This window comes from Plecotus auritus (genome assembly GCF_963455305.1).
Source record: "Plecotus auritus genome assembly, chromosome: 7".
Classification (NCBI taxonomy): Eukaryota; Metazoa; Chordata; class Mammalia; order Chiroptera; family Vespertilionidae; genus Plecotus; species Plecotus auritus.
The window spans coordinates 92,925,760-92,996,778 of NC_137774.1; the positions used below are offsets into that span (position 1 = coordinate 92,925,760).

The 71,019-nt window shown below is 50.6% G+C and overlaps 1 protein-coding gene across 2 annotated transcripts; it reads left to right on the forward strand.

Annotated features, from left to right (window-relative positions):
- The first annotated feature begins 30,548 nt into the window (after positions 1-30,548).
- Positions 30,549-41,550, forward strand: MYL10 (myosin light chain 10). Of its 2 annotated transcripts, none has more exons than XM_080679313.1 (7): positions 30,549-30,579; positions 33,159-33,251; positions 33,789-33,864; positions 34,737-34,841; positions 38,528-38,606; positions 40,940-40,988; positions 41,286-41,550. In XM_080679313.1, exons 1-7 carry the CDS (start codon positions 30,577-30,579, stop codon positions 41,382-41,384), a joined length of 504 nt encoding a protein of 167 aa, XP_080535439.1. In that variant the 5' UTR covers positions 30,549-30,576; the 3' UTR covers positions 41,385-41,550. The 2 variants fall into 2 exon arrangements, with proteins under 2 accessions (XP_080535439.1, XP_080535440.1); XM_080679314.1 differs by lacking the exon at positions 30,549-30,579 and adding an exon at positions 32,904-32,936 and having other exon boundaries at positions 41,286-41,542.
- Positions 41,551-71,019: the final 29,469 nt, after the last annotated feature.

Consider the following 71,019-nt stretch of genomic DNA (forward strand, 5'->3'; position numbering starts at 1 on the left):
ATATTTGTCAGGAGGAGGAAATAAATTAACTTTAGGATTTATTAAGTGCACATGTTAAAATAAGTAGCAAAATGGCTAAAAGAATAGACATATAATGTATAACTCAAACAAATGGGAGTGAAGTGGGAAAATAAAATGAAAAAAAAGAGAAAAAAAGCCCTAAAAATCTCAATCACTCTTGATGGTTGTGTTATTGTTCAGAAAATATTCACTCTGTCTTCCCACCTTCCCATGAGAGGAGTTTAGTTCCCCACTTCATTGTTGAGTTTGACTGTGTGTTTTAGCCAATGGAATGTGAGTAGCTGTAACACAGAGGCTTTAAATGTCCTCGAATAATGTGGCTTTGTCTCATGTGCTTCTGCCACTGCCACCTGCCCCAGATAGCCTTGCCTCTTCAACCTGGTCCCAAGGAGAATATTCTTAGACTATACCCACAATATGGGATAACGAAAAGATCAGGCAGAGCTGTAGCCTCAGATCTGAGAATGAGAAATACATTTTGTTGTTGTTGTTAATCCTCACCCGAGGATATTTTTTCCATTGATTTTTTTGAGAGAGTGGGGGGAGGGAGGAAGAGAGAGAGAAGGGAGAGAGAGAGAAAGAGAAATATCAATGTGAGAGACACACACATCGATTGGTTGCCTCCCACATGAGCCCTGACCCAGGCAGGGATCAAACCTGCAACCCAGGTACATGCCTTTGACTGGAACTCGAACTCGAGACCCTTTGGTCCACGGGCCAATGTTCTAACCACTGAGCAAACCAGCCATGGCAAAAAAAACTTTTTTTTTTTTATAATCCTCTGAGACTTTGGCATTGTCTGTTATTCAGGATTATTGCAGTAATATTTAATTAATGTACAGATCAAAAGAAGACAAGAAAAGCAGGGGAGAAAAAAAAGCAGAAAAGGAGGTCAAATAAGAAAACATTATAAGATGTTAATAAATCCAAATTGATCACTAAAATGCAAATGGACTAAACTCTCTAAAAGATAAAGAAAGATAAAGTCATGGACGAAACCATAGGCAGCAAAATCTCAGACGTCTCTTGTAGCAATATGTTTACAGATACATCACTTAATTCAAAGGAAACTAAGGAGAAAATAAACAAATGGGACTTCATCAAAATAAAAAGCTTCTGCACAGCAAAAGAAACCACCAACAAAACGAAAAGGGAGCCTACTGCATGGGAGAACATATTTGACAATGATACATCTGATAAAGGATTAATCTCCAAAATATACAAGGAACTCATACAACTCAACAAAAGGAAGACAAACAATCCAATTAAAAAAATGGGCAAAGGACCTAAATAGACATTTCTCCAAAGAGGACATACAGATGGCCAAGAGACATATGAAAAATGCTCAAAGTTACTGATCATCAGAGAGATGCAAATTAAAACAATAATGAGGTATCACCTCACACCTGTCAGAATGGCTACCATCAGCAAATGACAATTGCTGGCAAGGATGTGGAGAAAAGGGAACCCTAGTACACCACTGGTGGGAATGCAGACTGGTGCAATCATTATGGAAAACAGTATGGAGTTTCCTCAAAAATTTAAATATGAAACTGCCATTTGACCCAGTGATCCCACTTCTAGGAATATATCCTAAGAAACACGAAGCACCAATCAGAAAGAACATATGCACCCCTATGTTCACAGCAGCACAATTTGTAATAGCTGAGATCTGGAAACAGCCCAAGTGCCCATGGTAGATGAGTAGGTAAAAAAGCTGTGGTACATTTATACCATGGAATACTATGCAGCAGTAAAAAGGAAGAATCTCTTACCCTTTGAGACAGCATGGAGGGACCTGGAGAGTATCATGCTAAGTGAAATAAGTCAGTCAGAGAAAGACAAGTATCACAGGATCTCACTCATATATGGAATCTAAGTAACAAAACAAACTGATGAATGGAATGGATCCAGAGACATGAAAGCATGGAACACAGTGCGGAATCTCAGAGGGAAGGTGGGGGAGGGTTGGTGGGTGGGAGGCAATCAACCAAAGACCCTGTATGCATATATACATAACCCATGGACACAGGGTGTTAAAGGCTTGGGGTGGGCTGGAGGGGGTCAATGGGGGAAAATGAGGGACATATGTAATACTTTCAACAATAAAGAATTATTTAAAAAATTAAGTTCATGTAAAAAAATAAAAGATATAGTCATTAAAATAAAATTCAACCATATACTATTTACAAGGGACACACAAAAAACTGTAAGGACACAGTGATAGAAAGTCAAAGGCTAATGCCCTGGCCAAGTAGCTCAGTTGGTTAGAACATGGTCCCCATACACCAAGATTGCGGATTCAACCACAGTCAAGGCATATACAAGAATCAACCAATGAATGCATAAATAAGTGTAAGAACAAATTGATGTTTCTCTCTCGAAAAAAATCAATCAATAAAAAAAGTCAAAGGATGGAAAATATATTCTAGGCTAATGAAAAAGAAAAATGGGAAGGTCATATTGAGGTCAGAAAAAATTGACTTTAAGGCCAAAAGTGTTACTAGAGATAGAGGGTCAATGAAGAATAAAAAACAGTTCATTCACCAGGAAGATAGAAAAATTCTCATCTTTACACATTAATAACATAGTCTAAAATATTTAAAGCAATAGTTGACAGACATAAAAGGAAATATGAAAGTCTGTTATAATGGGATAGTTAACATTATTGCTCATCTCTATATATAAAAGGCTAAGTGACCATCCGACCGCCTGACTGTCTGACCTGTAGCTATGATGCGCAATGACCACCAGGGGGCAGATACTCAATGCAGGAGCTGCCGAGCTGCGGTGATTTGGCAGCAGTGGTTCTCGGGTGACGCACCCCAGAACCAGAGAGAAGGGAGCCTGATTCCGGAGTGCATCACCCAAGAACCGCCCTCTCGCAATATGGAACCCCTTGGGGGATGTCGGAGAGCCGGTTTCAGCCTGATCCCCACAGACCAGACCGAGGGACCCCACCTGCCAGAGGGACCCCACTCACTCCGCAGACACCCTTGGAGCCACGGCGCCATCCCAGATGTGGCCGGCTGGGGAGGGATCACGGGAGGTTGGCTCCAGGGCGTGTTTGGCCCGTCTTGCCCAGTCCTGCCCTGCTGGCCACCTTCTAATTAATTTCCTTTCAATGTGCACGAATCCGTGAACCAGGTCACTAGTAATAACATAATTCAAGTAGATAAAAAAAAAAGAAAGCATTTAAAAGAGTTAATAGTAAGTATAACAAACTTGGTCAAGTGGATATGCAGAGAACATTGGATCCAACAATAGGAGAATATTTATTTTTTCCAAGGGTACATGAACACTTATGTAACATGATCACTTGTTAGTTCATAAAGTTAGCTCAACAAATTTTGAAGGATATGTATTATAACACTATATCCTAGTCTTATGATAAAATAATCATAATACGATATGATAAAAACCACATTTAGAAATCAATGATAAAGAGATAACTAGAAAACCAGTCTACATTTGGAAATCAAAACAAAAAACTTCTTAATCCACAAATCAATGAAAAAACTATACATAATCATTGGGTGGGATAATATAGAGAACAAAAACAAATTAAATATAGCTACACACATCAATGTAAATGAATCTCCAACAAATATTTAGTGAAAGAAAAAAGTCACAGAAAGATATATGCACTATGAGTCCAGTGATCTTAAAAGTCACAGACAATGAAAATGAAACAATAAATTACTTAGGGACACATATGTGGATGGTTTAAGGGAAAAGCAAGGGAAAAATTAACCTGAAATTTGGAACAGTGGTTACCCCCAGGGACACACAGGAGGATTCTAAGGTTCTAGTTCTTCAGGTGAATATTTGGGTGTTAAGTTAATGTTTATCGTATAAAATGTATCAATACATTTAATCCATTCTGGGTATAGCTGATATATGTCACAATAAACATCGTTTTATCAAAAAGCCTCAGATGTGTAACTTCTCTGTAGGCTTGAGCCCTCATCTGGACAGATAGGCGGCCCGACTCATGGGAATAAAGAGCTTCTTTCTAAACAGATAAATCAGGATGGGCGCACAGTTTGGCTTAGTTCATTAAGTGGGGGGAAAATTGGTCCTGTTAAATTTGGTATTCTTTTCCAGATGGTATTCATTTCAGGAGACAGCCTGAGCATCACCACTGTCTCTCATTTGCTGAAACAAGTTCCCCACAAATAAGGGCATGTTTCCATCTTGAGCTGCTGTTACTGCAGCTGCTATTGTGGCGTCTCCTTTCTTGCCTTGGGCCCTGTTTGTTCCGCCCTCCCTTCTCTTGCTCTGCTTAATCTCCGTTTCTTAGAGTTTCAGCGTCGGAGGAGAGTATCATCCCATGCACCAATTCTGCCAAACCCACCCCAGGTGGGCAGAGGTGCAGCTTCTGCTTGCATACATCCCCTGTCAGGGAACTCACTCCTTCAAGTGCGCTTCCTGATTTGAACCCATCTCTAAGAGCCTATAGCATCTACCCATTGCTGATGGTTCAACAATCTGGGGTCCCAGATCATAGTCAGTTTACCTTCTCTTCCTTGGATAGTCTGCAGATGTTTGCCCTTCCCCCACCCCAAAAGTCTCCTCTTTCTGAGAAAATATCTTTCAGTCCTATTCTTTCCCCACATCATTGCCGACTTGTCTGAAAACTAAATCCACTCCACCCTGTGTGGGACTTTATGAGGCCCTGGGAATGTTTCTTACAGGCTTTGGTCAGAATGTAAGTGGGCCTGGATATGAGGCAGAGGGACCAGTGGGAGGGCAGGGAGATGAGCCCGGGGGCTTGCAGGGAGCTTGGGCAATAGACCAAGTACAGACCCTGGTCTACCAGGGCTGCAAGGTGCCAGCGTAGCTTGGCAGCAAACACTCCTCTAAAGATCCGTGGAAGCTCAATTCATCTACCCCTGCCAGCCCTCATTTGTGAAGATGTTAGCTCCCCATTCACAGGCTTTCTCACATGCTGCCACTGTGGTGGCCTCCATGCCTTCTGGGTCATCCATGCCTGGCCAGTGAATTCCTCCCCACACCACTTAGCCACTTCCCCCAACTGTCACACCTCAGCCATGTCATTAACTTGAACTTGACCCCTGAAATTAACAAAAATAAATAAATTTTAATCAAAGTAATAAAGGCATGTGAATCTAGCCTGGCCAGTGAGGCTCAGTGATTGAGCTTTGACCTATGAACCAGGAGGTCACAGTTTGATTCCTGGTTAGGGCACATGCCTGGGTTGCAGGCTCAATCCCCAGTAGGGGTCGTGCAGGAGGCAGCCGATCAATGATTCTCTCTCATCATTGATGTTTCTATCTCTCTCTCCCTCTCCCTTCCTCTCTGAAATAAATAAAAATATTTTTAAATGAATTTTTTAAAAAGATCACACAGAGGGGCTTATACAAGGAAAAGCAGTAGAGTCCTGCCCACTCCTTCCTGCCCATGTCCCCTTTTTCAGCAACACCCCTGGTAACTATTTTGTTCTCCCTTCTTCCCGGAAATTACGTTCCTATCTCTAAGAATGTAGTCAGATCACTTGTATCCGTCAGCACTTTGAATTGTAAGCAACAGAAGCCAACTCTGCGTAATTTCAGTAGAAAGGGCATTCATTAGAAGTATATCCGGAGAGTCACAAAATCAATGGGAGGCTAGATACCCAGGAGGCAGGGGGACACCATAAGGATACCCCAATTCACACCTGGTTTTGACTTGGTGAAGAGCCCTCTAGGGCCCTGACACTGTAGCCGCGGTTCCAGCACCCCAATGCTGGGCGCCGCTCTGTGGTCCCTGCCACTTCTAGAAGCTCAGGGTGGCTTCCCCAAGCAGCCTCAGTCTCATCAGAATGGAATCTGCGCAGGGTCTGCTCCTCCATCTCCTGGCTTTTGTAGCACCGTCTGAGCAAGTGGCTCTGATTGACTGAGCTGGGCCAGGAACCTGACACTGGCTGCATGGGAGGCTGGGAAAGAGTACTGGCATTTTCTCCTTCTGTGGCAGTGTGGGTGTGTGTGTGTGTGTGTGTGTGTGTGTGTGTGTGTCCCCAAACAATGGAGAGGGGCTCAGATGCTGAGTGACCAATAAGGGTGACATATGTCTACCACCTTGGTATTTCTTGATTTGTCAATTTTAGATATCTGAAGACTTCTTGCTCTGAGATCTGAAGATTTAACTCATCTATCCCCACCGCTTCTTCCAACATAGTTAGCCCCATTTTTATTGCTCTATTCTTAATCTTCAGAACTTTAATTGTTTCATCAATCATTGACAACCTGCCACGCAAGATAAGGCTATTGATGCCTCTCCCACTTATGTCAACTCTCTTCCTCACTCTCCCCTGCCTACACCTGTCATTTCCATTGTGGTGGTTGAAAATACTTGCATTTTTAAACCTTAGTGAAGTCTTCTCTGCTTTGTCTGTAGTCCTGATCCTGAAAGTTGAAAATAAACCCAATGCTTCCATTGTTGTGATTATGTAAATAGTCAGAGGTGTTCCCTCAGTGTCTTTTCTTTGTAGTCAGCTTTTCTTTCTCTGGAAGTTTGTCAGTGCTGTTCTTTTGCTTACTTTTGCTGCATCTTAAGTTGTTCTAGGTCAGGGAACATCAAATATATGGGGTCCCCATTTCCCTTGGGCCCCTTCTAACTGGTGCTTGCCACTTGCCCATCCTCTTCTTTGATAAAGACACGATCCTAGTACTTTCCTTCATTATTCCCCTGGGCTAGAACCCTGTTGCCTGAAGTCCATTTCTTCCTCTCTCTTGATTTGCTTACTTTTTCCCTCTGGCGGTGGGCGGGGGGCGTGTAGAGTGGATAGGTGACAAACTTGCTCAGGGTTTGAATATCTAAGAAATCATCTGGCCCTCTGGTTGGATTGCTCACTTGATTTGGTCTAGAATTAAAGATTAATATAATTTCCCCTCAGATGGTGGAAGGCGCTGCTCCATTGCCTCTGGTAGATGGTGCTGTGGACGAGAGTTCTGTGGCCAGTTGGTTCCTAGTTCCTTTGCAGGTGACTTGCTTCCACCTCTGCCCACCAGAAACGTTTTGGACGGTGTGTTTGCCCCTGGTCTGCCTTCGGAGGTTTCACTGGGATGTTTCTAGGTGCCTTTTCTTTACTTTCGTTCCGATGCTTAGATGCTCAGCCAGCTCCAATTGGAAGCCTCGGGGCCTTTGTGTTCTGGAAACTTGTCTTCTGTGTGTCTTGGATAATTCATTCCCTTCCGTGTTCTCTGTTCTCTCTTTCTGGAACTCCCAAGGTTAGGCATTGGATTTCCTGATTGACCTGCTTCATCTGTTCTTTTATCTTCCACCTCTCTCTCTCTCTCTCTCTCTTTTTTTCTACTTTCTAGGAAAGTCCTCAACTTGAATCAATAAATGTTTTATTACATTTTTTAAATTCTAGCAAAGATATTTTTAATTTCGTTGAGTTCTTTTCTGTTTAGTTATTGAATTCTTTGGGGGATGATGGAAATGTTCTAAAATTGTGGAGATGGCTGCACAACTATGTGAATACACTACAAGCCCTTGAATTGTGCGCTTTAAATGGGTGACTTGTGTAGCATGTGAATTATATCTCAATGAAGCTTTTACCAAAACAAACCAAAAACATGGGTAGGACTCTGAATGGCGTGTGCTTCCTGAGGCATTTGGAAAGTCCTGCTGGGTCGAGTGGCTCCCTCTGCCTTGATCTCCAAGTGCAAGTGGCAGCTCGGAGGAGGAGCACTCAACTGGAAGCCAGCAACCTGCTGTGTGTGCCGGGGTGAGCCTGTGCCCTCTCTGGGCCTCATTCTCTCCCCTGGCTCTCCTAGGAGTGCCGAGAAGTCATGCAGGAAGCAGCAGAGGATGGAGGAGCCAGCGATCCCCAGGGCAGAATTCTGTTCGAGGTCTGTAGCCTGGGCCCCGGCAGGACAGGGATGGTGTAGGACACCCCGCCCTCCCTGCCCTGAGAGGTGGAGGCATCACCACCATACTCTGTCTTCTCTTTTAACGTCCCAGAGTCCAAGGATTTGGGTTCGGAGACTGCAGAGAATCAAAGCAAATTACCTACTAAAAGCCCTGGGCTGTCCGTGGTAAGTGGCGCATTCAGCTGTAACTTGTATCGAGAGCGATTTTGCCAGAGTCTTTTTTAAGATGATGTTTTCGTAATAACTTAACAGAGAACTCCAGTCTCCTCCCCTCCTAATCCCCTGCTTTGCACAAACATGAAATTAATCTTCTAGATACCCAAGCTGGCTTCGGAAAGAACTGAGCAAGGAAAGGGGCGGGAGAGGGCGGGAGGGTGGGAGTCCCCCCACCCCATCCTCAAAGGGCTTTCTCCCGTTTGACTCAGCCCAGCAGGGGCAGGAGCTGAACCATGCCTGATGCTTTATGACATCTCCCGGAACAAACCCGCTGAGTATTCCCAGTGACGGGGCGCTCACCACCGCCAAGGCAGCTTGTTCTGCCTGAAACAGCTTTGCCTAAACTCTAAAGCAAAAATCCTCCTGGGAGTAAGCCAGCCTCTGCCCCCCTGTGCCCTCCTCCTTGGGCCTGCTCTGCTCTCTGGGGATCTTAGGACCATCATCAGAGGCCCTGAGCCTGTGATTGATTAGTCAACCTATCAACAAGGAACTTGTGTTAGGAGAAGCTCAACCCCACAGATACCCAACACCTGCCATCCCAGTGGAACACACCCTCTTTCCCCCACTCTGCCCAGCTCAAAGGGTTCTTATATCAATTAGGCATAGACAACCCCTCCCCCAGGTGGACGCAGCCTCATGCCAGGGCCAGGGAGTCAGAACCCACTGATGCCTTAGCCAGGTGCCCCTGAGCAGTGAGCAGTGACAACCGTCCCAGGCTCCCGTCCCAGGTGCCCTTCTCAGCAAGTATCTGTCTTTCCCCCGTGCTGGTCTGTGCTGGTCAAGTTGCCTTGCTGGGAGCTTGTTTCCTAGAATCCCCTTCTGCTGTGGGGCTGAGTTGGAGCAGGCCCAGGGAGAAACTTGTGCTCTGAGGGCCATCAGGGCTACAGATGGGAGAGACAGATGCGGAGGTACCAGCTGCTTCCGGTTTGTCCTCGCCCTTTCCTCTGCTTGTCTCCCTCCTGATCCACGGCTAGCTCTCCCTCCAGACTGCTGGCCCTATGACCCACAGTGTGACCCAGGTCTCCCACCAAACACTTGGCTCTGATTTCCCAGAGGGGAGGCTGCGAAGACACTACAGCCTTCCCTGGACTTGCATCACCAGGCCTGGCCGCCCCCTCCAGCAGCCAGACCCGCCTGGCTTCCAGGTTGCTCTGTGGTGTCCACTTGCTCCCCTGCTTTGGGTGGGGTGGGGTGGGGTGGGGGCTGGCTGGGACTTTTCCCTGGTCCCTGACAGGTGCTCTTTGGACTTTTACTTCCCAGCCCCTCCCTACGCTGTGATACTCTTCGTGGTTCTGTCTCCCTGGCTGAGCCGGGATGATACCCACTCCGTTACCCACATCAGAGCAAGAGAGAGGCCATCTGGATCCCACCCTTCCTCCTCAGCTCGGAGTTCACTGCTCCCCACTCTTGTTGTCTCTACCCCTTTAGTCTAATTGACGCCCTCCCCCAGGGCTCCCCCATCCAGGCCTCTATCCCCTCTTGCCCACACTATTGCATCAGAGTCATCTCTGGTTTTCTGGCTCTGGTCCCGCTCTGTGTCTGTGGCTGGTGATTGCTTCATATTTCTCTGCCCAACCCTCTCAGGGGCTCCCACTATGCACAGGACCCAGCCTCTATCTCGGGCTCAGGGCCCTCCCCAGGGCCTGACACTCGCCACCTTCACAGACAAGTCCCCCTCATTTCCTTGTCCCAGGCCCTGTGTCAGCCACACCAATGCCCCCTCCACCGGATCAGCGTCTCATGAGAGGGTCCTGGGGAAATGGGAGGGAAAGCAGTGTCCCTAGACAGGCCACCTTGAATCCCCTTCTCTGTCCCCCCACCCTCCGCCCTCACTTCAGCTTCAGTGTCAACTCTGCTCACTGGTTCCCTTGGCCACACCCTCCCACTGACCCCATTTAGAACAAATCACCTCCTTCTGGCTCTCTTGGGCTTTCCCCCATGTCCTAGGCCTGTCCCAACGGAGGGCAGTGGCCTTTCTGCTTTCTGTGTCCCTCTGCCAATGAGTGAGCAGGCAGCATTCTGCAGCCCTGGCCTCCGTGCATGCTCCTTTCTGGTGACACCAGGCCTGTCTCCTCCCTCTGAGCCTCGAGTCACCGTTTTGGGGGGTTGTGAGGGCTCACTGGGGCCCCTGCCACTGAGGGGCATGGTGGCAGAAGCCTGCTGTGAGAAAGCGTGTGGTGGAGGCAGATTCCGGACTGTCTGACGCCTGGCTCAGGGCTGTCGGGCGGGTTTTTATCAGAATAGACAGGTTTTGTTGTGCATTTCACAATCTTAGCATCTTTAATTTATCGCACAACAAATTGGAGAGAATTTAGCATGTATTTAATTAATTTGACGAAAATAGTTCAACAACTGTAAACAAGGCTGTGGAAACACTGGGAAGTGGCACCCCAACTCCTCCGGGGCTCAGAGAGGGCGGTGGCTTGAGGCTGGCTGACGCTAGGGAATTGTCTGCAGGGCAGGGGTAGGTGGCGCAGCCTCAGCCAGGGCGGAGGACAACTTGTCAGGTCTCATGTCCTGGGAAAGCTCGTAGGCTGAGGGACCTAGGATGATTGGTCCCCTGCTACACACTTCCTTCTGCTGTTTTCCCTGCAGCTCTCGGAAGCTGCACACACTTTACCTAAAGCAGAAAAGCCAGCAGGGGAAAGCCAAATATTTGGAGAAGACTCCCTAGCCCAGCCCCTAAGGGACCCTGACCCCAGGGGAGACCACGCTCCCTCGAGGATGCTTAAAAAAAACCCACTTTAGAGCATGACCGGCGTGGTTCAGTGGTTGTGCATCGGCCCATGAACCAGGAGGTCAGGGCACATGCATGGTTGCGGGCTTGATCCCCAGTTTGGGGTGTGCAAGAGGCAGCCGATCAATGATTTGATTTCTCTTTCATCACTGATGTTTCTATCTCTCTCTCCTCCTCTATTCCTCTCTGAAATAATAAAAACATATTTAAAAATAATAAATAAAACACAAGTATTATTGAGATATACTTGATATATAATAAAGGGCACACATTTAAAGCACACAATTTGATAAGTTGACAGATATATTCATGTACATTTAGATTCTAGATCAGCCTTGGGCAAACTATGGCCCGCGGGCTGGATCCGGCTGTTCTATCCAGTTCTCTTGCTCTCCCCTCCGCTCCTTTACTTTGAATTTATATTAGTTCACACAAACACTCCATCCATGCTTTTGTTCCAGCCCTCCGGTCCAGTTTAAGAACCCATTGTGGCCCTCGAGTCAAAAAGTTTGCCCACCCCTGTTCTAGATCCTAGGTAATGAACACATCCATCACCCCCAAATCTTCCTCTGCCCTTTTTGGGATCCCTTCCTCCTGCCCTGCCCCTTCACCCAAGTCCCAGGCAACCTCTGAAGTGTTTTCAGTGTCTAGAATTTTATATAAGTGGAATTATATAATATGTACTCCTTTTTCTCCTTTTAAAAATAAACTTTTTAAGTTTTTTAAGAATAGTTTTAGATTTACAGAACAGTTGCAAAGATAGTACAGAGTTCCCATATACTCCACACCCAGTTTCCCCTGTTACTATCATCTCACATTAGTGTGATAGATTTGTCACAATTATTGAACCAATATTGATACATGGCTAGTAAGTAAGTCCGTACTTTATTCAGATCTCCTTAGTTTTCACGCGGTATCCTTTCTGTTTTAGGACATGACTACTAGTTCTGGTGAATGGCTGGTCTTAAGAGGCCCTGATGAGGTCACTGGGTGGGGAGGGCTGGAAGGGAAAGAAGGTTGCATCTGGTTGTGTTAGAGCCAGAGACATTGAAGAGACCATTGAGGTGGCCAGGGGAGAAGGGGGGAGAGGTGGGAGCTGGAGAGTCAGGTGTGGCTGGGGTCTGCTCCAGCCCATCCTCATGACCCCAGCTACACTGGGATCAGTTCTTTCCTTGATGCCTCCTGAATTAGTTTTCTATTGCTTCATAAAACAGAATCATAGATTTAGTGACTTAAGACAATGCACATATTATTATCTGACAGTTTCCATGGGACAGGAATCCATTTCCACAGGGCGCAGCTGGATGAGTCATCTGCTCAGAGTCTCATGGTCTCACAGGAGTCTCTTCAGGCCTTAGTTTTCAAGCATAGGACCGGGGCGTGGGTGAGGTGGGGGGGTGGGGGGTGGAGCCAAAGGGTCACAGAGGCCCTTCCAGTTCTCACTGGGCAGCAGAATCCAGCCTGAAGCTTGGCCCCTTGACTCAGAGGAAGCTCCTGAGATGAGAATCCAAGAAAGTGAGAGTTTGTCATTGGGCCTTAGATGTGACACGTCCACCAGGAGGATGCTTGGGATGTGTGCGTGCGCTTCTGGCAGCCTCGCCTGTGACACACCCACTTGGCTCGGAAGTGCCCTCATCCTTCCTGGGGCATGTCAGGTGCAGACCCCAAGGTGACCCCATGATTCCTGCCTCCTGTTGTTCATGCTTTTGTGTAGTCCCTTCTCTTTGAGTGTGGGCAGGACCTGTCACTTGTGTCTGACCCAAACATATGGCAAAAGGGATGAAATGTCACTCCCATGATTATGCAACATTATGAAGACCGAAGAAAGACCCTCATTGCTGACTTAAAGTAAATAGCTATATTGGAAAAGACCACTTGGCAAGCAACTGCAGAGGGAACTCTAGGATCTGAGGTAGCCTCCAGGGGGAATCTAGTAAAAAGCTCTTGGTCATGTAGTCACAAAATGGAATGGGTTGCTCTGGCTGGTGAGCTCAGTTAGAGAGTCGTCCCGATACACCAAGGTTGCCAGTTCGATCCTGGTCAGGGCACATACAAGAATCAGTTGATGAGTGCATAAATAAGTGGAACAACAAATAGATGTTTCTCTCTCTCTCTCCCTCTCTCTCCCTCCCTCCCTCCCTCCCTCTCTCTCTCTCTCTCTCTCTCTCTCCCCTCTTTCTTTCTCCCTCTCCCTCCCTCCCTTCCTCTCTAAAACCATTCGATTAAAAAAAAAGAAAGAAATGAAATGGATTATCCAGCCTCCTGAATAAGCTTGGGAGCAGGTTCTTCCCCAACCGAACATCCACATGCGAATGTAGCCCAGACAACAGCTTGACCGTGAGACTCTGAGCAGGGGACTCAGCCTGCTGTGCCCAGACTCCTGTCCCAAGGAAACGTTCAGATAATAAACGTGTGCATTGTCTTAAATCATTAAATCTATGGTTCTGTTTTATGCAGCAATAGAAAACTAATTCAGGATGCATCCGGGAAAGAACTCACCTCTGGCAGTACTTACATTCCTTGAGAGTCAAGTTCCTCATCTGTAAGGAGTGGGCGATTGGAGCCACGCTGGATTAGCTAAATCTGAGATCCTCTCAGCATGGCAGCTGGTGCCAGAACACAGTAGGTCACTTCCTTTGTGAAATGTTGAATTCAGTCATTTCCAAGTGCCACGTGACTTTGGGAAACTGGGCTATGCCTACACATTTGACCTGAGAGTTATAAGACTTGCTTCCATTATTAGGGGACTTTATAGTTTATAAGGAACTTTCCTACTGGGCAGGGGAGCAGGAATTAGCCATGGACTAGTGGTAACCAGGTAACCAGGGTGGGTGGTAAAAGGATGAGTCTCTTCTTGGATTGCTCTGGGCTCCAGGTTCCAATGGGGCCACCGGAGATGTGGAGCCTCTACCATCTGTGCTGGTGGAATGTGGAGAGTGGGGAGCAGGAGTTGGAGCTGGTCCCAGCTCATTGGCTTGGAAGGTAAAATGAATGGTTTTCAGTGATGAGGTTGCGGTCAGCATGGGCATGTGGAGGGAGAGCCTAACACTCCAATTTGGCTTTGAAGGGGCCGCCAGGAGAGAGGCATGGGCTGGGGGTGATCTGGGGCCCATCTGGAGGCTGGAAGACTGCAAGGTGAGGCTGCTCATCCAGGGGTGGACAATGGAGAGGCCTCTGAGAGCCTCATTGGCCAACCTCCAAGCTGCAGGCAGGGCAGATGCCACAGAGCTTGGGCCAGGCAGGGCAGGTGCAGTGGTTACTAGTTCAGAGCCTGAAGTTTCTCACTAGTTGGGTGATCTCTGGAAGTCACTTAGCCTCTTCTATAAATAGGGACCCTAACAGACAACGTTCTAGGCTTGGAGTGAGAGTAAAATGGGCCGGGCCTGGTAAAGCACTGGACACAGTGTCTGGTCCATCATAAGCACCAGGAGGCTTGGCTGCTAGAAGGTTAGCTCCAGGAGGGCAGGCATGCTTGTCTCTTGTCCACTGCTGCACCCCAAGCACCAAGGGTCACACAGGAGATGCTAGAAAGATATTCGTAAAATTAATGAAAAGGGAGCCATGGGGCCAGCTTCCCCTTGTCTGTCTCTTCATCAAAAGTACATCCTGCAGAGGATGCCAGGGAGCCCCTGAGTTCCAGTGGCCCCACCATCTATGCTTGTCCAGTGGTCCCTTCCTTACTACCAGGCAGGGTGCAGGGCAGTGAGGATAGGGCTCCTCCTTGCCACCCAGGGCCCTGTTACTGTATCTCTGCTGACTTCTCACCCTTGAGGTTGGGGTGGGGGGAGCTCTGGCTCCCCTTGACCCCATGCTTTGACTCACCCTGGCTTCTGGGCCCACCCAGAATGACTTTCCCAGCCATTGGGTCCTGCCCCCACTTTTTACTCTTGGCAAATGAGACCTTCCTATTTCTAAGAAAATGGCTTTAATTGGTAATTATCTCATGCCTTTATTTAGCGTCTTTCATCAACGTGCCTGCGGCACCCAGCTTGTTAAACTGAATCCTTAGAACAGTGGTTCTCAACCTTTTTAATACTGCGACCCTTTAATACAGTTCCTCATGTTGTGGTGACCCCCAACCATAAAATTATTTTCGTTGCTACTTCATAACTGTAATTTTGCTACTGTTAATGAATCATAATGTAAATATCTGTGTTTTCCGATGGTCTTGGACTCTACAGCAGCGGTTCTCAACCTGTGACGATTCATTAACAGTAGCAAAATTACAGTTATGAAGTAGCAACGAAAATAATTTTACGGTTGGGGGTCACCACAACATGAGGAACTGTATTAAAGGGTCGCAGCATTAGAAAGGTTGAGAACCACTGCCTTAGAAGGTGCCGGGACTTCAAACATGCCCCTGGCTCATTGGGGTGCCTTGCAGGCTCCCCACAGTGTGAGTACGCTGAGGTCAGCGCAGGCATCTGCTTCACCTCGGTGCCCCAGGGCCGGATGGGAGGGGAGACTGACCTGGGGAGGTTTCACTGAGAACCCCAATGTGCCCAGCTCTGTGTAGGGCTCTGAAGTAGGCAGGAAAAGGGAGAAGGACCTTCTCTTATCTCTGTCTTTGGAGAGGTAAGTCCTTGTTTTTCCCTGAGGGCTGGGAACCCCTTCATTCACTTGCCACTCTTCTGACCATATTTACTGAGCAATGACTAGGTGCTGGGTTCAACATTTATTCCCATGGCTGCTGTGGAAGCAATGGGGAGGTCCCTACCTTGCTTTTCCTCCTAGGTGGAGTGGAATCTGATTTGCCTCTCTGCTCCAAGCCAGCCCAGACTCTCCTCTGATTCCTGAAACTGTTACTCCTACAAGACATGCCTAGCTCATTTTTCAGTCCCTGTATTGGACTGGGTGAGAGGAGCAGGTAAGAGGGATGGAGTGAGGGGGGAAGAAAGGAAAGCAGAGAGGGAGAGAGGAGAGAAAGGAGGAGATATTTATTTCAATGAATTGGCTCATGTGTTTGTGGAGGGGCAAGTTCAAAAGCTGCTGGCCAGCAGCTGGAGACCCAGGAAGAGTTGCAGTCTGACTCCGAAGGCCACTGCTGGCGGAATGCCTTTCTTGCTCAGGGGGGCAGTGTTTGTTTTATTAAGGTCCGCAGCTGATGGATGAGACTCACCCACATATGGAGGGCAATCTGCTTTACTCAAAGTTTACTGATTTAAATGTTCATCTCACCCAAAACACACATTCACAGAAACATTCGGAATAACGTTTCATCAAATATCTGGGCACTAACCAAGTAAACACATAAAATTAACTATCATTGTCCCCCAGGTGTGTAGAAGGTGAGGTGTGGACATGCAGGTCAGAGCCTTCCCCACAAGGTCTGGGATGCTGGTAGGCAGAACAGTGTGGAGGACAGAAAGAAGAAACCCCATGCAGTTCCTCATTAGAAGAGAAGTGTCCTCCATGGGGGAAGGGCCCTGCTCCCCTCCTCTCTCTTCAGTTCCCCTTTCCTCCTTGTAATCCCACTTAAGCCCCTCTGTCTGATGCATCCTGGGCCTGCTTCCCAGGCTTGGATCCTCCTCCCTTCCCGTCCGGATAAAGAAATCCCTGTCCCTTCATCCCTTGGGCTCTAGACCAGACATGGCCCAGTGATGGCTTACGGGGTCTTCAGCTCCCCCATTTATCTGACAATATTTGGTGCCTCCCCCACCCCCAGTCACCTGAAATAGACAAGAATCAGGGCATTTGTTATACAAATGTAACTTCAATGTGGATCTCAAAGTCCTTCCTCCCAATAGATTGTTGCTCCTGAACTTCTCTGACAGAGAAATCCCCACCCTCCCCAGCTTTCCCACTACCCCACCTGAAGACCAGGCCCAGGTCAAGACCCTCCAAGAGAAAGCTATGGGACCATCCTCATAAGGACAAGAGCTACACACATCTCACCAAAGTGAGCACTGTTTTCATGATTTCTTTCTCAGAAGAACACTGGCCAATTTCCAGTCAAGGTGAGTATACTTCCCTTGGCAGTATGGCCTTGGCCTTCTCCTTTCATAACAGTAGGTATGCCAGTGGGAACCTAGCTTGATCACAATGGAACCTGCTCTAGCAGTAATGGGTTCTCTTCCCTGCAGGGATGGACCCAGCTTGAATTATTTGATTTTTTTTTTAATTCCTTGTCTGGGTCTAATGAAATGTGGGGAGGTTTTAGGTCATCTGACATGTACATACAAAAATAGAATTGTGTGTAAGATTTTCTCACTTGCTATTTTTACTTATTATGCATATTCACCTGAAGTATGATTTTTAACTGCAGTATGGTATTCCACCGTGTGAACTTGACATAATTTGACTTGTCCCTGTAATAGAACATTTAGTGCCCAGTTGTTGTCAGTGTGGTTTGTGTGGAGGACCAAAACTTGCCACCCTGAAATGTGTCTCTTTGGCATGAGGATAAATTTAGGCTGATTATTTTTAAGAAACAGAAGACTCCAAAAGTTTTCCTTATTACTTTCCCCTTAGTTGTTTAAAAAAAAATTAGATAAATGGCCTGTTCCTGGAATAGAGAGCTATCACCAGAGATATCTACGAAAAATTAGAAACAGGTGTAGTAGGGGAGACTGGGCAGGGCTAGAGACCAGAGTGCATTGTATCCTATTGTCTCTGCATGACCCAGCAAACATCTGTTTACCAAACATCTGGTTTTCAATCTCCATAAATTGCCTTCCTCCTCTTTGAAGCCTCAAACCACTACCCACTTCTCCTGAGCTCAAGATGGCATTTAAACCCCAATTACCAATTTGTCCTTGGCAACCCCCCCCATATTTTTGTGGAACCCCCATACATATGAAATTAAATTGGACTTTCTCCAGCTAATCTGTGACATGTCAATTTTATTCTTAGACCAACCAGAAGAACCTAGAGGCCCGGTGCACGAAATTCATGCATGGGTGGGGTCCTTAGGCCTGGCTGGTGAACAGGGCTGATCAGGTTCCCTGCCTTCCCCCCTCCTCCTTCCCTCACTGTCTGCATCCGCTGCCACCCATTCCCAGTTCCCCATCCCAGCCCGGGGGCCTGGCCCCAATCAGGTAATCAGGGCCTGCTGGCTGGGGGAAGGACCAGGAGGTTGGCCGGCAGGCCCCATCGGTGATCAGGGCCTGCGGGCTGGGGGCAGCTCCTGTGTTGAGCATCTTCCCCCTGGTGGTCAGTACACATCATAGTGACCAGTCATTCCGATTGTTCCAGTTGTTTCGTCGTAAGAGTCACTTAGGCTTTTGTATATATAGATGAAAGTTCATAATCCTAACCTGTAATCCAGTCTTGGCTTTGCTTTCTCCCACCTTCATGTTATCTTCCTTACTTCCCTCCTTAATTTCAAATGCATAAAAGAAACTAAAAAACTGTTATTCTCCAGAGATCTTGCTCCCTGGCATATGTTGTCAGTTTGGCTCAAATAAATGCTTATAAAAATTCTTAGAGGAAATTTCTTCCTCCCTGACATTTGCCATTAATAAAGAAGGCACCAGAAAAAAAAAAAAAGAAAGAAGTCACAGGAAACACCAAACCTCAAAGAAAAGATGAAGAGATTTGGTTACATTAAAACATAGAACTTCTACTCATCAAAAGGCAGACTAAAAAAAGTATAAAGATAAGCTATAACCTGGGAGGAAATGCCAACAAAGGCTTGGTACCAAGAATAAAGAAGAAAGTCCTGTAAATCAATAAGAAAAAAATCCAATAGAAAAATAGTCAAAAGACCAGACGGGCATTTCATACAAAAAAAAAAATATGACCAATAAACGTAAGAGGACATGTTTAACCTCACCAAGCAATCAGTCAAGATGACTGTGCATTAGTTTCCAGGGGCTTCTGTAACAAAGTACAAAAATGGGGAGGCTTCAACAACAGACATGTATTGTCTCACAGTTCGTTCTGCAGACTACAAGTCCAAGGCCAAGTGGGCAGGGTTGGTTCCTTCTGAGGGCTGTGGAGGAGAATCCATTGCAGGCTTATCTCCTAGCTCCTGGTAGCCTTAGATGTCCCTTGGCTTGTAGATTACATTCTCCATGTCTTTTTTTGTTAAACGTATTGGGGTGACATTGGTTAATACCTATATATGTAAAACCCTAATATGCAAATAGACCAAACGGCAGAACAACCGAACAACTGGTCACTATGATGTGTGCTGACCACCAGGAGGTGCGCATAGAACATGGTGGGTGTTAGCAGCAGGTGGCAGAGCGCAGAACATGGTGGGCATCAGCCGTGGCAGGATGGTGGAGCAGGTGAGCGGGGGTACCAGACCAAGGCGGGGCACTGGTCACAGTCATCGGGGTGAGCCTCTGGTGGTTACTGAAAATTCTTTGCTCCCTTGCGCTGCGGTCCCACCGGGCGCTCGCACCTGCTGCTGGCACCAGCTCCACTTGCACCCACTGCTGGCGCTGGCCCCAATCCCTCCACGCTGTTTGTGGGTGCGAGCAGGGCCGGTGCTGTCAGCGTGTGGGAGTGGCAGTGGCAGGAGTGGGTCTGCCGGCAGACAGGGGACCAGGGGCTGCTGTGGGAGGGGCTGGGCAGGGGTGTGGAGGATGGGCTGAGACCCACCCCTGTGCCCACCGCAGCCTCATGGCCCACAGTTCCTTACAAGGTGCACGAATTTGTGCACGGGGCCCCTAGTATTTATATATGTTTCAAGTGTATAGTTCTATGATACATCATCTGTATATTGCATTGTGTGTTTACCACCCAAACAAATCTCCTTCTGTCACCAGATATTTGACCCCCTGTGTCTTCAGACTGTCTTCCGTCTGCATGCCTCTGTGCCAAATTTCCCCATTTTATAAGGATGCCAGTCATATCAGATTAGAACCCACCCTAATGGCCTTATTTTAATTTGAATTTACCTCTGTAAAGACCCTATCTGCATGTAAGTTCACAATCTGAGATCCTAGGGGTTAGGACTCCAACATACCTTTTTTTGGAGGGAACACAATTCCACCCATACACTATAAGATACCGATTAGAACCCTTGAATTGGCAAGAATTTATAAGTCTGGTGGCAGATGTTGAAGAGGATGGGTTCAACATGGTCTTGTACATAGCTGGCGAAAGTGAAAATTGACACAGCCACTTGGAAAAACTTTTTAACATTATCTTGTAAAGTTGGTTATGTGATTTATACGTTTAGCTATATTCCCAAGAGAAACTCTTCCCCACGTGTACCAGCAGATATTTACAAGAATGTCTATGACATCAAAAGGGTGCCCATCAATAGAGAACTGGACACATTAACCGTGCTATAGTCACATGATTGAGAACAAACCGCATAGAACTTCATATAACAACATAAACGCATTTTGCTGTAATGATTAGCTATTGCCACAATAATGCTGCATAAGAAATCACCCCAAGTTTCCAATGGTAAAAGCAACAATCATTCATTCTTATGGATCTTCAGCCTGGCTGGGGCTTGGTTGATATTGGCTGATCTAGAATGAGCTTGGCTGGGGGCCCTGCCTCAGCTGAAGGTCTATGGATTGTCCAACACTGCTCTGCTCAAAGATGTCAAGTCAGTGCTTGAATTTTTAGGACTTATAACTCTACATGGCCAAGCTCAAAGTCTTGGGACAGGGAACTAGTCTACCCATGAGAAGGCCATGGTGAGGGTGCTGATTTGGGAGGTGTGAAAGTTTGGAGCTAGTCATTCAATTTCCCATACTTCATAATATAACGTTGAGTAAAAAAAGCAAGTTCCAGAGGACTGCCTCTTTATGTTAAAGTTTAAAAATAGGCAAAGCTAAACAATATTCAAGAATACATGAATATGTAACAAACTGAATAAGCAAGAGGATGCTAAACACAAAATTCAGGATGGTTGTTACTGGCTTGGAGGTAGAGGGAATGTAAGTTATTGATAGTGTTCTAGTTATTGGGTTGGATGGTGTGTTCATCGGTGTTCATTGTAACAGTCAATCAATCAATTAAATACAGAAAATGAAAAGGCCAAGCATGGGCAATGATGAGGGTGTCCCATTAACTAAAGTTCATCATTAACCTGATTCTGTAAACTTGAGGTCCAAGAAGTTCTGCTGGGCCATCTGTTAAAGGCCCCAACCAGACCTGGAGAGTGTCGGTCTGCGTCCTCACCATCTCTCAAGTTCCTGAAGTCTCTCCTTCAGTGTATCTGTTTTTCTGCCAGAGTAGGCCCAGAATTATACTCAAAACTCTGAGATTTCACCCACTCAGGAGAGAGGGGAGAAGAAAGGAGAATGTCATCCTTCTGCGATTACAGTCCCATGGGAGAAGTCAGCTGGGTGGCTGGTCCTGTGCCCCCAGCACACGCATTTTATTTGGTTGAGGGAAGGAGTTGAGAATCTGTGCCTTGGAGAAGAGTTGCCATGTACAGCCATTCAGGTTGTGTGCCCTGCTCGGCTGCAGAGGCAACCATTTCCATTGTAGGATAGGCTCTAGGTCAGTGGTCGGCAAACTCATTAGTCAACAGAGCCAAATATCAACAGTACAATGATTGAAATTTCTTTTGAGAGCCGAAAACCGACTTCTGCGCATGGGCCACGACGTTTCGGTCGCACTGTACGTGTGCGCCCGCACGTGGTATTTTGTGGAAGAGCCACACTCAAGGGCCAAAGAGCCGCATGTGGCTCGTGAGCCGCAGTTTGCCGACCACTGCTCTAGGTCATTGCAGTGTGTGTGCGTGGCGCCCGCTGGAGCTGTGCCTGGTGGCCCTGCCTCAGTGACCAGCTCCGAAGGAGTGGGGTTAAAGACTGAAGCACAAGGGTCGCTATAGACCAGGGGTGGGCAAACTTTTTGACTCAAGGGCCACAATGGGTTCTTAAATTGGACTGGAGGGCCGGAACAAAAGCATGGATGGAGTGTTTGTGTAAACTAATATAAATTCAAAGTAAAGGAGCGGAGGGGAGAGCAAGAGAACCGGATAGAACAGCCGGATCCGGCCCGCGGGCCGTAGTTTGCCCAAGGCTGCCGGAGCGCTGGTCTCCTGCCGCAGAGGCAACATTCAGAATCATGGACACATAGGGTTCTACAGCAGATCAAGAGAGACTGTCCAGACAAAGGCCAAGTGGGAAGTCCAGGGGTCAAGCAAAGTCAGGAGACAGGCAAGTGATAAAGGGCCCGTAGCCTGGCAGAAAAAGGTTCTGACAAACCCCTCAGCCTGCTCCCCAGCCATTTCTCCCCACAGTTGGAGCTCTTTACAAACAAAACACCTCACAGCCCTTGAGAGTGGCAGGGAGAGATGGGGAGAGAATAAAGCATAAAGAACCTGGCTTCTTGCTGGACTGGGCCCCCCACTGCAGGGAACTAGGAGGCCCCAATTCCCTAAGGCTTCACCCCAGGCGGGCTGAGTAGTGGGGGGAGGTGAGGTAAGTGCAGGCCTCTCTGAGGGAATTTACTCAGGGGCCTCCCTGGTACCGAGGGCTCCATCCATCCAGGAACTGTGAGAACTGATGTGTGAGTGAAGAAAGAGGCAGGGTTTCCTCTGTGGGGCTCATGGTGTGGAGGGTTTAGAAGTCCTGGGAATGGTCCCCACCCCGCAGATCATCCCCTTTGGTCCAGGTGGGCCAAGGGTCCAGCCTTTGGCACTCATGCATGTGAGTGGACAGACCCCAGTGAGGCAGGCCTGCTGCCTTTCCCCATACCTAGGCTGTACCAGGCCAAAGGCAGCCCTGCTCCCCCACCATTCCCCTCAGTGACCCCCAAGAAAATGGAGATGGAGGTCGACTCAATAGTACCTATTTTTTCTTTTAATAAATCAAACTTAAGCATGTATCTCCGTTAGAGTCTATAGTAAGAGTTGCATCATTACGCAGTTACACAAGGCTTGTCCCTCCTCCTGCCCCCATTTCTCTCCCCTGCCTCAATTCTAGCTGATTATTTCAGTAGTCCGTTCATAGCACTAAGTAACATACGTGCATTGCTACCAGGTAGCTTCTCAGTGGCCACGTGATTTATGGATTCCCCACTATGGGAAGTGAGCATTGCAACACACACACACACACACACACACACACACACACAGACACACACACCCTGACCCACATTTCCCAACCCAACCACCCCAATATGAGGCTGCCGCGCCCTTGATCTTACCAGAGGTATCAGTGAACAGTTTTCCCACAACTGAACAAGTCCAAAGCTCATCTGATTCTTGAACAGAGGCAGATGCGGCCCTGGCCTGAGTGGGTGAGCCACCGTTTGTGGGAGGAATCAACTGAAAACACAGCCCACAGACGTTAATGATGGCGTGTCTGTGATGGCTGCTATGCTTGGGGTTGGGGTGCAGGCCCGTTCTGGGGTGAAGCGTTCCCTGGGAATTCACCTTCTAGGAGTTCAGTGACCTAATGGCCCTCACATAGGCTGGGCCCCAGGAGGGTTGGGCTATGTGGTCTTGAAATTAGGGATGGGGGGACCTTGTCACTGACAGCCATGTCCTCTACCAATGACTACAACCTAGAGTTTGTAGACACAATGTATAAGCACAATCATGTTCCAGGCACAATGCTCTAATCTTCATGACAAGCTTGAAAAGGATATATGACCAACTCCATGGTACAGGTGCAGAAATGAAGACCGTGGGGAAATTAAGTGATGTGCACCTGCAGGCAAGCCCATCAGGTCTCGAAGGTCTATCTGGTTCCAAATTCATTCTCTAGTCTTTTCACGGCCTCCGGAGCTCTGGAAAGCAGACTGTGGGTGCACTGCCGGTCCCCCTACAGATCACTCCACACCCAGAGCACTGGGAGAAATGAGGTCCCTATCGTTTCCTTCTCTGTGGGTGCCCTGCCTTGAGGGGTGCATGGGATCCGGGCTCAGTGATCTCTCTTGGAGGTTAGTTGAAGTTCTGCTGGGGTGATGGGTGATCAGCTAGGGAAGGGGGCCCTGTCTACAGGTTCATTTCTGGGGGTAGAGGGGGGAGATATATGGGGAATTCAAAAAGTGATCCACCCCCAGTCCTAGCTTCTCCTTGACCCCACCCTGAGCCAGGCCTGGGTGGAAGCTTCTGGATACTGGGCAACCTGGCTAATTGCTAAGCTAAGACAGCAGGGCGTGGCTTGACATAATTATAGTCTCTTCTGTTGCCGATGGCCTTGCTCACAGAAGAGGGTGTGAGGAGGCTCCAAGCAGCCAAAAGCACACATTAGCACAACAAATTGGGCCTGCTTGGCAGCCTCCAGGCCCCCGGGAGGCCCCAGGTCCAAACCTGACCCACTGTCTGCTGCAGGATGCCCGTCACGGGGAGGGCCCATCTGGACCTCGCCCCACCACCCCAGTGTGGTTCAGGTTTCCTTTTGAGGGCAAGATGTAAGTCTTACGGTGGCACTTTGAACCAGCTGTCCTCACTCCAGGCCTCAGTTTCCTCAGCTGTCCAATGGGATAAGTCCTGCCTGTCTCTTGGGAGAAAGAAAAGGACATACTCTGTGAACCAGGGGGGCCGGCCCCACTGTCCACCATGGCTCCACTTGTCCCCTCTCTCCTCCTCCAGGCTGACCTCTTAGATTCTTCCCACCCCAGGGTTCTCTTCTGCTCTGAGCCCCACAGAAATGCCCAGTGGAGCGTGGGAGGATGCATGGACCTGAGCCCTTCATGCCCCTCTCACCACCCCACTCATGGAGGCAGGGGTCATCTATGACAGGAAGAGTAAGGGGCTGGAGCCAGCTGGAAGGTAGCGAAACTGCTGGCCCAACACCCCTTAACCATTCTGAGCCTCAGTTTTCCCAGATGTCAAGGAGAGTGAGATGATAGGAGGCAACATTGAGGGGCTTGCGGAGGGCAGATGTGGATGCTGAGATGCAGAGGGCAATGCCGGGGTCCAGGCTGAGTGAAGGGGCTGGCATAGGACGAAGGCGGAGCCTACCCTTGAGGTTGTTCTCAGCAGGAAAGAGAGGCCTGACCTCCGTCCCTGCTCTGGCCCCTTTCCAACGTAGGCCTTCCCCTCCCTGGAGAGAGTGACCACCTGCCAGATGGTCTCATCCCAGGTGAGTGCCATGGCTGCCTGGGCTCAGGTACTCAGCTGTGGAGCAGAGTCCCTCAGGCCTAGGTCTAAAATCTGGCTCCTCTACCTACCAGGTCTGTGACCTTAGGCCACGTCCTGAGCACCCAGAGCCAGGGTGGGTGGGAGTGGCAGTTGTAAATGTGTCTGCCAATCCTTTGAGAGGCGGGGTCTATATCACTTCTCCCTGCCACTCGGCAGGCAGGTGTTGGTGACTGCTTTGACTAAGGGGTAGGGTAAGAGTGTCACTACATGACTCCTGAGCTTAGGTCACAAGAAACCATGAAGGTTCCACCTTATTTGCTGGGACATTTGTGATAGGGCTCTAAGCCACCACATTAGAAGTCTCACTACCATGAAGCTGCCATGCTATGAGGAAGCTCAAGTCCCAGAGAGAGGCCACTGTAAGCACTCTGGTCAGCAGTCCTTGACTTTGAGTCTTCCTAGCCCAGACACCTAGTACAGTTGGTCAAGCCTTCAGATGATTCTAGCATTTGCCATCCAGCATCCCCGCCTTAGAGTCTTCTCACTGAGGTCTCAGAGGTTTCTGTGAAGTAGAGATAAGTTGTTCTAGCTATGCCCTTCCTGACCCACAGGATTTCTGACCCACAGAATCTGTGAGAACAGCATTGTGCTTTGTGATTCTTTATGTAGCAACCGCTAACACCCCAAACAGTGGCATTTAAATGGGGTAACAAAGGGAACGTTCTTCTCAAGGAGCTGAGCTTGGAGAGGGCTATGAGCCTGGCTGCAAACACCAGGAGGAAGGAAGATGGAAACTGCAGAGCTGAGTGCTGCTCCCAGTTGGGTGGGTAATGCAGGCCCTAGCCCCGTGGTCGGCAAACTCAATAGTCAACAGAGCCAAATATCAAAAGTACAACGATTGAAATTTCTTTTGAGAGCCAAATTTTTTAAACTTAAACTTCTTCTAATGCCACTTCTTCAAAATAGACTCGCCCAGGCCGTGGTATTTTGTGGAAGAGCCACACTCAAGGGGCCAAAGAGCCGCATGTGGCTCACGAGCCGCAGTTTGCTGACCACTGCCCTAAAGCACAGTACTAGAACCAAGCATAAGATTTCGGTTATTCATGCAGGTCCATGGAAGGTAGCACTATCACCTCCCTGGATTGAGGACTTAGATCTCTATTAATGCAGCCCAAAAATACATTCACTTTTACAACACATGTCTGAGTTGAGCTGACTGTGAACTATAATCCCTAGGTTGCTCCTATGCTGCTATTAGTCCTTGCAACTCCTCAGCACAAGTTGGTACTAGGTCCAACCTGCCTTGTGGCTACTGTGGCTGGGAAGACAAGTCACCATCACTCTCTAGGGAGCGATGCTGCACCGTGAGCCCCGCCCCCCTCCACCCCTGGACTCCTGGATCCTCCTGGCTGTGCCTGGTCATCAGACCACCCTCTCCATCTCTGCAGTCTCTCAGGTCTGAGGAAGGCAATGTGATTATGTGGGAAAGACCTTCCTTAGTGGTCAGGAGTGGGCAGTCAAGCTAGGGCTCAGGAGGTCTGGGATCTGATACCTGTTTCTTACCATCTCCCACCTATCTGTCGCTTCCTCATTAATGAGATCAGAGATTGGGCTAAGGGGAAGGTCCTCTCCCCCCCGCCCCCGGGTGACTCTCCAAATAAGCCCTGGGCGGCAGAGCCCTAGTACCAGAGAGATGCATGCTCCCTGAGGCCGACCTTCCCCACTCAGAATCCAGACCAATAAATTTGGCATTGAGCCCAGAGACATCCAACATGTGCTATTGGCAAGTACCCCCTGTCCATGGTTGAGGCATTCCCCCACTCCCAAGTGACCAGGACCAGAGCAGCCCACACCCTGTAGTTAATATTTCAGGCAGCACCCAGACTTAGAGCCAATTAGCCTTTTCCTCCTTGTTACCCCAAAGGAAATTGCCTTTCCCTTCTGTCAACTCTCTAATTACCAGATGGGACAACTAAGATTTTGAGGACAATTAGAGGAGGTCCGTCTTTTCTCAAACTCCCTCCCCAGGCCCGCCCCTGTCTGGAGCCTTCCTCTAATTTGGAGCCATTTAGAAAAGACGCGGAAGCCTTTAAAGCTAAGAAGAATGTCTCCCGGAATGCATCCTGCCTGTTTTATAGCTGCGGCCAAGAGGGCTGGAGAATGTGCTCCCTCAGATGCGCCCCCTTGTTCTGCAGAGGCGCGGGAGAGGCACTCTGTTCAAGGGGCCTGTGGCCACAGCATCCTGCTGTAAACATAGCCGTGGGTTTGATGGCTGGAGGAGGCGAAAGGACAAGATTCATCTGCCCAGCAGGCAGTCTAAATCCGGAAAAGAGGAGCCTCTAAGCCAGGTCGGAACTCTTTGCAGGGCCCTGCCTGGGCCTTTGAGATCACCTCTCCATGGTTTGGATGCCACTTCCCAAGAGCCCTGTTCCCTCTGCACCCCTCTCCCACCTGACCCTGGACCTTCATCCTAATGCCTACATATCTGAGCAGCTCTGTATGGGCCCTGGGGTATTTCACACATTCACCTGCTCTTCTCCCAGAGCAATGGCAACTCCTGTTGTGTGCTCATCCTCCAAGGCCGAGTTTGTTGAACCCCAGCCCATAATGCCCTTCCTGAACGAGTGGAGGCACTTTCCTGTGGGTCCCCTCACTCAGAACCACACCCATTTTGTTCACCACTGGGTCTGCAGTGCCCAGCACTCCATAAGCACTCAATAAATATTTGATGAATGGATGAATAAAAGCACACATTGTCTGACTGGGTTACTAACATGGTCCAAACTCAGGCATTGTCAAGGACACCTAGTGTCGGGCCACAGTAGACAATGAGCATTTTGCTTGGAAAATAGTGAGCTCTCCATCAAAGGTGGTATGCAAGCAAGGGCCAATCGATGGGGAGGCTGCAAAGGACCCTTGGGATCTAGCAGGCTGGACTCAGAGGACCGATGGATTCAGCGGCCACGCGGTAGGAGGCCTCCAGGTGGGGCAATGGTGGTGAGGCCCCAGGCCAACAGACAGGCAGGTAGTCCTCACTCCGCTGTGGAGGTCAGAGAGAGACAATGATTCCAGTGGGAGAGGGGAGAGAAGGGAGCATGCGATGTGGGCCTAGGCTTTGAGGAAGGAGATTGAGGGAAACATTTGTAAACAGTGGAGGGCAAGGTGGTTGCTGGCTGGGGCAGCGACCGAGGGCTGTGGGCCTGAGAGGGCAGGGGACAGACTGCTGACCAGGAGGAGTAAGTGGCAAGAGATTAGGAGCCAGGGCTGACAGGTAAGGTCACCTGCTGCAGCTTGTTCTCCAGTGCTCTGAGTGGTAACAGTCACCTGGCAGGGAGGTGGCTGCATCTTAAGGCAGTTGGTCTCTTTCAAGTTCCCTTCTGGGCTTGGTCACCCCTGGCACCTCGGGCTGCCCTCTGTCTGGAAAGTGGGGTGCTCTTCACAAGGGACTAAGTACTCCTCTGACTCACTGGAGCCAACCTAGAATTCCAGTTCCGAGGCTACTTGCTCCCAGCAGCGCCTGGCTGGGAGCACAAACCCCTCGGGGGGTCCCTCTGACCCCAAGAATCGGTGGTTCCAATAGTCAGCTTGGCACAGTAGACAGCTGAGCCAAACAATGTGACCCGGTGATGGCAACAGGCTCACCACAGCCCGCCCGCTGACGAGGGACTTTGGCAGTAGAGGTTTCATCAAGGACTCCCACCACGTGGAGGGTCTGCCCTCCACATCCCTACCCATGCCTGCAGTGCCACCTCCTTCCCACAGCACGGGGCCAGGTTGCTGGGCTGCTGGTACCATTTGGCAGATGCGGAAACTGAGGGTCTGTGTGTTGGTGTTGCTGAGTGAAGGTCCCACAGCGAGGGCAGAACTCAGAGGTTCCCCTTCTCAGGGTTGTTGTATGCCCCACCCCTCACCCTTCCCCTGTGCCCCAGGGACAAATGTTTCCCAACCCTCTCTCCTGGGGGTTCTACAACTTCCACCAGACTTCTGCCCAGCTCTTCCTGCTTTCATAACATGAAGGAGAAGGAGGCCAGGGCAGGAAACTGTCAGGACTAATTTGCCAAGAGCTTGTGAACTCTGTGACTTAGCCCCACCTCCCCGTGATTCCCTCTGCATTTCATCCCTCCCCCTTCCCGCAGACTGTCTGGCCCTCGGGAGCCCCTCCATGGTCATGGGCTGTGATCACCGGGGGCAGGAGCTCAGGGGCATCCAGTCCCTGTGTGAGGAGGCCTCAGGCCAGCAGGAAGCAGGAAATATAGCCCCGGATGGCATCATCTCTCCTGTTCAGCAAGCCCGGAGCCAGGAGAACCTGGGCCAAGCTCCTGGACAGGGCAGAAAATCTCTGCCCCTCCGCGTAGGCCCAGAACAGGCAGGCACCTGTCCTGCTCACACAGCCCATCCCCGAAGAGGGTCCAGGAGGGGCTGGGGCTGGAATCCAGGCTCCTGCCCCCAGAGTCAGTCCCCTTCGCCCAGGCCTGCTGTGGAGCCTGTGGGGAGTTTGTAGTCACAATTGACAGGGCATGGCAAGGCCTGGCCCCAGCTCAGGGCGGAGGGTCCCGTCACCAGTCTCAGGGAGGTCAGAGGGGTTGGCCACAGTCAGCCAGTCTGGGATGGCTCTGGGAGGGGAGCACTGGGATGAGCAGAACCTTCCAAAGCTTCTTTCTGGAATTACTAGAAAGAGGGGCCTTGCTAGTGACTCACCTGTGCATGCCTCAGTTTCCTCACCTGGAAAATGAGGTAAGGACTGAAAGTGAAAACGTGTTTTAGAACACAGCCTGACTTTCTGTGTTTAATAAATGTTAGCTACTCTTATTCTAATCACCATCACATTCCCTGCCCCAGGGAGGAGATCAGCCTTACCAGGGCGTGGAGGCCTGAGGCCAGCTCCGGGGACAGTTAAGCTGTCCTGCGCCTGGGGACGGGTGGGCTCATTGCCTGAGCCCAGCACTGCCGGCCCTGGCAACCGATCAGACAGATCGGGGGCCAACTTGGCTGGACAGATGGGGCTGCACTGGACACACGGGGGGCCTACCAGAGGCAGGTGCAGCCTCAGCTTGGCACATGTGCCGGAGAACTATTGGGCTGGGCCAAGCCTAGTGAGGATGGACCATGTCCCGATATGTGTTTGTGGCCAGAGTGGGATGGAGATCTGATTTTTCAATTCTCCCTTGTCAGAGTCAACTCCATTTTTCTTTTGTCTCTTTTCAACTCCCTGAGGAGGGCTGCATGGGTGACGGTGGCACTCAACCACAGGGCCAGGCAGATGCAGAAACTCTCTCCAAGAACTGACCCAGGGGTGCCATGTGCTATGCACTTTTCATATGAGAGGACTGAGCCTTCTGGAGGATGGTGTCCTACCCAGAGTTGCACAGCGTAAGCGGTCGGGTCATTCTGCTAGGAATTTCCCCAGCTGGTGCGGCTGGCCCTGCCTTGAGAGCTCTCCTGACCTTGCATGGCCCAAAGCCACATCTTCCCAGCTGGTTCCAGGCCTCAACTTACTGTGTCTTTAGCCAAGAGCCCCTTCCTGGGCCCTGGGCCCTTAGCTACAAAGATCCTGTTGGCCCAGTGCTGGTGGAGAGCTTTGTGGCTTGGACTGTTTCTGGATCCCACAATCCCACCCACTCTGAATGTCCCAGACAGGTGTCTGGCAGGGAGGCCTCCATCCTGTCTTTTGTCACCTTCCAAACTGTTGTCCGGACCTGGGATACTATTTAAAGAGCCATCCCTGAGCTGCCCCAGGACTGCTGCAGCACGAGGGAGCACTCCAGACCATGGTAGGCTAGAGCTGCCCTGCTTCCTGACCCTGACCTCATCCTGTGACCTTGACTTCATTTGTGATTCTGACCTTTACCTCATTGCCTGAACTCACCCTGACCTTGACCTTACTCCTCTCATTGATGTCCTTACCCTTGAGCTGATGTCCCTAGCCCTGAGCTTTTCTTCACCCTTGATGTCATGCCTGCGTCTCGCCCACCCTGGGCTGCCCTTGATGGGTGGCCAGTCCATCCATGTGGGTCCTGATTTGGGTCTGCTTTCCTGGATTGGGTAGTGGCTGCTGAGGTGAAGAGGAGGACGAGGAAGAGGAAGGTGGAGAGAGACAGGGTGGGCCGGGCTAAGACTTTTCACAGCTCTGCTCCTGCTGAGAGGACATGACTCCTGTGGGGGTCAGGTTGGGATTGCAGGACAGCCTGGGTCCTCTGGAGCCTGCTGGCCTTGCTTCCAGGTCCTTCGGCCCATGCGGGGCCTGCCCTGCTGTCCTTCCCTGCCCCTGTGCTCCAGCTCTTGGGCCTCCCTGGGGCTGTCCCAAGGACATTGTTCTTTCAACCTTTGTTTTTGTCTCACCCACCCTCATCAGTCAAGCCCCAGCTCAGAAGCCACCTCCTCTGGGAGGTTTGCCCCGAGTGCCCCAGTGGCTGAGGGGCTTCTCTGTGTTCTCAGTACCTGGACTGTGGGCTCCTTGGGGACAAGCATGGGGCCTGATTCAGTTCTGGGTCCCTGAGTCGGGGCACAGGGCCTGGCTGGAGACCAGCAGGGACCTAATAAATGTCCTGATGCCTGGAGCTAGGCACACATGGGAAAACTGAGACTTACAGCCTTAACTGATTTTCTTAACATCACAGAGGTTGTGAATACCACAGGTAGGATTAGAACTCAGATCTGGGCTACCCCCTTCTGCCCTGAGGTGGTCTTTTCAGGGGATTTTTATTTTTTAGGGGCACATTATAAAAGGGAATTCCCAAGTCAGCTGGGTTGCAAAGGGTCCAGGCTGGGAGATCAGAAGGCCCTGAGCCTCAGTTTCCCCATATGCAGTCCTCCTTTTGGGGGTTCCAGCAATGTTTCACAAGATGGCCATGGAAGGCTGGGTGAGGCAGGGATGGGTGACGCTGAGGCCAAGAGCAGGTCTGAGGAGAGAAAGGGCAGAGTATCCCACAGACGGAAGTGATCGTTTTTATTAATCAGAGGGAAATGCATATGTAATTATGTGAGATGAACTCTGCAGGGAGGTTCTTTTCTTTATGATGTCTGAAGGGATTTATAAATATTACAGAGGTTTTACAGCATCATAATGTCCTGGCTGCCCTGCCAGCCCCCCTTTCAAAGGATTAGTGGAGACAAAGCACCCAGTAAAAGCTAATTATAAGTCAGCCGAGCTGCTGCTCCTGAATTGAGCCCAGGCGCCGGAGGGAAGTGGGGGCGAGTGCAGGGGTGGGGAAGTTGGGTGGTGGGACAGGAGTGAGCTGGAGGAGGGGAGACCACACAGGCACTGGGGGTGATGGGGCGGGGAGGACGGGAAGCCCGTGCTCTGGGATGGGTGGTGCAGGCTGAGATGGCAGGAGAGTGGAAGTGGTGGGCCACAGCAGGAAGCCTGTGTCTGTTCCACCTCTTTGAGCCAGTTCGGGGACTCCTTGAACATGGGGGCCCTAGTGATGGCTGCTGAGGGCAAGGTCTCCTCCTCAGGGTTTCTTGAGGACTTAGAGCGTTCAGTGAATGCTCAATAGTGGACTCCAGGCACCATGGAATCCTGAAAGAAGCCCTGGAATTATTCCACGTGGGTGGTCGCCTGCTCTACCTGCTGGGGAGTTCACCCCTAAGCTTTGGGGAGCTATTTCCAAACCGATCCCCACTCTGAGCCTGAGTGGGGCAGGGGACCTCAGAGATGAACAGACACAGTGATATGGCAGGACAGTGTGGTATGTGCTATGGGATGTGGCTGCCCTAGACTGGTAGGAAGGGAAGAATCGGGGATCTCAGAATTGGCTTGGGGATCAGGAGGGCTTCTCAGAGGAGGTGGCAGAGGAGTTGAGCTTGGAGGATGAGGATTCTGTCAGATGGAAGGCAGGGAAGGTACTCCAGGTAGTGGGAATGGCAGGAGGAAATGTTGGGAGAGAAGAAAGCTCTAAGAGGGTTTGGGACAGAGTTGGGGACCCAGGTTAGTGGAGGTGGAAGCTCTGGGAGAGGGACAAAGGACAGATCTCACAAGGCTGAGGAGTCCAAATGTTATCCTGAGAACACTGGGGAGGTGGCAGGAGAGGAGGTGGGCCCCATCTGGGGTCTGATGCTAGAAAAGATGCCCTTCTCTGCTTCACAGGCTGGGCGCAGACCACCAGCCTTCCGGAGCCCGGGGGCCCAGGTCAGGAAGCAGCTGTCTGGCCCGGTGGGGTGGGTGCTCCTGTGGGCTTCTTGCCGTGGGCTGGGAAACCACCCTGCTTATCTGCAAGGCTTCATTACGAGCTTTGCCTGCCTCTCTGCTTTGGGCTGGGCTGTGGGAGATGAGGCATGAGGGTTGGGAGGTGGTGAATGGCTGACCTCCCAAGGAAGGGGCTTCTGCAAGGCCTTCGCCGCTACCTCGCAGGCACCGAGGAGAGCCCGGAAGAGAACAGAAGGTGGAGCCAGCTCCAATGTCTTCTCCATGTTTGATCAGTCCCAGATCCAGGAGTTTAAAGAGGTTGGTCGGTTTTCCCTGGGGCCATTGGGAGGATCTGTGTAATCCATAGAAAGCACTTGGGGAGACAGTAAGGTGTGAGATTGGCCCTCCGTCCCTGAGGAGTGGTGATGTCACTATTCTCCGTGTCCCTTATGGTGTGCCTCACAGCCTGCAGATGTGACCGCTGTGCTCGGGCAGTATGACCCTCTCTATCTGAGCCTTTGCTTGCTGTATGACCTCAGGCAGGTCCTTCCTCTCTCTGAGCCTCAGCTTTCCTCTCTGTAAAAGGGGGTTGCTGTGAACATGGAATGAGGGATGGGCATGAAGCCCCAGCAGCATGTTGGCACACAGTAGGAGCTCAGTGTGGGTTAGCCATCACTGTCACTCTGGTGTCATGCTGAGCTGGGTAACCGGGTGGCCAGAGGGGCCTGCACTGAGGTTGCTTGGGCAGCAGCCGTTTGCAGGACAGCCCCTTGGGGGAGGTGTTCTTTTTCTGGGGAGGGAAGCTGGGCTTGGGTGAGTGGGAGGGTGACTTTTCAGTGCCTGTGTCTCTGCCAGGCCTTCACCATCATGGACCAGAACCGGGATGGCTTCATTGACAAGGAGGACCTGAGGGACACCTTTGCTGCCCTGGGTGGGTGACCAGCAGTGTGGAGGCTGGGGGCTCGGGGCAGAGCAGGCCTTCCAGAAAGAGTGAGCAGCTAGGGGCAGGGGGTGTGAGGGGCTCATGTGTCACTGGTGGTACAGGGAAGGTCAGGAAGGATTCCTGGTTGTTAGAGGAGGACTTGCCAGAGAAGGGGGAGGGCATTTCAGGTGCAGGAACAACCTGTGCAAAGGTCAGGGGTGGGAGGCTGGGGTGAGGTGGGGGGTCAAGAGAAGCCTCAGGTTGGGGAGAGGCTGGAGATGTGTGCAGGTCTCAAGGGCTCTGGGCTTTGGCTCCCAGGGAGGCTTTTGCACCCTCTAAGGCCCAGGGAGGGACCTGAAGAGGGCCTCAGGGTCTGGGTTGAGTGGAGTGAGGGCTGAGATTGGGGAAGGGGGCAGAACCAAGTCAGGTCTGGACTGAGCTTTGAGCTCCTGGAGATCTGGTTGTCCCCTGGAACCAAGAGGAATCCGGAGTCCCAATCTCCTGGCAACCAGTTGCCCCCTCCAAGGACAAATGAGCCTGAGGCCCAGGTCTTCCAGCCCCTATGCACCTCAGCTTCAGATTCTTTGAGCCTCAGTTTCTTCATCTGTAAAATGGGGGTGGCAAACGAATAACTTGCTCTACTTCCCAAGGAGGCAGCGGTGGTGGCTGAGTGCATTGAGGCTGGGGGCTGACCAGTGCTGACTGTGGCTGAATGTGGTCCCCTCCCAAAGTCCCCCAGCAGGTGGGCGGGGCCTCAGGGAGTCTGGGCGGGTGGATGGTAGAGCTGAGAGCCTCCAGGACTCTGTTCTTCTGGGCTGCCTGCAGGCAGGATCTGCTCTCACCCTCACTGTGCTTCTAGGCGTCTCCCTCTCCTCCCCCAGGCCGCATCAATGTGAAGAATGAGGAGCTGGAGGCCATGGTGAAGGAGGCCCCTGGGCCCATCAACTTCACGGTCTTTCTGACCATGTTTGGGGAGAAGCTGAAGGGTGAGTGAGGTTCCAGGTGGCCCTGGGCAGGGAGGGGTGAGTGGGTGTGGGCAGGCTGGGCCCTGTGTGCAGATGTGCACCCTACTGATGCACACCACAGCTGGGAGCATGGGTCACCCCCAGGAACACATACCTTCCCAGCCCGGCCTCGGTTTCCACCTCTACACCACAGAGTGGTGGTAACTGTAATAACCCCTCCTTGCAGAGCCATGCGGGGCCCAGAGGGACAAATTGTGTAAAAGCTCCTTGCCCACCATCAGGATGCCTCAGCCACCTCCCTACCCCTGGGCTCATCTTGCCCGCTCTGCCTCACTGCCCGCTGGACAGTGGAGGTGGGGTTGGAAGTGTTAGCAGCTGACCACAGTTCCTTCCCCAGGGAAAGGATGGAAGGGCCTCATTCATAAGTGAGAAGACTTGGGCTCAGAGAGGTCATTACAACTGCCCCAGGTGTCCCAGCATCCAAGTGGTCGGGATGGAACCTAACCCCGATCCTACCCCGATCCTGGCTCTAACCATTGCAACGTCAGGCATGGGGTGCATGGCGGGGTGGGAGTCCAGCCTCTCTGCCCCTGCCCCTAGTGCCAACCCCTGGGCTTGAGGGTCCATGGTCAGAGGGAAGGGCCCGCCTGAGCTGCGGCTGCCCTGGGAGGTGGGCCTTGTAGCCACCCCACCCTGAGGGTGCCCCTGCCTGATGCCCTCCCTGTCTCGGCTAGATCTGGGTTCAATATCTAGCCCCCCAAAAGTCCCCAGGATGACCAAGGCTTATCTACTCTTGCACCTCAGGTTTGTTTTTTTGTTGTTGTTGTTGTTGTTTTACAGAGAGGAAGGGAGAGGGAGAGAGAGTTAGAAACATCGATGAGAGAGAAACATCGATCAGCTGCCTCCTGCACACCCCCTACTGGGAATGTGCCCACAACCAAGGTACATGCCCTTGACCGGTATCGAACCTGGGACCCTTGGGTCCGCAGGCCGACTCTCTATCCAATGAGCCAAACCGGTTATGGCAGTGGTCGGCAAACTCATTAGTCAACAGAGCCAAATATCAACAGTACAATTGAAATTTCTTTTGAGAGCCAAATTTTTTAAACTTAAACTTCTTCTAACGCCACTTCTTCAAAATAGACTACTCACCCAGGCCGTGGTATTTTGTGGAAGAGCCACACTCAAGGGGCCAAAGAGCCTCATGTGGCTCGCGAGCCGCAGTTTGCCGACCACGGGGTTAGGGCATGCACCTCAGTTTTTTGTCTGTAAAATGAGCGTTGTGGTGATTTCCCGGGGCTGCTGTAACAAATGACCACAAACTTGACGGCTTAAAAACCAGCAGTGTATTTTCTCGGCTCTGAAGCCTGGGATATGAAATCTGGCAGGGTCTGCTCCCTCAGAGGCTCCAGGGGATAACTTGTTAGCTGCCTTTCCCAATTTCTGTGGCTTCATTGCTCCCATCTCTGCCTCCGTGGTCCACCACCTCCTTTTCTGTATGACTCCCTTGCCTCACTCTTAAGAGGACACTTGTCATAAGATTTAGGGCCCACCTGGGTAATCCATGATCATCTCCCCACCTCAAGATCCTTTCTTGACATCTGCAAAAGCCCCTTTTCCAACTAAGGTGACATTTCCCAGTCCCAGGGATAAGGACATGGGTATATCTTTTGGGGAGCCATGATTCAACCCACTACAGGGACAATCCTACCTAACTGCACAGCTTTTATTTGGTAAAAAATAAAATCATAATACTTTCATGGGTTGTGACCTGCTGGCAAGTACAATAGCCCCACACACAGTGTCCTGCTGATTCTGGACTAGAAGGAGGCCAGCAATTGACCTATGACTGGACAGCCTCACCCTCCTGTGTTAGAGATAAGAGACAGAGGGCAGGAGAGAGAGGAGGCTGTGGGCCTGGAGCTGTCCAGCTCACTCGGGATTGCCATCGGGTCACCTCCAGGCAGCCAGTAGGGTTATTCCTGGGACCATGACCACCTTCTGGAAGAGCTCAGAAGCCCAGAGACCTGAGGCAGGGGTTACACTCCCAGAGAAAGGCATGTGGGACTCTAGCCAGCGACCCAGTAACTTTACAGGGAGGTGTGTTGGTCTATGACTGAGCTAAGAGCTCTGCCCCAGACCAGGCAGGGTCACAGGCTTGCAGCTTTTTCTCATTTTTGCAGGGACGCCAGGACTGGGGCTTCAGTTGAACATGTCATGCAAACTGGCTGAGCCTGCATGCTCAGCCAGCAGTGGAGACAGGAGCCAGGGCTGAGGCAGACACTGTCTCAGCCCTCTAATTAGGACAAGGACACGTTGTCATGAGATTCCCAACAGCGAGGGGAAGGTGTAGCGACTCTGCACCCTTTTGATGAGGTTCAAAGTCTACAGAACAGAGTGGCTTGGTCACTCTGGGCCAGTCTCAGAGATGCCTAATGGCCCAGACACATCCTGTCTTGAGTTCCCAGTCTGATGAGGGAGACACAGCTGACCCTGACCCAGTCTGATGGACAGGAGCACAGAGGTGTGGAATGAGCAAGGGGGCTCTGGAGGTCCAATGAGTTGGCTTCAAATCCTTCCTCCCCTTATTAGTGGGGATCTCAGGAAAGTAAGAGACTCTCTGAGCCTCAGTTTCCTTTTTGACAAACTGAGGACATCAGTACCCACCATGTGGGGTGTTCTGGGGTTCCATGGGAGCAAACAGTGACGCTGCAGGGTGGAGCTTGGCGCAGAGCGCTCAGATGTGTTTGCAGACACGAAGGAATAATGTTAGTCCAGATCTTTACCATATGTTATCATATGTGTATGATCCAGGGAAGTGGGCAGCAAACACCACCTTTTTCTCCATTTCACCCATGACACAGCTAAGCCTTAAAGAAGGAAGGTGACATCCCCCGGTCCACAGTGAGTGGGAGGGCAGTGTGACAGAGGGGAAGGAGCACCACATATGGGTCACCAGGTCACCTGCTGTCAGTCACACAGCCTGTGAGGCCTTGGGTGAGACCCTCCTTTCCTGGGCCTCAGTTTCCCCATCTGTACAACCAGGGGGCTAGATATTCAATGTCGTTGTGGGAACACAGCTAATTCTTCAAATGACTTCTTTTCCTAAAGTCCATGCTATGAAAGTGATAAAACCAGGAATGCTCGTCCCCACTGCCCCCCCCCTCCCCCACAGCCTGTTGGCCCACCTGCCCCATCTCTGTCCGGGACAAGCTTACAGGCGCCTCCAATGCCACTGCCTGAGTCCCGCCTTTGGCCCCCAAGTGCAGTGCTTTTTCTTCCCTACCCACAGCCTGTCATGCACATCTCGGATAATGAGAAAGCGCCAGAGCTGCCCTCCCTGCTCACTAATCACATGGCAGCATCAGCTGTGAGAACTTGGCCAAGTCATTTAACCTCGCTGATCCTCATTTTCTTGTCTGTAAAATCGGGTCAATCAGCAGGTTGTAGTAAGTGCTTAGTCAGGGTCATGCTCAGCTGTGCTGGTTGTGATCACTCCACACAGAGCCCTTGGCTCTTACCTCTATTCCTGGTTTCCCTGAAATCTCCCTTTCCTTGCTTCCACTGTGGGGTGGAAGCTGGGGAGTTAGCTCCCCAAGCCCTTGCCCTCAGTAGGGGCCATGGGACCTGGCCACCCCCAGTCCCCATCCAAACCCTGCCTGTTCTCTTCACGTGGCGCTCTCCTTGCCCATGTGTGCTGCTTCTAGGCACGGACCCAGAGGAGACCATTCTCCATGCCTTCAAGGTGTTCGACACTGAAGGGAAAGGTTTCATCAAGGCGGATTTGTAAGTCCCCTCAGCCCTCCATGTTGGTCTTTCCCTCTCTGAAAGTTCAGCTGTAAAGGAACTGGTGTGGAGTCCGGGTGGGTGGCAGCCCAGCTCAGCTATTGATGTCCCTCCCCTCTCTGGGCCTCAGTGCCCCCATTTTTGTGTGGAAGTGTGTAGGGAGTCTGAAGTCACCAGGGAGGGCTTCCCAGTGGCGGGGGCGAGGTGGGGGGAGAGGCAGGTCTCAAAGGATGACTAAAGGTGCTTGAGCCGAGGCAGGGAGTGTTCTAGATGCAGGAACACAGTGAGTGAAGTGCCAGGGCTTGGTGTGTGCAAAGTTAGTGAGAAGGAGTGGGCTGTGGCTGAAGGGTGTGAGTGGGTGTTGGGTGGGGGAGACTGAGCACAGAGAGGCAGGGTCTGTATGGGGTAGCTCACTTACCAGGCCCTGGACCCTGGGTCTGCCCTGGGGGCATAGGAGAGCTTGAGAAAGAGTTAGGCAGGAGCAACATGGAGGCCAGCCTGGAGGAGGAGAGGAGAAGGTGACAGCCACCATGAAGGCTTTGGCTGTTGAGATGGAGGGGAGTGGATGGGTAAGTAAAACACCAGAGGCCAAAGCCAACGGGATCCAGGACATGAGTGGGTCAGGATGGAAGTGGGCCCATGGAAAGGGACCAGCTCAGCTGGGAATACAGAGAGTACGTGGCTATGGGCAGCTCTTCAGGGGCCACTGGGCTGGCATTACCGAGGTGTGGGCACTGACATCTGCTATGCCTGGGAGCCTCACCCCAGCAAAAGCTCAGAGCAGAGGGCCACGGGTGGCAGGTGGGGCAGTGGCCACCTGTCCAGGGGCTGGAACACTGAGCTGACCTCTGAGCTGACCCTGGGCCATCCCTTCAGAGCCTCCAAGGCCTTGCTGGGTCTCTGGGTGATCCTGAGCAGGCAAGATTTCCCCCCCAGGCACAGGCTTTTTGACCAGTTACTATGATGCTTCAGGCATTGGCTTTGAGACTAGTTTTGCTGCCTATTAGAATCATCTCTTATTGGAGATGGGGTGGGAGAGAGCAGGGGGCAGAGGGGAAGTGGGGACAGTCTCATTTGTCTCTCACACATTCTCACCATCCCACATTCCCAAAGTTGTGAGTCACTCACTCCCCAGGGGTAGGGGAGGGGTGATTAGGATCTCTCCAGGCTGCAGTCCTCTCCTTCACCCCTCCCTGAGGGTCCATGGCTCCCACCCCCATCTTGAGGAGCTGGGGGAGTCGCTGGGGCACTTCTGCCATTCACCTTCGCTTCCACCAGGGCAAGGCCAGGGCTGGGAGGAACCCTCTGGGGACCCAATTTGGGAACCAAAGGCACCGCCCAGGGATAGGGGGCCTGGAAGATGTGGCTGCCCACCAGTCAGGCCACAAGGAGGTTCTGGTTGAAACAGAGTCTGTGAAAAGTCCCCAGTCTGGAGAGTTGGAAACTGTGACTGTCCTGCAGTAACATAAATAATGGAAAATGTGCGTGGTCCTTAGCGGGGCCTGCCATTGCTGGCGACACAGGCCACTGGTGCTCAGGGCCCAGCTCAGCTCTCCAGGGCCATCCCTGCTCCCTGCTTTCCCTGAGATCCCTCTGGCACCCTCCCCCCAGCTCCTAGGGCATCAGTCCCTCCTGCGCAGCCTCAAACACCTTCCATGTCTCATCTCCGGCTACTCCTCTGGGCCCAGGCAGCTCTGGCTCCTGTGTGCAGCTGCTCTGGACCACCCAGGGGGGCAGGCCCCACCCTGCCACTACAGATCATTACACTTCCCAAACCTCAGTCTCCCTCTCTGTAAGTGGAGTTAATGACACTCACTTCCCAAGGCCATGAGGAGATGAACCCTGGGCAGGCCCATGAGGACATGCACCTGGATAGGTCTCCCTGTCCCTGGGCTGAGTGTGAGCACCTGGTACACTGCAGAACACTGCACACACGGCAGCAACCATCACACACTGGGGAAGCAGGACATCCAGAACCAAGGCAGAGGCCACTCTAACCTTGAGGTTGATGATTAGTGCATGATGGAACATCTGAGTGGCCCCCAAGGTCATGTGAGAGTCCCAAGGTCATTTCATTTGGTTCCCACTTGGTGCTGGGAGGAGAGTCTGCGTTACAAAGGAAGAAAATGAGGCTCAGCTGAAGTGGCATCTGAGCCCACGTGGCTATCTGGGGGCTGTAGCGCCAGCCCTATCCCCTTCCCTACCTTCATTGGTGTACCCCTGGGCCAGGACTCCTCCCCCAAGCCCACCTGCCCTCACCAACCCTGCGATCTGTATGTCTACTCAAAGGGTGGCCCTTCCCCTGAACATGACCCTTTCTCCTCCTTGAGCAGCATCAAAGAGAAGCTCATGACGCAGGCAGACCGGTTCAGTGAGGAGGAGGTAAGCTCTGGCTTTTTTAGGGTGCTGTTGAGCATTGCTAAGAGTCTTCCTGGAAAGCACAGCCCAGCCCTTCTCAGCAGTCACTCCCACCCCACCCCACTCAGATCACTCTTAGTGATGTCTCCCTTGACTCCTTTGATGAGAACAAGAAGGATGGGGGTGAGGGGTGGCTGTGGGACCCTGGCCTCTGCGCCCTCCACTGCCATGCTTCCATCTGCACTCTGACATTCTTGGATGACCCCTTGCTCTGGCCCTTATTTGGCCCTAGTCCAGGCTGACTCCCTGCTCCTTCCTCAGATCAAGCAGATGTTTGCAGCTTTCCCGCCAGATGTGTGTGGCAACCTGGACTATAGGAACCTATGCTACGTCATCACGCATGGTGAAGAGAAAGACTAGAAGGAGATAGTGGACCTCCCCCATAGTCAGAGGCAGTAGTGAGAGGAAGCAAACACTGGGGGTTGGGGCAACCGGTGGGAAGCTCCTATGACCAGCATGTGGGAGGAAAGGCTCTCCTTGCTTTGTGGGTGGGGTGCAAGGCAAGAATAAATAATGCTAACAAGGTCTGAGTTTTTGTGATTAATGCTCTTGCTGGGGAGAAAGCTAAACATTCCTATGTTGTTGGTTTTTCCAAAACTTTTTACTTCCCTGGCTTTGCTCAAATGTTCCTGATGAGCTAGTGTTTAGAACTAATTGACAGTTTTAATGATCCCCAGCTGGGCCACAGGACACTGGCCTTCATTTATGAAGCTTTTATTGAGCATCTAGTGCGTGCCAGCCCCAGGGACACAGTGATGAGCCAGTCCTGTCCCTGGGCAGGAAGATCATGCAGTGAGGACAACAATTGGGGTGGGGACATACAGGGGAGCAAGTCCAGGGGAGACCAGGAAGCTAGAAACTGAGCAGAGGCAAAGTAGGTGGAAAGGAGGGGTCGATTCAAGGAAGTAGGCCAAGAGTTCTTAAACAGGATGCACATAGCATCAACCATAAAATAAAGGTGCATAAATTGGACTTCATAAAAATTTAAAACTTCTGTTCAGCAAAAGACAACACGAAGAACATGAAAAGGCAAGGCACTGGGCTGGAGAAGATATTGGCAACAATAGATTTTGACAAAGATCTGACAGCCAGAATATACTTTAAAAAATCTTACACGTTAATATTGGAAAGATAACAACCAAAACAAACAAACAAAAAACAGGTAGATGACTGCTGGGTGCAAGTTCCTCAGCCAGGGACTTGACCCCTCTGGGTGCAGGAAATTAGAAGAACAGTAAGTAGGTGGGACATGCTTTATGACGAACAAAGCAGCCAACAACTGGCTGGTCAGTGGCAGCTTATATAGACGCTCAAACAAAAGAGGCCTCGTGCCAATTAGTGACGTCTGTGCTACATTAACATAAACAGGTTATATAAGGGTGCGCTTGCGCAGTACGTACAGTGCTGCTGCTGAGTCATTGCTCTCGTGCGTGCATAGGGCAAAGGGTCCTTTAACATAGTAATACTGCTGTGTCAGTGCCTTCACGCGTGCATATGGCGAATGGGCCTTTAGCCTCCGGCATACTCTGGTCAAGGCCTCACAATGACAGGAAAGGATATCCAAATGGCCTGAAAATATGTTTAACCTCATTTCTCGTAAGAAAAATGCAAATCAACACTTCCGTTAGGTGCACACCCACCATGGCTAAAAGTAAAACGACTGCCAGTGCCAAGTGCTGATGAGGATGTGGAACAAACGGAACTCTCCAATTTTGGGAGCAGGAGTGTAAAATGGGCCAACCATTTTGGAACACGCTTTGGCAGCATCTACTAAAGTTAAAATGCATGCATATCCTGAGCCAGCAGTTCCAAACCTAGGTATATACCACCAGAAATGTCCATTATACATCCTTCAAAAGACATGTATAAGAGTTTACAGGTTTATAAGAGTCCCAAACTGGAAACAAGACAAATGTTCACCAAGAGGAAAATTGATAAATAAACGATAATATGTTTGTGCATTGATACTACACAGCAATACATGTAAACTACTGATCCACACCACAACATGCTCTCATATTACATCACATAGAAAAAGACACACGAAAGAGAACTTACTTAGTTTATTTAAGTTTTATAAGAGCATATTTTAATAAAACTTATTAAAATGTCTTAATAAGCATACCATAAAATTCATCATTTTTTAGTATACTAGTGGCCCAGTGCATGGATTTGTGCACATTGAAAGGAAATTAATTAGAAGGTGGCTGGTGGGGTGGGACTGGGCGAGAAAGACCGGACACGCCTTGGAGCCAACCTCCCGTGGTCCCTCCCTGGCAGACCCGCACCTGGGGTGGCAGTGCAGCTTGAAGGGCATCTGTGGAGTGAGTGGGGTCCCTCTGGTAGATGGGGTCCCTCGGCCTCGCCTGTGGGGATCGGGCCAAAACCAGCTCCGAGGGGTCCAAGAGTGTGAGAGGGCACTCTGAAAAGTTGCTGTCATGCAGGGTGTGGAACGCAAACACAAGTGTGCAGTAAAACAGATTCGGGACCGACAGTGACCCAGCAACAGCATAACCCATGGCCAAAGGTGAAATCGCATGACCCCGCGAGGAATCAGGATACCTCCTCTCTGATTCCGGGATGCATCATCCAGGAACCACTGCTGCTAAGTCACCATAGCTTGGCAGCTCCTGCATTGACTGTCTGCCCCCTGGTGGTCAGTGCACGTCATACCTACCAGCCAGTTGGCCTGTCAGGCGGTATGAGTCAGACGGTTGCTTATTCTTTTATATATATAGGCTAGTGGCCCAGTGCATGAAATTCGTGCACGGGGGGGGGCGGGGTGTGCGTTCCCTCAGCCCAGCCTGCACCCTCTCCAATCAGGGACCCCTTGGGGGATGTCCGACCGCTGGTTTAGAACCGATCCCACAGGGCCTAATCTGGCTGTTGGACATCCCTCTTGCAATCTGGCACTGCTGGCTCCTAACCACTCACTTGCCTGCCTGCCTGATCACCCCTAACTGCCTCGGCCTGCCTGCCTTATTGCCCCTAACCCCTCTGCCTGCCTGCCTGATTGCCGCTAACCTCTCTGCCTGCCTGCCTGATCGCCTCTAACTGCCTCTGCCTGCCTGCCTGATCAACCCCAACTGCCCTCCCCTGCTGGCCAATTTGGTTCTGATTGGTTGGTTTCTATGCCAGTCAGCGTCTCCGGGCCTATCTCCAGGCCTGATCAGAGAGGTGGGGCTAATCCGCAGCCCCCACGGAGGCCCGGAGAGAAACAGAGGTATGGCTGCTGGCGAAGCCCGGAGAGAAAGAGAGAGGCAATGGCTGCTCAACAGCTGCCACGGAGGCTGCGGATCAGATCCTGCCTCTCTCTCCGGTCCTCTCTCTGGGCCTGATCCACAGCAACCCAACACTGACTGCAGGACTGACTTCTGGTGTTTGGTCCAGCCTTTGGTCGGTCGTTACAGACCCTGGGTTTTTATATATTAGGATAATTCAGTGGCATTCAGTGAATTAAGTACATTCACAGGGTTGTGAACCATCACCACTATCAACTGAGGAACTTGTACCCAACTGTCATCTACCTGGTTTGTTTGTTTGTTTGTTTGTTTTGGTTGTTATCTTTCCAGTATTAATGTGTAAGATTTTTTAAAAGTGTATTCTGGCTGTGAGATCTTTGAACATTTTCATCAACCGGAAAAGAAATCCATTAGCCATCACTCCCCATTCTTCCTGCACCCAGTTCCTGGCAACCATCAATCTTTCTTTTTCAATGGATTTGCCTATTCTAGAGATTTCATATAAATGGGATCATATAATATAGGGCTTTTGGTGTCTGGCTTCTTAGCATAATGTTTTCATAGTTCATCTCTGTTGTAGTACTTTATTCTTTTGTTTTTTGTTTTTTGTTTTTTGGTTAATCCTTACCTGAGGATATTTTCTTGCCCATTGATTTTATTTTATTTTATTTTTTAGAGAGAGAGAGTGGAAAAGAGAAATGGGGAGAAGAGAATGAGGGAGGCAAATTGATTGGTTGCCTCCTGCATGTGCCCTGACCAGGGCTCAGGATCGAACCTGTAACCCAGGTATGTGCCCTTGAGATGGGGAATTGAACTCATGACCCTTCAGTATGCAGACCAACACTCTAACTACTTAGCAACTTGGACAGGGCAGCACTTTATTCTGTTTTATACCTGAATAATATTATTTGTATGGCTATACTACATTATGTTTATCCATTCATCTCTTGATGGACATTTGGGTTGTTTTCACTTTTTGGGTATTATGAATAAGAGGGCTATGAACATTCATGTACAAGTTTTTGTGTGAACATATTTTTTATTCTCTTGAAGATATACCTAGGAGTGAAATTACCTAGGAAATATACCTAGGAAAAGTAACTTAACTTTTCCAAGAATTGCTAACCTGCCTTTCAAAGCACTTTGAAAGAGACTGCATCATTTTACATTCCCATTGGCAATGTTCAAGGGCACTACTTTCCTCACACCCTTACCAACCCTTGTTATTTTTCTTTCCTTTTAAAAAAAATTATAGCCATCCCAGTGGGTATAAAGTAGTATCTCATGTTGCTTATGACTTGAATTTCCCCAATGATTAATGATGTTGACTTCCTTATCACCTTCTTATTGACCATTTGTATAGCTTTGGAGAAATGTTTATTCAGGTTCTATGCCCATTTTTAAATTGGGTCCTCTTTTTTGTTGTTGAGTAGTTAGAGGTCTATATATTTTCTAGAGACTAGACTTTTTAGATATGTGATTTGCAAACATTTTCTCCCATTCTGTGGGTTGCCTTTTCACTTAAAAAATATTTTTATTTATTTCAGAGAGGAAAGGAGAGGGAGAGAGAGATGGAAACACCAACGATGAGCAAAAACCATTGATCTGCTGCATCCTGCATGTGCCCAACCAGGGATTGAACCCAGGCCTGTGCCCTGACCGGGAATTGAACTGTGACCTCCTGGTTCATAGGTCGATGCTCAACCACTGAGGAACACTGGCCCAGCTGCCTTTTCACTCTTTTGATAGTTTTCTTTTTCACATGTTCTTTCTTCTAAGAGTTTTATAGTTTTCAAATTTAGGACTTTGAGCCATCTTGAGTTATTTTTTTGTTTATGGTAGGAGGTAGGGGTCCAACTTTATTCTTTATTCAGTTCTTCCAGCACCATTTATGATAAGACTATTTTCCTCCATTGAATGGTCTTAGTATCCTTGACAAAAATCAATTGCTCAGAGATGTATGGGTTGATTTCTGGACTCTCATTTCTAGTTCACTGATCTCCATGTCTAAAAGTACATACTTCCTGATTCCATTTATGTGGAATTCAAAACCAAGGCAAAACTAATTTATGAAGATAGAAGGCTGAAAGGTGGTTACTTCTGGGGTCAGGTGGGGGGAGGGAAGGGCCACAAGAGAACTTTATAGGAGCTGGGAATGCTCTATGTGTTGATCTGAGTGGTGGATACTCAGGTGTAAACATATATGAAAGATGATCACTCTGTACCATTAAGATTCATGCAATTAATACATTAATATCCTTTAGTATATTTATGTTATATATCCCAATAGAAAGGAAGGGAGAGAGAGAGAGAGAGAGAGAGAGAGAGAGAGAGAGAGAGAGAGAGAGAGAGAAGGAGGTAGGAGGTAGAGAAGAGGGAAGAAAGGAAGGGAGGAAGGAAGGAAAAAATATGACATGGTCAGAAAGTAGGGTGGACATGATTGGTGTGGTGGGGACTCAGGTTTGGTGACTGATGGCACGATGCTCTGGGGTGGAGAACACCAGGGAAGTGGATCTGGGGAGAGGGCTGAGTTCAGTTTTGGGCTTGTTGAGTGTGAGGTGGTGAGGTCTGGGAATCAGGTGGATGCTAGGGAAGCAGTGGCTGGTGTGGGATGGAGAGCCAGGACCTGTATGAGCCAGTGCAGAGCGAGCAGGCAGTGGGACAAGAAGAACCCATGAACCAACCCTGAGCACTCAGAGCAGGAGGAGGACCAGGCAGAGGTGGAAGTCAGCTGGCTGAGAGGTGGGAACTGAGGGCTGAAGGATTTGATAAGGTCGAAGATTGAGTGGAAAAATGGCAACAAGATGGTATCCGATGTGCTAGGCCCCAGGCTAAGACCTGTGTCTGCTACGATTCATCTTATCCCTGTGAGTCCAAAAAGGGAAACTGAAGCCCAGAGCTCGCCCAAGTTCAATGGCAGAGCTGGGTGTGGAACCAGGTAACCTGGCTCTGAGCCTGCATTTGTAAGTGCTCCCTGACACTGCCACCCAAAGCAGAGGGGTGTGGGGGCAGGACTGAATTTGGGGTCACAACAAGGAGGTCCTGTTCCTTGTCCCTCACCCTCCTAAGTTGCTTGTTCCCTCTAGGGAAGGTGGGAAAAGAGGGGCCCCCCTCAGCCTGGAGCTTCCCTGCTCAGGACGCAAGGGAAAAGCTCTGTGAGCACAGATGGGAGGGCCCGAGGATGGGAAGGCAAGAGTTCTGACAGAGGCCTCCTTCTGCCCAGGCCTTGCTCCCTGTGCTCTCTAAGAGTGTGGCTTTCCTGGAAATCAAGGACTCAGCTGCCCAGGAACTCATCAGACCTGTTTGTGTCCCAAGGAGCGAGGCCAGAGCCAAGCTGGAAGGAGTGAGTGCCACGGGCACCAGCTCGCCTGCCTGGCAGCTTCCTGCTGCCCTGCTCTCTGGTGCCTCGGTCTGCCTGCCCTGCAGTGGCCTTGCTCCCCGAGGACACAGGATGACCAGTGGGGAAGGCCAGAGGGAATCTCTGCAGCTCAGGAGAGAAAACTGGGGCCATTCTTTTGCTCATTCATTCCTCCCTTCTTTAGACATCCATCTACTTATATGCCCTATTTCAGGGCCCACCTCTGTAGGGGAGCCACTGTGATCCGGCCCCAGTGGCCTAGGCCCTAGGGAAAAGAAGGTGGGTGGGGAGTGATGGGCCAGTTGTGAGGCTGCTGGTGACTTATGATCCCTCTTCCCCCCACCATGGGTCGTTGATGGCCTTGGCTGCCCCTGACCTGCACCCATCACCATCTGCCTTCAGTCTCCATGATTCTCTATCTTGTTCTTGAGGGTTTCCTGGATTGGCTCCATAAGATCCCCAGATGGGGTTCCCCCAGGTCCTCCTCTGGTTCAGGCAGCTGGGAGTGGTTGGGGGCCAAGGCTCCCGAAAGCCAGAGAGAAATTGGGAGGAGCACACCTGTTGATGGACACCTCATCTCTCCTGAATCGTATCTGGAATCACCTTTTTAAAGGGACAAGACTTCCCATGGCCTCCCTTAACCTCCCTTGTACCACTGTCCTTTTGGCTCTGGGCTCCAGCTGCATAGCTTCATTCAGTTCCTTGAGTTCCCTACATTTTATTCTGCCACAGGGCCTTTGCATATACTATTCCTGCTGCTTGGAACACTGTCCCACCTGACACCACTCCCTTCTTTGCCTGTTTACTCCCTACTCAGCTTTCTGCTCTCAGCTGTGTATCACACCCTTGGGCCCTGATGCCTGGAATGGTCAAATCCCCTTCTGTGCATTTTCATGGCACCACATACTTGTAGCTGGGGAGATGTAGCGGTGTTTGTCTTCCCAGCTGTCAGCCTGGGATCGGGTTGGATTTTGTCCAGCGGTGTACCCCCAGCACCTTGCACAGGGCCTGTACCTAGCAGACTCTTGGGAAACATTTAACCAACTCCAGGCGGCCCAGAGAGCTGGCCCTGAATTGCAGAGGCCTCTGGAGGCCACTGTATGCTCTCAGCCTCTAAAAAGACACGATGATCCAGAGGGTGAGGCTAGGGCCTTCAACCAGTGCAAAGCCATCCCCTGGGCTCCATGGGGCCTGTCCTGTCTGAGCCTTAGTCTCCCCATGAGCAGAAGGGACCCTCAGGGATCTGCCATCCCTGGGCCTACTTGGCTGTACTGCACTGAAGGTGATCTGTCTCAGGAGCTGCCAGACTGGCTCTCCTGGGGTTCTCGGTGGCCCCAACCGGGGCCTGGTAGATGATAGGCCAGCACCCCCAGGCACAGCCATGGCAGGCCTTGGCATCCCCAGGGATCGGGCCTCCCCTGGCCCCACTGGCTCCCTCAGCCAGCTGGGTCTCATTGAGGGTAATTAGTCCAGTGAGACGCCTGGGTCTTGGCATTTCATTTTCCACTGTGATCCGTCCCGTCAGCCGGGGCCTTCGGATCGTGGCCCCCGTGTAAATCATGAGGGGGTAGCTGTTAGAGAAACAGCAAATTCCTTCCACCCGTGTGGCTGGCTAAATCGACTCTGAGAGCAGATTCTCTCCTGGCGCTTGCTCAACGGCCAAGTCCTTTGAAGGTCTTTCCAGGACAGACCCCAGGGGCTTGGAGCCGGCTGGGCGGGAATCTCCTGGGGAGCCTCCGCTGACTGAGGAGGGCAGGGCTCCTCCAAGACCTCGTGGCTGCTGGGGAGACCCTGCCTGACATGGCTTCATCATCACTCTACGTCTCTGTGGCAACCCTGGGGGTGAGTGCACCTTTTTTTTTCACAGCCAGGAAGTGGCCGACAGTGGGGGGTTGTTGATGGGGTCCTCCGCCAGGGACATGAAACCTCAGAGCAATGAAACATCCCGGTGGAATATCAGGCCTCAGGGGTGGTGAACACATGCCACGAGTTTCCGAAGGAACCCCTGTAGCCACAGTCTGGTGGGAAATTCTATACCATTCCTGCTGTAAGCTTAGCCTTGGGCTGGGCCAAGATTTCAGTGTGGCTGAGGGCTAGTCTGGGCCTCCAGGGACCCCCAAGTGTCTGTGTGTGTCTGTTCAACTCTTCCTTGTCTGTTTTACATGCAAAACCCTCAAGTCTCACTTGATAAAGGAAGAAAAGTTCTGCAAGGGAGACAGTGAGAAGGGTGAGGACCTGTGTTGGCTCCAGAACCGGGGGACTGAGTTTGCAACTGGCTTCACCTCTTCTAGGTGGGTGACTTTGAGCAAGTCACTAACCTTGCTGTGACTCAGTTTCCCTATTTGGAAAATGAAAATGATAGACTACCCTCACAGCTTGGCTCCTTCCTTCATGCAAGCCAGGCTAAGGGATCCAATGGTGGACGGACAGATATCATCCATCATCCGGACCCCCACTGAGCCTACCATCCAGGGGAAGGCAGATACCATGACCAGTGATAACATCATGATGATAGGCCAGGTGCAGGAGGGGAGGGAGTGGGCCATGGTAAAGTTTTGCCCTAGGAGTAAGGAACTTCTATTGTATTGAGTGTGATATGATCCCAGATGCAATTTAAAAACTGAGTTGAGCCCTAATCGGTTTTGCTCAGTGGATAGAGCATCGGCCTGCAGACTCAAGAGTCCCAGGTTCGATTCCGGTCAAGGGCTTGTACCTTGGTTGTGGGCACATACCCTGTAGGGAGTGTGCAGGAGGCAGCTGATCGATGTTTCTAACTCTCTATCCTCCCTTCCTCTCTGTAAAAAAATCAATAAAATATATTTTTAAAAAATAACCGAAGTGGTAAGTAAAAAGTCCAGAAAGGCCTGTGGAACTAAGGAAGCACAGAGGAGATGTCCAATCCAGCTTGGAAGGCTTCCTGGAGGAGGTGATCACTTGAAGAATGGCTGGGATGATGATAGGCCTCCAGGTAAGAGAAGGAGGAAGGGAGTTTTTTTCCAAGAAAGTCTATCCTGGATCACACCAAGGAGAGAGGCTCTGTTTGGTGCTGGTGAGTCTGGCCCAACCATTGCCCTTCTTAACAAGCAGGGAGCAGACCACGGGCCGAGAGCTGCCCCTCGACCATAGCAGCCAGCTAGAACTGACCGCTCGGCTTTGTTTCATTCTCTATATGTTTATGGTCACCCTCTGTAGATGGCAGGGAGACTAGCTTTTCATTTGGGGTAGTGAGGTTTTTGGAAAAGCTTCCTTTAAATTAAATGAATGTACATGAGTTGATTTAAGGAAAATGATTAATGTAAACAATATTTAGGCTCAAAAATCATGAATGTGGGGTGGGAATTACTGAGGTTTGGAAAGAGCTGAATTGTAGAGAAGAGGCTGTGAGAGACTATTCTGAAAGCAAATGTTCCAGAATTCTCTGGAATACGGTTCTAGAACGCCTATGCTGAAAGTATTAGCTTTCAGTCTTGAGTTCAAATCTCTTTGAATGAAGAGGCTCCATCCTGGAGCCAAGGGAGTGTGGCTGCTCGTTAGAGAGAGATAGACAGGCTCCCAGGCACATGAGTGTTGGTTGCTGGGCACGCACATAAGCTTGTAGTTGATTATCTTGAAGCTAAACTGCATGGGTGGTCCGGGAGCCAGCTCAGTCCCGTGGCTGTGGCATCTGGCACTCTCAGGGCGGCGCCCTCCGCCCCCACACCACTTGCCCCTCTGCGCCAGCCTCTCCCAGCTGGTGTGGCACGTTGTTCTCGGGCTTGCATGGTGCCTATGTGATGAGGGTGGAGCAGACAAGATTTCAAAGTTTCCTTCTTGGTTCAGTTGGGACCATGCAGCCAAATTTGCTTGGCACAGGCAGAAGCCATCAGTGCTGTGACCCCAGCCTCCGCTTGGGGTCAGCAGGCCCCACTAAGCAGAAGCTGAGGTCACTTAGCAGGGGAATCTTGGAGCAGCCTCAGCCAGGACCAAGGAGGGGATGGTTCTGCTCACCCCAGGAGGACTGGCCCCCCACTTCTGGGGAACAAAGACAGATAGGTGCAAGCCCAAGGGGAGAGGCCAGAATGGGGCTGGGGAGGCTGGGGACAGCGTCCTGCGGGCCTGTGCAAACCGGGTGGGGATACCTATGGTCAAATCCCTGTCTGGAGGCAGAAGGTGGGACTGGCTCCTCGGGTGTCCCGGAAGGCAGAGCCAGGCAGGCATCTGAGAGTGACAGGGGCCCAGCCTTTGGACTGCTCTGAGGATGAACCTGCTGCCAGCCTGAGCCATTGTGCGAAAAGGCGCCTCAGTAGGGAGTGAACTGCCCATGTCTGGAGGAATGCAAGCTAGGGCTGGTGACCATGTGGCAGAGATGGGACAGGCTGGCTTTTAGAACCAGAGTCACTCCTCACCGCAGAAAGATGGGGGTGCAGCTTCAATGTGGTCCAACCAGAATCAGAACCCACAGCAGGCTGAGCCGGAAAGACCCCCTAGGGCAGTGGTCGGCAAACTCATTAGTCAACAGAGCCAAATATCAACAGTACAACGATTGAAATTTCTTTTGAGAGCCGAAAACCGACTTCTGCGCATGGGCCACGAAGTTTCAATCGCACTGTACGTGCGCGCCCACATGTGGTATTTTGTGGAAGAGCCACACTCAAGGGGCCAAAGAGCCGCATGTGGCTCATGAGCCGCAGTTTGCCGACCACTGCCCTAGGGTATCTGAGGTGCAAAGTGCTCCTGAACAGAAGAGGAAGCCGAAGCCCATAGGGAGATCTCCTTCCCAGCTGCTTCTCGGTTCCCTCCCTCTTTCCGTTCAACCCATGTTCGTTCCTGCATGTGCTCAGGATCACATTCCTGTCCAAGGCCTGTTATAGGGGTGATGGATGCTAGGGCATGCAGGAGGGTGGGACTGGGCAGAGTGAGGGGGCACATTAACATACGGCCTCTTGGGGGTTGTTGGGGGCTGTGAGGTGGGATTTCAGGTCTGTGAGGGACTTGGGGCTCCTCAGTTAGCAGGGAGAGGGCATCTAGGACAGGGGTTGTGTCTTGCTGAGCAGGCCCTTACCTCTCTGGGCTCCAGACCTCTCTGTGCCACCAGGACACTGGGCTGGGGCTGGGGCTGGGGCTGGGGCGATGGCTGTGGGCCTGATGAAGGGCCTGGGAAGGACAGGACAGCCTGGAGCCGCCCTAATCTGGGGCTTAGCCCTGACTTCAAAGCTGGTGGCTTCCTTGGAATGTCCAGGCATTGTGGGGGCAGAAGGGGGGGTGTGCCTGGTTCCCATCAAGCTCCAGAGAGTAACTGTGGCCTCTTGGGGGCTGTGAGGACAAGATGGGTGGCATGAGGGCAGGTCTGGGGATCTCAATGGGGGCATGTGGTATGGAGTCCCAACCCCTTTCAGCTGTGTGACTTTGGGCCTGTGGCTTAACCTCTCTGGACCCTTGTATTCCTCCTCAGAAACAGGGTGAGTGGTACCTCCCTCCCAGGGCAGCACCTGGTGAAGGGCCTGGCCCAGGTGAGGGTACCGAGTCTGTGGGGGTGTCTGAGCACAAACTTGTTGCAAGGATGGCCTTTGTGGCCCCACAGCGCCACCTACTGACAGCTGAGCAGCTGTGCTCAGCTCTGGCTTCCCTAAGGCCTTCCCGGCTGGGCGGCCAAGGGCACAGGTTAAAAGCACCATTTGGGGGCAGACAAGTCTGAATGTGAGTCCAGGCTCCCTCAAGTTGTGGATGAATGACAAAGCAAGCTCTTTCGTTTCAGTTTCCTGAAAAAGGTAACAGCAGAGTACCCACTGTGCTTACATACATTCACACATGTCTCCCAGCAACCACGGAAGTAGAGCCCACGGATCCCCATTTAATAGATGGGGAAACTGAGGCCAGAGAGGGTAAGACACTGGCCCGAGGCTGCACAGCCAATAGGTGTCACAACTGAGATCTGAACTCAAGCAGCATGGCTCCTCAGCCCTTACTTGTTAAGGCTAAGCCCCAGCTGGTATAGCTGTCTGTCAGGAATGCAGGTAAGAGTTACTCCTGGCAATTCAGCTGAAACCCTTGCTCAGGTGGCATAGTATGGTGACTCCAGCACAGGATTTGCAGTTGTTCTGGGCTCAAGTCCTGCCTCCACTACTCGCTAGCTGTGGGACCTGGGCAAGCCATGCAATGCTTGGTGCCTCTGTTCTCTTCAAGGGCTTGGTGCAAGCATCAGAGACGAAGCACAGAGGGAAACACAGCACCTGGCAGCAGTGAGCTCCTTGTTGTTCTCACGTACCAGCACTGTTCTTGCTCTGAGCAGGTGGGCCCTGCTGGTCCCACGTACCCGGGGATGGTACCTGAAGCCACCCTCACACTGCCACAGTCCTGCGTCCTTCAGGCACCAGAAGACTGGCAGTTGGGGATGAGAGCTGAATGTCCAGAGGAAAGAGGGGATGGAGAAGCAGCTGTGGAGGGGCCGCAGTCGGAGCCTGGTTCACACTTTCCTCCAAGTTTGTTGTGAGGAGTCCCTCTCCTTGTGAACCTCCAGCCACTTACTTGGGAACCCGGGGGACCTCTCAGGACAATGATGTGGGTGGGAGGAAAAGCCTGCCACCATCTGCTGTGTGCTCGCCTCTGAGACCACTTGTTTCCTGGTCTGCAAAGGATTGCCTTATACTGGTGTCTGCAGCCACTTCCAGATCGAAAACTCCCCAACCTTTTCCTCCCCCCGCCCCCCACCCCCGCATGCCCATCAGGTGTTGGATCAGCCAAGGACAAGGATTCTAGGGCTCCATACACCTCTGTTGGGGAGCGCCTGTCTGTGACGTTCAACCCCCACTACCCCAGTGGGAGCAGCAAGCTTCCCAATGGCCATGGTGGGGGATGGAAGGGCCATGGATGGGGCCACAAGGCTCAGGATCCAGGACAGCCATCCCGATCCAGCCTGCCCTCTTTCCATGTGGGCCTCCCTTTCAGTGCAACGCCCCTCCCAGAAATGCCCACTTCAGCTCTGTAATTACTGATTCTTCTCCTCCTTCCTGCCCCACCCCCAAGCTTCGTCAAGTCTTTGCCAGCAGACAGGAGTCGGCTGTAAAAGCTGAAGGCCTGAGCCAGCTTGAGTACATCCAAATAAAAGGAAATGGAAAGTGGGCACCCCAGAAACCCACTGTCCAGATTGGGAGAGTTTCGAAAGGGACCACAGATCCAGTTGGGCCCAGAGGAGCCTTTGGGGAGGCTAAGGACCTTCACTGGGCCACCATCCAGGGACTCCTGGACCTACCAGTGAGGGGGTTTTGAATGCTGGGGGGAGGGGACCGGGTCACCTGGTATGTAGCCCTTGCCAGTCTCCATAGCACTTGGGCCTCCACTCGGGCTCAGCCCTGCCACCTTCGGGGAGGTGGGCCAGGCAGGCAGGCGAGTCTATTTTACAGATGAGGAAGCTGAGGCCAGAGAGGAAAAGCTGAGGCCCAGAAAGGACACGTAGGCAAGAAGTGGCAAAGTGAACCCCAGAAGCCAAGGCTGAGAGCTCTGGGTCCAGTGTGCTCCCCATTGCCTACCCTGGGGCTCCAGCCCCTGCTGTAGTCTACTCCCTGAGGGCTGGACACATGGATCCCCAAAGAGTGCTCAAGGTTGGGGCTGCTGCAGCTTGGGAGTGGGTCGGTCCTGGGCCCTGAGGGAGACATGGGACAGGAAGGAGCATTTAGATGAAGTAGGGATGGAGAGGCAAGTGACGGAAGATGCCTGGAGCTAGAGAGGGAACTGGTGCTTCTTGAGCAGCTGCATGTTGGGCCCTGTGCCTTGGGCTTCATGTGGTTGATCTCTCTGAAACCTTTCTGAAGATCTGAGACTGGCAACATATCCTACATCCCAATAATGGAAAGATAGCAGCAACAAAACACACACACACACACACACACACACCACACACATATACACCACACACACACCACATACACCACACACACACATACACACCACACACACACACCACACACACCACACACACACACACACACACACACCACACACACCACACACCACACACACACCACACACACCACACACACACACACACACACACACCACACCACACACCACACACACACACCACATACACCACACACACACACACACCACACACACCACACACACACACCACACACACACCACACCACACACACACACACACACCACACACACACCACACACACCACACACACACACCACACACACACACCACACACACCATACACACACCACACACACACACACACACACACACCACACACCACACACACACACCACACACCACACACACACACACACACACACACACACACACACCACACACACCACACACAAAACCCAGGTAGGTGACCAGAAAGGATATCCAAATGGCCAGTAAAGACCTGAAAAGATACTCAACCTCATTCCTCATAAACACAAATGAAAACTTCAATGAGTCATACACCTACCAGAATGGCTAAAATGAAAAAGATGGGTGCTAACATCCCCATTCTGTAGATGAAGAAACTAAAGCTCAGAGAAACTAAGATACTTGTCCAGTGGTCAAGGATGCCCAGGGCTAGCTGCCCTCAAAGTCTGCCATCCTTCTGCTCCAAGGGTGTGGTCAGACTGGCTTCCACTGACCAGAGACTTCCTGAATGCCTCAGTAACTTTGCTAACCACCAGTGGGCACCTCCTTGGGCCAGTCCTGTGCTGGGCACTGGAAATCAGGGCTGACTCACCCTCAACCTCCATTTCTGAATAGCTGTGTCCAGAGAGCAATGGGTGCATGCATAAACAGCCCATGGGCTACTAGAGTCCTGTGGGGCCTGTGGGGCCTGGAGAAAGGAGAGCCCTTGCTGCCAGGGTTGGAGGGAGAAAACTGGGCACCGATGAGCTGGGCTTGCCAGAGCAGGAGGAGCTTCAAGAGGCAGCAGCCAGCCAAGTCTGCGGGTGGTCGGGAGGCAGGCCCTGCGGGTCAGGCGGCAGGGCCTTGGGCCTCCAGCCAGATCTAGGTGGTGGTACTGAGGGCACGGGAAGCTGCCTTCCAGAGCTTGGGCACTGTGGGCGCTGTGGCATGGCCTTCCCTAAGGGGAATGGATGGAAAGGCCAGGCTGTCGTCCAAAGAGTGATGCTAGAGGCCACTGCTGGACACAGGATGGGCACAGTGAGAGGTGTGTGTGCCCTGTCCTGGACTCATGCCCTGTGAATACTTGGAGAAGCCAGAGGCTGCTGCCCTGTCTTCATGGTGGAGCCAAGAAGGCATGCCAGGAGGGCAGAGAGTAGTGCTCTCTGACCACCTAAGTTCCATCGTCCAGCTTTGGCTCCCGGGCCATGCCCTGTGAGCTCACAGAGAAGAAGGGCCTCCCATTAGCTGCAGACCAAGGATTTCTGGCAGATTACATCCAAGATGGGACCCGCTGCTCCCGCTGGCTGGTGGTTTCCCCACAGGCCGCTGATAGCCATCGGGTACAAAACCCAGACCTAAAGTCCCTTAGCTCCAGCCCCCAGCTGGGCCCTGAGGGTTGGGGCCACTAGTCTGGGTGGTGTGTCTGCCTGATGTCACCAGTCAGCTTTACCAAAGCCAAGTGACCGGAGCAAAGTGCTGCTGTGTCCCGAAGAGCAGGAACTGAGGGGGCCAGGCTTCCCTTGCCCCACCAGGTACACGGGCATTTAGTGGGGTCTGGGCCCCAGTGGGGCCTGGGCTTGCTGTCGAGGGTGGATACCCTGCTGGCTGCCTGTATGCTCTGTGGTCCCAACCATCTGCACCCCTTTCTGGATTTGAATGTTTGTCCAGGAAGCAAAGTGTTGGCCAGGCCTGGGGAGCCGGGGGGCTGTGATTTGTGTCCTCCACACTGGGTCATCGAAGGCTTTATGAGGCCCTTTGGCAGGCCTGCTGGGTTTCCACGAGGTGAGATCATGCACCTGAAAGCAGGGCTCTCCCAGCCCTGCGCCCTGAATGGGCGTCTTGTTCTCTAGAACCTGGCTGTCTCTGCCTGGCTTAGCGGGAGGGTGCTCTGCCGGCTGCTCCTGCCAGGCAAGAGGCTCTGCCAGAGGCCAGGCGAGGGTGGCAAGAATTGGGGCAGCTCAGGCTTGACTCTACAATGACCACCAGTCAGGGGACCTGACCTCTCCGCACTCCTGGTCCTAGCAGGTGTGCCGTGCGGAGCGGGATCGCATCACAGAGGCCTCCACTGTCTGGCCCACGCAGCATCCTTGCGGTTTCTGATCCCCAAACATTCAGTAAGGGCTTCAGGGCTCCTCCTTTCAGCAGCTGGGCTCTGATGCCTCCCCTGGAGCCCCGTCACTGCTCCAGAGGTGCTTCCAACCAGGGAGCAGAATGACAGGTCAGCGAGTCTGAACAACGTGGCATGACAAGTGGGATCTGAGAGGGATGAGCAAGGAGAAAGGACTGAATGCTGGCCCATGGCTGGGCAGGGACTGCAAGCTCTGCCTAGACTTCTAGGCAGGAAAAGGAGGCACAGGGAGGGGTGAGAGCATGGCATGTGCAGAAATCTGTATAGAATGGGGCTGGCCACTCACAGGTCCGTGGGGCACTGGTAGAGGGCAGAGACACAGGCAGGGGACTAGGGAGGGAACAGCGGTTGTAACTCCCGGCAAGAGGCAGGAGGTCTGGAGCACTGGCCAGGGCAGCACAGTGGGGACAGCGGGGAGCGGGGGACAGAAGAAGGCAAGCTGTAGGGATGCTGCGTGGGCCTTAGGGAGCATCCCTGTCCAGCTGGGCCCACTTTCCGGTCCTTATTCTCTTTCTCACTCCCTCCCCATGATCAGAAAGTTTCATTCTGATCTCTCTTCCATTGCTTTCTTAACATTCTTCCCACAATTTGTTAAAAATTTGCACACACTTTGACATTTTTACACTTCTTAAAACTTTCAAACTTTTAAATACCAAGCAAACAAATAAGTCAGCAAAACCACAGTTTTGGTGTGTGTGTTTTTTAACGTAGTGAACTAGGTAAAATAAATGCTCAGAAACACATACAAAATCTTTTATGCAGTATTTTAAATTCAAAATGATACATGTTTATTGTTCTACAGCAGGGTTCCTGTGAAGGGCCAGACAGTAAGCCTTTTAGGCTCTGCAGCCATACAGTCTCTGCCACAACCACACAAGTCTGCGCTTGTGCAGAAGCAGCCCTGGGCCTCATGCAGATGAATAAGCCTGCCTGTGCTCCAATCCCACTTTATTTATGGAGACAAAAATTTGAATTGCATATAACTTTCATGCATCAGTCACCAAATAATGTCCTTCTAATTTTTTCATCCATTTAAAAATGTAAAAATCAATCTTACTTTGCATGCTGCATGAAAACAGACAGCTGGCTATTCCCTGTGATTTCCTAACTACTGTCTATATGGTCAATCTTTTAAAAAGGAGTAAATAAATACTTAGAAAGTCATATGCATCTAGTAAGAGGGTACACCATTTGTTGTAGTTACCCATTGCTGCAACATTACTGCCCCCAAACTTAGTGGCTTAAAGCAATAACCATCTTACTAAATCTCGTGATCCTATGAGTTGACTGTGCTCAGCTGTGAGGTTCTTCTGCTTCATGTGATGTTCATTGGGGCTGCCGCCATCTGGGGCCTCAACTGGACTGGAGCATTCCAGATAGCTCTGGTGTTGGGTGTTGGCTGAGTCCTTAGCTGGGGCTCTCAACCTGAGGGCCTGAATGAGGCTTCTCCACATGTTTTGGTGCACGATAGCTGGATCCTGAGAAAGAGAGAGAGAGAGTGCAGAAGCTGCCTGCTGGTGTTCTTAAAGGGTAGGACTAAAACCAGCACTGTGTCCCTTCCATGGCATTCTATGGATTAAGCAGTCACAAGGCTAGCCTAGACTTGAGGGGGAGAGGAAATAGATCCCTTGAAGGAATGACAAATAGTCTGTGGCCATCTTTAATTCACAACACCACCTGGCAAGGTCAACAGGTAGACTGATGAACTGGTGTGGATTTCAAGTGATTGCTGGATGCTTAACTGTTCATTGACTACACATATGAGTAGCACAGCCAGCCAGATAGTGAGGACATATTACTAGCCAATTAGCAGCTAACCTTTATTGAGCACCTACAATGGGCTCATTGAAAGTATGATATTGTCGTATCTCAAAATATCTTGTGAAGTAGAAATTGTTGTTTCAGTTTTACAGATGAGAAATAGTCTTGGAGAGTTCCACCTGGAAAATGTAAGTTGCAATGTCCATGGGACACCCCCTGATGAAGCCCAGATGTCAGGGAGTGCTGGTGTCTGGGGCTAAGAGGGATATCGGGAGGTGGGGGTGGGGACAGAATGGCTTAAATGGTGAGAAGTGACTTGTCCAAGGTCACTCCAGGGTCGTGAGTAGCTGAGACAAGAACTCAGTGCTCTTGACTCAAGGCCCTACCCCAGCGGGGTTCATGCTGCATCACTCCCTGGACTCGGGGGAGAGAGCTCTGCAATTTCCTTAAAATTTACTACAGTATTAACAATAGGTTCTCAGATCTGGCATCAGCAGGTTCCAGCCCCATGGAATGAGTTTTTACCCCCATCCTACCACGCCATGGGGCAGGGTAGAGTGGGGTGGGTGACCACGGACATCCATGGTGTGTATGATGGGAGAAGTGGGCTAGTGATCATGGAGAAAGGACCCACATGTGGCCATCGCCTGAAACTCAGGGCGGTTGGCTAGTTGCTTTATTTATTCATCTCTACTCCCTCCCACAAATAGATTCAAGGCATTTTATAGCAATGAAGACAATGCAATAAGATGGAGTGAATAAAGAAGAATTTGGAGTCTGATAAATGTTAGTGTTTTAAAGTAATAGAACAAGGTCAGGAGAGTGAGGTTAAAACCCCAGATTAATGCCACAACTACTTACCTTCTACTGATCTCCTGGGCTGCTTCCCTTCCCTTGTGGTCTCAGTGATGCTCTTGGCTCTCTGTGCCAGACTGACAGCTGAGAGGTGAGAGGGTCTGGGGGAACCCAGGCCGGGGAAGAGAAGGCTCAAGGACACCACTGCTTTTTTCAAGTTTCTGCAGGGACATTCTGGGCAGCAGGAATACACAGGTTCCAGAGAGCAGAACCAGAGTCAACATGATTTTCATCTGAGAAACAGTAGTTCACAGTCAACGCTGTTTAGAGAGGGGCTTTGCTGCCTAGGAGGGCAGTGAGCTCCCTGTCAGAGAAAGTGTGTAAGCAGGTGCTAGACAGCCACTGATGGAGGCTTTCTGGGCACTTGACTGGAGTGTGTAAGCAGGTGCTAGACAGCCCATAATGCAGGCTGTTGACCAGTCAGTACAAGGAAGAGGTTAAGAATGTGGCTCTGGGCCAATGTCCATTTCAGAAGCTTCCTAGTCATGTAGTCAAATTTCTTAACCTCTCTGTGCCTGGGTTTTTCTGTCTCTCCACCGCCACCTCCACCTCTATGCCTCCCAGGTACCCTCCTGATTAGACTCCTGGTAGAAATGTTCCTGGTCTCCTCTGGTTCCCAAAGCAAGCTGAGCTTAAGAGGAGCAGATGCATTAGTGGCAGTAAGAAGCAGCAGTGCTCTGGGGCTCAGCTCCCTTTCGGCTCCTGACTATGCTTCTCTGCTGCTATTGATGACCTCTCCCTAGGAGGGGGGGTCCTGGAGGCAGGTCCTGCTTCTGATCCCTCTCTGTCCTCCAGATCTCAACAAGGGCCTGGCACATAAAAGGCCTCAGTGAGTGCTTTTTAAACAAATGGAGAGGATGGATGGGTGGATTATAGATGTTGGGATGGATGAATGGATGGATGGATGGATAATTGGATGGGCAAATGTGTGAGTTGATGAATGGATGATGGGATGAATGGATAGGTGGAGGGATAAATAGATGGATGGATGGATAATTAGATGAGTGAATGGATGGTTAAGTAGATAGTAGATAGAAAAAGGAAGGGAGGGAGGGGTAGTACATGGCCCTTTAATATAATTGCAAAGTGTTATCAAATTCTTTATTTTGTTTTATCCTCATAACTCTGTTTTGAAGACAGGGCTAGAACTTTAATCCCATCTACAGAATTGAACACTGAGTAAAAAGCTGGTGAAGCTATTTGCTCCATCACACAGGGAGTAAGTGATTGAGGTGTGAGAAGCAGAGCTGCTCCCTGGCTCCAAGGAGCTTCTAGAGGAGCAAGTCCATGAGTAGTTGGATGGGATGGGGGCAGAGGCCCGGGCTAAGTGCTGGGGACCTCACACATCCTGGAAGGACAACTCTGAGTCAGCATTTCTGAGAAGATGATGCAGGGCTGGACCTGGAGATGCAGCAGGTGATCAGGCAAAGACAAGGCCATTGATTTGGGGCCAAGGCTGTGTAAGACCCCAGGTCACAGCAGCTCAGCTCCCCTCTGGGACAAAGCAGAGGTCCTGGGCAGCTGAAGTGCGGGATGAGTGGTGGAGGGGGCGGGGCAAGTTCAGGGAGGACGGTGAGGATAGATCTGCAGAACCTGGAGCTCCAGGCTGTGGAGTCAGGACCTCATCTGAGGCAATGGCGGCTGAGAAGATCTCCTTGCTGAGAGAGGAAGTGGGTTGGCCTTCACCAAGGCTGTCTCTCGCCACCCCACCCCTGCCCACTCGGCACTGTGCCACCCTCAGATGCACTGACCTCAGCCAGGCCTGGGCGTCAGTGCCACCGCCTAGAGCAGTGAAAAAGCCAGCCAGGCAGAGGCCCACCCACGATTGCCCACCCCCAGAGCATAGCCCTATCCGCCAAGGGGCTGTGCGCCGCCCTGAAGACCCCAGGTCTGGGTTTGGGAGGCTCAGTGCCTCAAAAGCTGCCTCCACGGTGAGGCCCCTGTGCCAGGTGCGCTGGGCACTCATTAGGCCCCGGTGCGAGGCCAGGCTTTCAGTGTCTTTCTGAGAATCCCCCAAGAAGAAAGAAATCAAAGGCTGGGGATTGAAAAACAAGGATGAGGAGATATAAAACAAGATTTCTATCTAAATAATTTCCTCTAATTGCTAGTAAGAGACATTAATTTTCCTTTTGAAGCTCCCCGCAGCCTGGGGCGCCTCGCGCTGTGCCAAGATGGCAGGCCGTCTAGCCGGATTATCTCACCGCCGCCCGCAGGGCTGGCGTGGTGCCCACCTGGGGGCGGGCCAGGCGGGCTGGGTGCTGCTCCGCTCAGGCTGGGGGTGCTTAGGCAGGGGGAGGGGGATGGCGAGGGGGAGGGAGGAGAGAGCCCCGATCTGGTGTGCAGAGGCTGAAGTCTAACAGGACTCCTAACCACCTGGGATGGGTACAAGAGTGCGGGAACCTTGGAACCACTGGGCCTTCGGACACGTGATGCATCCACGAGGCCGAGAGCACTGACTGCTTTCCTACTTGTCCCGCCCCTGAGTGCAGCCCCCATGGGCAGAGCCAGCTGAGGGCAGCAGGTTGAGGCCAGGGTGACAGAGGCCCAGGCAGGTCCCCCCGCCCTTCCTCACAGCTCCCCTGGAGGAAGTCTGCCTCTTTATTGTCCCCATTTTACAGATGAGGGTGTTGAGGTTTGAGGTTGAGCATAGGTTCCACTGGAGGAGGGAGTCTGGGCTGAATGGAGCTTCTGTGCCCAGGCCCTGGCCCTCAGATAGCTGTGGGGAAAGTGCAGGGGGAAATCCCGATTATTCGGTGGGGGGGTGGGGGGGTGTTTAAAACAGTCCTAATCTGTCCCAGCTCTCTCTGGTCTTTCCTCTAATTGTCCCTTGTCCTGTTCTCTCCAGCTGCTTGGCTAGAGGCCTCTCCTGGGTTCCTCGAGCCCTGCTTTCACTGGCCACACTAACTGCCTTTGCCCCTCACTCACTCCACCACCTCCCACCTGGGAGCACTGCAGGGTCTGGGCTGCAGCAGAGACCCCTCTGTGTCCCACACCTGGCCTGGACCCACATCCACTGGGATGCACAAGGTTGCAGGGTGGAAGGAAGGCCCCGTGCTCCCAGAGGTGTGGGTGGTTTCTGCTGGTGATGGAACTCACATCGTCTTTACCCTAAGAGATTTTTGCTTCCCTTTTGATCCCTTGCAATTTATGAAAAATAGAACGCATATGTTCCTGATTACTTTCGACAAAATCACGGAAATGTTGACTTTTTAAAAGAGTCATTTTATGTGGAGTCTCCTTTTAGATTCTTTCAAGACTTCCTTTGCCCAGGAAGTTGAGTTTGGGGAGGAGAAGGGCCAGCTTGCCACCCACAGCCTCCCATCAACACGAGAAGTGGCACTGTCACAAAGGCTGCCCTGGTGGCAGGTGCTCCAGAATGTCCCCACCTCACTTACATTCCTCCTTGGCTCTCCACAGCCCTCAGGATAAAGACTGGGTTCCTTAGCCTGGCATTGAAGGCCTCCACAGTGCAGCCCTCTAGCCCTCTGTACCCCCACCTCCTCCTTCGGCACCATAATACCCAGCCTCACTGAACTCCCACTTGCTCCCAGAGCACACCAGTTGTTCCCCTCTCTGTCCCTTTGCAGATACTGTTTCCTCTGCTGGGAATGCTCTCCCCCTACCTTCTCCCCCTGACAAACTTCTACTCATCCTTCAAAACCCAGGCCCAGTGTCGCCCCATCTGTTCAGCATTTGCTGACTCACCCAGGCAGCTCTCTGTACTTATCCCAGCTTTTCAAGAAGTGAGTCCTCATTTGACCAAAGAGGCCTGGACACACTGCCTTTGGCCTGCCTCCCAGGGTCACTGAACCAGGCACACAAAGATGAAAGGCTGGTATGTCATGGTAAGAAGTAATAAAAGACAAACCCTCCTCAAATGAAAGCCACGCACAGTGTTTATTTTGGTATTTTATGGGGTGCTTTTGAGGATGGGAGATGGAAAAAGAGAGTTCCACCAGGGACAAGCAGCAGATTTCACCCTTGGAGTAGGAGGGAGAGAGGAGGAACAGCCCTTCTGGGCCAGTGCCCACCTCTGGGCACCACCTGAGTTCCAGAGGAGCCAGAGTTGCTGCCCCGGCCCAGAGTTGGTCACAGGCAGGGTTTTATTAATTAATTAATTAATTTAATATATTTGTATTGATTTCAGAGAGGAAGGGAGAGGGAGAGAGAGATAGAAACATCAATGATGAGAGAGAATCGATTGGCTGCCTCCTGCACGCCCCCTACTGGGGATTGAGCCAGCAACCCGGCCATGTGCCCTTGACCAAAATCAAACCTGGGACCCTTCAGTCGGCAGGCTGATGCTCTATCCACTGATCCAAACCAGCCAGGGCCACAGGCAGGATTTTAGATCCCAACAGAGGGTCCCTCTGGTTCACCCACCCTTCACCCCCATGCCCAGCCCCACTCTGAACTTCTTCTCAAGTGCTTATAGCTAACCTTATAGGATGAGTAGGATAAATACAACCCTCACTTTACAGATGAGCAAGCTGAGGCCCAGGCATAAAGGGTTGGCTTGAGGCTACATGTTAAATTAGCAGCTGGGCAAGCACTAGGACTTGGAGCATCTGCCCCACAGTTTTGGCTGGTTCATTCTAGCCCAGCTGTTTTCAGCCATTGGAGAGGTGGCCCTGGAGGGTTCCAACCTCCTGCCCTGATAGCAGAAGGCACCAAACCAGTTAGGCTCCTCCAGGCACACCAGGCCCTGCTTCCTGGACTTCCTGCTTCCCCTGTTTACCACAATCTGCTGCTTCTATGCTTGAAGAAGAGGGTCAGACCATGCATATAAAGTTCCAGCCGTGAAACCATGGCCCAACTGTGGGAGGCTGTTCAGTGGGCAGGTGGGCCAGAGACAAAGACCTTCATATGCCAGATTGCCTCCTCCCTCTCCAGCCACAGTCTTCAGGACTGCAAGCACCTGACCCTCTCGCCTGACTCACAAGAGCTGAGGAAAGCAGAGGGCTCCCGGCAGGTAGGGCCCAGGTGTGGGTAGGAGCTTTTCCTTTGTCTTCTTGAGTAATGGGAGCCTGAAACCACCACGAGGCTGGGAGGAGCTAGGGTCTGGGAAAGGCCATGGGTGCTGCTGGTGCCAGCCCAAGGTAAGGGTGGTGGTGGGGGTGTAAACGGGAGACAGTTTGACCCTCAGGGAGCATGCATTCTCTCACGGAAGACAGTGAGGCCTTGGATGAACCCCACTTCCTGAGCACCAATTAGAAACCTGGGCCCTTTATAACCAGACCCCAAGGGAGGCATGATGGTGAACACTCCGCCCATGCGCAGGGACCACCACATGCCATTTGAAAGAGGGCTGGGTATAAATCTTCCATCCACCGATCCCATCTGGATTCTTCTCTGGCATCTCCTGGCTCTTCGAGAGCCCATTCCTGCCCTCTCTTGTGCATTGCACTTAACTAAACACTCACAACCACCCGGCAGGAATGTAAATGCTTACTAACTAACCGTGCACTTGCCTGTTTCCCTGCATCCTTTGTGATTGGCCTGGGCCTTGTGACTAATTCTGGCCAACAGAATATAAGTGGAGGTGACCTGTGTCACTTCTGGGCTGAAGCAGTTAGAAGCCAATGTGCTCTGTCTCTCTCTCGTCCTGCTGCAGCAATCTTAGAGGGACACTCATTCCAGATAATAAGCTAAAAGATGGAGGAAGGCCTCCACATCAAACTTTACAGGGCAAAATGTAAACCTTTGTGTGGGTTAAACAACTGAGGTTGAGGCTTCCTTTAATGTTGATTCGTAGTATTATCCTGAGAAATAGGGATTCGGGTCTCTATCCTGCAGATGAGCACACTGAGGCCCAGAATAGGGACTTGGCGGCAATCTCCAGTTACAGAACCACCCAGCCCACTGTGACTGACACCAGACCCCGAGAAGTATTCCCTGCCTCTTGCGTTATCCTCATGTTGAAAACAGCCACAGGGACACAGGCCAGGAGAGGGAAGAGGCAAGGAGCAGCTAAAACTTACTTTTAAAAAGTTGCAAGCTGTTAAAACTCCATCAGGCTCATGTAAACCATGATCTGTGGGGCAGCTGCTATTCAGAAAAGCACAAAGGAGACCTAATATGGGGCAGATGCAGATGCCTGACCGCCCCCCACCCCCCCGCAGGACTGTGGCAGGATGTGCATGGGGCACGAGGGCAGCTTGAGGGGCCGGCTGTTAGACACTCCACCGGCAGCACGATGGATGGCAGGTAGGGGCCGTCAGGACAAGGGAAAGAAGGAGGAGATAGGGCTTGATTTACAAGCACCAGCCAAGAAAATGCAGCCAAGATTTATGAGGGCTCAAGTGACTCGTTGGAGCCGAGTTTATTATCCATCACATACATCTGAATGTATATTTATGGCTTTCCAAATGATCCTGTCTCATTGAAAATTATGTCCAAAGAACATCAATAGCAGTTCATCAGCACTGAGAAGGGCTGATCCAGGATGGAGTTCAAGGCCTCTCCTAGTCAGCCAGGGGCAGCAGTAGCTGGTCTCATTTTTGTGTGCAAAGGTTTGCGAAGCGGACACAGGCCAATGGGCACTCTGAGCTGTGCCCTGCTCTTGAGCCAACATGCAGAGATGAACCCATCTCATAGGGCCCTGCCTACACCCTCTGTGCCAGGCACTGAGCTAGGTGCTGGACCTCACGGGGACACTTAAAAGGCAGCCCAGAGGGAGGGTGAGGATACTAGTTCTGTCACTTAACTGCTGAGTGACCCCAAGAAGCTACTTAACCTCTCTGAACCTCAGTTTCCTCATCAAGAAGATGGAAGTAACAATGATGGTTTCCCCAGAGAATAATTAGTAGACATACAAGATGCTGCATGTAAAGTGCTTACCCCAGTGTCTGGCATTCAGTAAGTGCCCATAAATGTTATTTTTATGTTATTATCATGATTATTACTCTAAGCATCATAATGTAATATTTGGCAAAACCTGACCCTCAAACCAAACAAAAAGAGACAAATTTCTGGCTGAAGCCCCATTTAGTCGAAGAATGATTACTTACCTGGTTTGCACATGCTGGATACCAGAGAGGTAGACCCAGACAGTCAGATAACGACCAGGAAGGGATTTTTATATTGGAACTTTATGAATATATGAAAGAACTGGCTATGAATGACTTAACCTGCCCAAGTCTCAGACCCATAGCTACCTTACTGAGCTCAGCACTTTGTCTCAATTAGAAATAAGAGCTGATATTCTGCTAATACACACCAATATGACTGTCTCTTCCATATGTGTCTGAAAATAGCAGCCACCCTAAACCCTGAAGTGCGTCTCCTGCTGCCCTGGACACCCTCCGCCAGGACTGCTTCGAATAAGGGTCTGTGTGCCCTGATCCTTGATTATGGCTTTTGATCACAGAGTTTCAGACAAAGGGGCAGGCAGCCATTGTCTTTGCACATCTCCCCATTGTTGCAAGCCTCTCCCCCTTTAGCTGAAGTGACTTCTAGGGAATTTAAAGAGCTGGCACCTTTATCCACTCCCTTCCTTTTTCCGTTTTTCTTTGGGAGACAGCCATTAAAGACTAAGATATTAGCCCTAGCTGGTTTGGCTCAGTGGATAGAGTGTTGGCCTGTAGACTGAAGGGTCCCAGGTTCGATTCCGGCCAAGGGCACATGCCCGGGTTGCAGGTTCGATTCCCAGCAGGGGACCTGCAGGAGGCAGTCGATCAATGATTCTCTCTGATCATTGATATTTCTCTATCTCTCCCCCCTCTCCCTTCCTCTCTGAAATCAATAAAGATATATCTAAAAAAAAAAAAAGACTAAGACATTAAAAAACAATCACATACATGGAGAAAATTGGAATGTGACCGTTCATGCCCAGGAAAAGGTTCAGTAAAGATCTGAGAAGGCCTTATGTTTATATCTCAGGCTGATGATCCTTGACACAGAGACATCCCATAAATAATTGAAAAAACATTAAACAATAATAATAACAAAACAGCAAATCTGCCCTGGCTGGTGTGGCTTATTTGGTTGAGTGTTGTCCTGTGCACCAAAGGGTCGCTGGTTCAATTCCTGGTCAGAGCACATGCCCAGGTTGCAGGTTTGATCCCTAATCAGTGTGTATAAAGGAGGCAACCGATTGATGTTCCTCTCATATCGATGTTTCTCTCTCTCTCTCCCTCTCCCTTGCTATCTCTAAAATCAATAAAAAAATAAAAACAACAACAACAACTGAGTAAATTCTCAGGAAGGAGAAGAATCTTCTTTCTAGAGTTACCACATAATTTGGTATTCAACTGGATTCAAACTGGATCCAAGTGTCCAGTTTTCAACAAAAATATTACAAAGACATCATAAAAATATAATGTTGCATGCCAACTATAATTGGAAAATAAATTATTTTTAAAAAATAAAAAGGGCCATGGAAACAAAAGAAAAAATAAACAAATGAGACTACATCAAACTAAAAAGTTTTTGCATAACAAAGGAAGCCTTCAACAAAATAAAAAGAAAACCCATTGAATGGGAGAACATATTCCCCAATGATACATCTGATAAGGGGTTAATATCCAGAATTTATAAAGAACTTATACAATTCAACACCAAAAAAAAAAATCTAATTTGAAAATGGGCAAAAGCCCGGCAGGTGTGTCTCAGTGGTTGCGTATCAACCTATGAACCAAGAGGGCCCATGCTGGGGTTGTGGGCTTGATCCCCAGTAGGGGGCGTGCAGGAAGCAGCTGATCAATCACTCTCTCTCATCATTGATGTTTCTATCTCTCCCTCTCCCTCTCCCTTCCTCTCTGAAATCAATAAAAATATATTTTTAAAAAATTTTAATGGGCAAAAGACCTGAACAGACACTGCTCCAAAGAGGTCATACAAATTGACAATAGACATAAGAAAAGATGCTCAGTGTCACTAATCAGAGAGATGCAATAATCTGAGGAGTGTTAGTTTTTTTTTTAAAAAAATGGCTGAATCACAGAGAGAACAGCACGCTTTGTGAAGTTTTTGTTGTTGTTAATCCTCACCCGAGGATATTTTTTCCATTGATTTTTAGAGTGAGTGGAAGGAAGGGGGAGAGACAGGGAGAGAGACACTGATGTGAAAGAGACATTGACTGGTTGTCTCCCGTGTGTGAGGATTAAGCCTGTAACCAAGGTAAGTGCCCTTGACCAGAATCGAACCTGAGACCCTGCAGTCTGCAGGCTGACACTCTAATCACTGAGCAAACCTGGCTAGGGCAACTTTGGGAAGTTTTAACTTGCCTTATTCCCATTTCTCTCTCCCTATAGCTTGAAAAGCAATAGCCTCACAAGTCTGGTGGCTATGAAAGCCAGCCACTGGGAAGCCGATAGATAGGGAAGGACAGGTTTAGTGCTTCCCCAAAAGCCCCATCCCCAGAAAATTGTCATTATCTGTCCTGTCTAGCAGCTCCCTGAAAGCTCTATTCTCAGGATTGTCTTTATTTGACCCTTCTCAGAGCTTGCTCCCCATGTACTGTGCTGAAGGCCCCCCTCGGATTCTGAGGGAAGCAGTGCCTCACCTCCACTTGACCAATCACATGTGTAGGGTCACCAGTGGCAGCCTCAGGAAGCAGCATTCCTTGCAGAGCATACGCTGAGCAATTTCCTCACCAGAAGATTCCTGACTTGGGCTGTACTGGTGATTGTCTTGTTGACTCTTTTGTCAGTCTGATTCTCCTGTGTTCCTGCTGATTCGAAGCCCTCCAATATTCTCCCACTGAATTGTTTTTACTGCTTTACCCAGACAAGCAGAGTGGGTTTTGATTGCCCGTAGCTAAGAACCCTAATGGATACAATATTTTCCACTTAACATTACGTCACAGCATAGTACCATGCCATTAACTATTATTCAAAGTATTATTTTAATGACTGTGCACTATTTCATCATATTTATGTACCAAAATTTCTTTAGCCATGACCTAGTGTTTGAGTAAACTATAAATTTCTGTTAAATACTAACAATGAATATTATTGTATTCACATTTTTTAGCTTCAATTCTGGTCATCTTTTTAGGATGTCTTAAAGTTAATAGTATGAACATTTTGAAAGTTCTTGTGGCATAAAGCCAATTTCCCCACGGAATTTTTATACAAAATTTTATCCTATTTGTACTCTCACAGGTGAGAATGTTCAATTTAACTCCACTCATCAAGATTGGGTAAGATAATTTTAAACAATTTTTGATAATCTGATAGGGGGGAATCTCATTGATGTTTTAATGGGCATTTCTTTGATTACCAGTGAAGCTGAATATTTTAAAATGTTAATTGCATATTTTTATTTCTTCTTTTGTACATTTCCTTCTGATAATTTTTCTATTGGAATGTTCATTTTCATTGATTTGTAATTGCTTTTTATATGTTATAGGTGTTAACCTTTTGTCATATTTTGGGCCTTGTTTGTGGTTCCTCAATACATTTAATTAAATGGTTCTTTAAAACATGGATTAAAATTTTTACGTTAAATTCTCTCTTATTTTTCCACTGCTTTTTAAAAAATATATTTTTTTATTAATTTCAGAAAGGAAGAAAAGAGAGATAGAAACATCAATAATGAGAATCATTGATCGGCTACCTCCTGCA

Excerpts from the sequence above, each read along its gene's own strand:
- MYL10 (XM_080679313.1), top strand. Across the intron at positions 33,865-34,736 it reads GGACACCTTTGCTGCCCTGG|GCCGCATCAATGTGAAGAAT; the intron begins GTGGGTGACCAG and ends CTCCTCCCCCAG. Across the intron at positions 40,989-41,285 it reads ACCGGTTCAGTGAGGAGGAG|ATCAAGCAGATGTTTGCAGC; the intron begins GTAAGCTCTGGC and ends CTCCTTCCTCAG.